This window comes from Eptatretus burgeri, chromosome 8 (genome assembly GCF_056783735.1).
Source record: "Eptatretus burgeri isolate ZD-2024b chromosome 8, Ebu_testis_v1, whole genome shotgun sequence".
In the NCBI taxonomy this organism is placed as follows: Eukaryota; Metazoa; Chordata; class Myxini; order Myxiniformes; family Myxinidae; genus Eptatretus; species Eptatretus burgeri.
Window position 1 is genome coordinate 13386570 of NC_140968.1, and position 69599 is coordinate 13456168.

A 69599-nucleotide genomic window follows, 5' to 3' on the forward strand; every position below is an offset into this window, starting at 1 on the left:
AAGTTGTGCTTATGAATTAATAAATAGCAGTTGTAATGATAAATAAAAGTACATACAGGACAGTACTAAACAGCGAAATGAAAATTGAAAAGTGCAATTTCATTGGGGGTTTGCCTGACAATAAGAAAGTTCCTCGAATCCGAGCTGCTGCTTATTTCAACAACGTTTTCAATAAAATCTTGAATTGCCTCCTCTTGAATCCTCCCTTGGAAGTGAGGAACACAACCAGGCTCCAGTTTCCTCCACACACTATTGAGGTTTGCACACCCAACTTCCTTCCAAGACTCGTTGATGTTCTTGATTGCATTAAATATGTTGTTGTGCCCCTTCCAGAACTCTTAAACGTTTCAAAATGTCCAATTTAATTTGAAGGGAAATTCCTCGTTTAACTTTCTTGGGCTGTGACATTTCAAATTTTTAGGCACAAATGAAATGGCAATAAAAATTGATATCAACTAGTTGAGCAAACTGAAAGCACACAGACTGAACATGTTCAGAACAAGTTCAGCAGGAAGAACAGGAAATGGTATCACGTGAGTTCTCAAGTGGTGTCTGTTTGTGAACATTTATATCACTTCCATTAATTTCTTTATCTCATTCTTCCTCACTGTTACGTTTACTGAAAAATTTGTTTGTGAAAATAAAAAAAAAACGATCCAAAGGCACATTTTCAGGGGTTTATGCAGTATCTACTGCATTGTACTGTATGTGCAAATATCCACAGTGCACCAACATAGGTTAAATGGAATACCTCGAGCAGAGCTGCTGGAGTGGAATGTAAGTTTAGGTGAACCATAGTACTGGGTCGTGATTTGGATTTTGTGAAATACGGATTCACTCACATTACATTAACTCAATATAAAACCGAGCGATTCATTTTTAACCTTTAAAAGTGGAATACAATAAAAGTTTTTACAGAATGCCTGGTGTTGGCTTAATGGTTCGGGTGGTGGGCTTTGGATCCTAGGATCCTGAGTTCAAATCCCACTCAGCTGTTGAATTATTACTAAGTGGGGTTAACTCGGCCTGTCATCCTTGTCACACCAAAATCCTGTCACACCAAAATGAGTGCGAGCATGCGGGTATACTTTGTCGGAGTGGCGACCCATCCAGGATTGTGCCCAATAGCCAAGGAGACTGCTTAGGCAGTACCAACACTCTGCACAGAGCATGGTCTCAATCTCCTCCTCCTTTTACAGACCATTAAGGAAGCGTCATGGACTGGAGCATGTCCAGACCGGTTGTTGTGAAACACTGGGTTGGAACACATTGGGGTGTGTCTGAAGCCAGTGAGATGGATGAGGGAGGTGAGTCATAATGTATAAGGAGTGTAACATTGAAACAAGCGTTTTGAGAAACAGCGTGTGTGCCGAGGTATTGCTGTATTTTGATCGGTTCAGTTAGTTTTTGCCAAGTGCGTCGATCGGTTCAGTTTGTTATTTGGCCAAATTTTTTTTTTTTTTTCACAAGTATGTTGATCGTTCCATTTGTTTGTCTGTCCACTCACATCAATCGCCTACAGGTCACAATTTCAAACCGATTTTCAGGAAACCAACAAATGATGGGGAGTTGTTGGTCTGACAGAATCCTATTTGAAGAGGATTTACATAATATCAGGTCACTGAATTGAACCACCAATTATTTTTCTGGTCAAATTTGTTTCAGGGATTTTTCAATCCTCAAAAGTATCATGCTCTGCATGACGTCCTTGTTTGTTTGTCGGTCTGTTTCTGTGACCTGATTTGGATGAAATGTGGTGGACAGGTTGGGTGTGTGACAGGGATGAATTGATTAGATTTTGGTGTAGATCCAGAACCGGATCCAATGATTTTTTAAGCGATTCTTCACCAGTGAGATTGGCAAAACCAATATATATCACAATATCTGAAAAAGTTGTGGATGGATTCGGATGAAACTTGGTGGACAGGTTGCGTGTGTGACAAGGAAGAATTGACTTGCCTTTGGTGAAGATATGAATCCAGATCCGGAAAAGAGATTTTTTTTTGTAATCCTTAAAGTGATTCTTCACCACTGAGAGATGCGGCCAAAAACGATACAGAGCATGATATTTCATAAAATTATTCGCCCCAATATGTTCTACTGGATCAGGCACTGCGGACCAGAGGTATATGCTCTGCTGAGTGCACTTATACAATACACGAGTACACAAACACCACACAAAATGCACTGCACAAAACAAGTCCTGACGAGGATCTGCAATCTCTGATTAGTCTTTTTCTTATTACCTCCGCCACCGAAGGTGAAGGAGGTTATGTTTTCACCACTTTCTGTCAGTTTGTGTGCAGGATATCTCAAAAACTTGTGGACAGTTTTGGTGTGTGAAGAGGACAAAGTGATTAGATTTTGGTGAAGATCCGGATTCGACGACTATAATTTTTTAAGTGATTCTTCACCATTGAGAGAGAGGGCCACAAATGATATATATCACGATATCTCAAAAAGTTGTGGATGGATTCAGATGAAACTTGGTGGACATGTTGGGTGTGGTGTGACAAGGAAGAATTGATTCGATTTTGGTGAAGATCTGGATCCGGATCAGACTACTAGTATTATTGAAGTGATTCTTCACCATTGAGAGATGGGGCTATAAATGATATACTGTTACGAATCTGAAAACCATTCGCATTCACACATACAGTTGACCCAAAGTTTAGTCATTTCGTTAAGTATATGTGGATAGTTAGAATCTCTCCCCTATGTCTAATGGGAATTTCATGTGTGCGCTGCGAGTTTCTTTCTAGTTAGTCTTCTGCATTACATCCCCCTCCACTCCTTCAGCGACATCACGAACGTGTTCGAGGCCACGGACATAGGCGGGGGTGAGATCACCTCAGGGCCAACTCCGCCCCAGCAAGATGGAATGTTCCCCCCCATCCAATCGGGGGTGAGATCACCTCAGAGCCGACCCCACCCCAGCCAGATGGAATGTTCCCCTCGTCCAATCGGGGGTGAGATCACCTCAGGGCCAACTCCGCCCCAGTAAGATGGAATGTTCCCCTCGTCCAATCGGGGGTAAGATCACCTCAGGGCCGACCCCACCCCAGCCAGATGGAATGTTTGCCTCGTCCAATGAGGGGAGGGCACCGATCGCCCGACACCCTCTGACCAATCCGGAGGCGAATTACCTCAGAGCGGATCCCTCAACCTGCCCGGGGGAGGGATAAGAAAGGTGGCGAGCTGTCTCAGCGGGGTCTGCAGTCTTTTCGGGGTTCCTTGGTGGTCTGTGGTCGTGTTGGTGCTCGTGGTGGTGGTGGCCGTGGCGGAGGTGCTTCGTGGTGATCGTGTCGTTGATAGTCGTTCGTGGCAGCCAGGATTGTGTGCTTGTTGGATTCTGGGTCGTGGGTTCGAGTCCCACCGTGGTGGGTTGTGTTGGAGCGCTCGAGCTGGGATCCCCGTTCATGGACTCCGAGCTCCACAAGTGCGAGTCAGTGAAACCGCACGAGGCGGCCAGGTACCTGACCAAACTGTGGCCCTCAGCTCGCCTTCCATCCCAAGCTGAAGGACCGAATAAAGACCCACGAGGTCAATTTCTTTTTGGGTGTGTGTATCCGTCTGTGGCCAGTCTGAAAAGTAGAAATCGTTTAAGTGATTCCATTGTACATTTGCCTGCATTCATATTCGTGGTTAAGTCTGCTCTGTGTTTCCCTCCCTCTTACATTGTAAATAAATAACTGTTAAATGTTCCAGTCCGTTATTTTAATGTTTACTAGTTTTACCAGAAGGGGGTTGCTGGCGGACCTTGAGTGCCCTGCAGAAATATGGGGGGGGGAGGCCAGAGAGGAGATTGGCGAAGACAGAAAGACCACTGACCTGCCTGCGGTGAGAGAGAGCGAGTGAGAGACCCAAAGACTCGGCTTCATCACGGGGCATACAAGTGATCCGAAATGCCTTGGTTTCCACAGCATGAAGCTGAGAAAGGTGAAAGGCAGGAGCACCAGCCCAGAAGGAAGAGCAGGAAAAAGGTGCAAAAACAGATCCCCTTCACTAAAGACCAATTAGCTTACTTCCAATCATTAGCAAGGTCATGGAATCAATCATCGCGGTTGACATAAAATCCAACCTTTTACCCAAGCGCCTTATCTCAAATCATCAATTTTGATTCAGACAAGGTCACTCTAACTTGGACATGCTGCTTTTACTCTCCCAACAATGGGTGGAGGCCTTCAATATTAGACATGATATCAGGGCCGTCTCACGGCATATCTTGAGCTTTTGATATGGTCTGGCATCCCACATTGCTCTCCAAACTGTATGCTTATTGAATCCAAGGCCAACTCCGCTCTTGGATTCCTAACTTCCTCCACTCTCATCGCCGACATGTGGCTCTCAACAGAGCCTTTTCTTCTTTCACTGTCAAGGCTGGAGTACCCCCAGCACAGTGTTCTCAGCCCCATCTTAATCCTAATCTTCATCAATGATCTCACTGGCTCCCTGAAAAATCCTCCATATCTCTTTGCTGATGACTACTCAATGCAGTAACATCCCTCATCCTTTTGACAGACAGCAGCCTCTTCCCTCCCCTCAGACCTTGACAAAAATTGCAACTGGTCAAACATCTTTCTCTCTCCCCGTCTCTCCCCCTCTCTCCCCACAAGGACCGTACCACAAACCCATTTACTTTCTCAACAACCCTTTTGAAGAGGATCAATCACTCAAACTCTTCGGTCTCACTCTCAACTAAGTCCCATTTCAAAGTTGGCCTCCCAAACCAGAATGGACATCCTCCATCATGCATAGCCCTTCCGTGGCAAACCCGAGCTCCGATCCACCAACAAGGCTTTCGTCCACAGCTTAATGGAGAACTGGTCTCCCATCTTGGCTGGCTGCCATTGCTCACATCTTGCTCAGCTTGAAGTCATGGAAGCCAAGGTTTTCAAGATCATTGGAATCTTCGACGATGAAGCTGAGACCAAGAGCCTATCATTATGCCATTGTGAACAGGTCGATGGTCTCAATCTTCTTCAAACTCATTTCTGGTCTTGCACCCTCCGCCCTCTCCGTGTTTCCTCTCCTCCTGGTATGTGCAGGATTCACCCAGTTTACCAGCAACCCTCTCAGAGTGAAACTGCCAAAATCAAGAACCACTGCTAACTTACACTCATGTATTCCTATTTTTCCCACCTGTGGAACCACATTCCACACTCTCTTCCATCAGAATCTTCCCTCCAGGTCTTCAGGACATCTGTTCATCACAATCTCAAGTCATCACCCATCCAAAACCATGACCGTTTCTGCACCCATTAAATAATGCCGCACCACTTCCAAAATTTTGCTTGTGCATCCAACTTGTTCACCCCTCATCGTTACCTGGACCCCTTATCAGTCAGTCTCCATCTATTTTTCCCCTCTGTCCTGCTGTTGGCGTTTCCCCTTTCTACTGCTGTTCCCTTTGTTATGTTGTGTTCTGATCTGATTTGTTCGGTGTCCGAGCTCTTTCATGAGCTTCGACCATGTACATAAAAACAAGTCGAGGGTTGAAAGAATGTTCTCTTCATTTTCAGGTGCAAAAGACACAGTGAATGAGTGAAGATCGAAAGACAGTGGGTCAGGATGAGAAGACTCAAAAATGGTGTATTGTCTATTAACTCAGGAGGGAAGTACAGCATTTTTTTCCCTTTTTTGTATACCTTGTCGAGGCTCATATGAGAGCTAACACACAACGCACAGCAAGGGGGGGGGGGGGTGAGACAAGAGGGGCGGGAGTGGGAAGGACAAAACAGTGGAGAACAGAGAGGGATGGGATGGGGAACACGGGGTATAAAAGATGGACATTACAGGGACTTTCAGGAAGGAAAGCAGGGAATTTGAAGGTGGGCTTGGGGTGGATTTGTTGTGGGCCGGGTATCGGCGACGAGCACGACCACAAGATGGAGCAGTAGAGTCGGCTCCACCGAACACCCGGAATCTAGATCGTACCTTTCCGATAACTCCGAAGGTACGGGTCCCTTACAGGACCATGAATCGTCAATAATTCAGGCACGTGGGACAGGGTTATTTGCCGAACTTCAAAATACCTAGATACCCACGTGGCGAGCTACCAAGGAATTCACACCCTTGACGGAGACCGAACGCGATGAGCCGTTGCCGTGCTCGACCCACGCCTAACCCGAGCGGATGTTTACCGAGGTCCCGTCGGTCTAAATACACAACTACGGCAGCAACGGCCTTTTTAATCCACCAACACGCACCGTGGCGAACCAATGAAGGAAAGGACAAGGACAAGCTGAAACATTTAACAATAGGGATATAAATTTATAAGAGGCAGGGAGGGAACACACAAAGAGCAGAGTTCAACCGACTAAGCAATGCAAATAATGTACAGCAAAGAGCACTTAACAATTCCTACTTACAGACGGGGCCCAAGGACACACACACACACACACACACACACACACACACACACACACACACACACACACACACACACACACACACACACACACACACACACACACACACACACACACACACACACACACGCACAAACAAATACCCAAAAGAAGATGGACCTCAACGGTCTTTATTCGGCTCTCCAGCGGAGGAGGATAGTTCGGCTCGGAGTCAGGACGGCTGGCTACCTGGCCGCGAGTGTGCGGCTGGACGTCCACCCCTTCCCAGAGCTCCGGTCGCCAAAGGACGGACCAGGGCAGCCGAATCCAGAGGAGGCGAGACGAGGTGACCTCCCGTGTTGAGTTGGCTGATCGCTTGTCGTTCTGCGCCGGACGAGACGCCTCGGACACGCGGGGTGCAGCCGGATGCAGACCAGACGGAAGACGCGCTCGAGCACACAGGACCAACCTCCTCTCTCTCGACCCAACAACCACAATGCCACCTCGAGTGTCCGGGGCGGAGAATGAAGGGCGGATGCCAACCAGCGCGAGTGCGGACGAAGCAGCGAGCACCAGCAGACAAGGCCAGGCCATATGACAGACGAAAAACCAACTCAACTCCAACTCCTACGACCCCTTCTGTCGGATCACGCCGAACTATTATTCACCCCTTCTCCAGAGGGGAGGAGCCGCCTGCCATGGACATGCTCTCGCTCACTGGACGGTTTTGGCACGCAAAATGCACTCGTCGCCCCGGTGATTGGCCAAAAGGGGCGCCAAGTCCGCCGATTGGACCGGGGGGCGTGGCGGCTGCCACGGCGGACCGCCCCTCAAACAGGGAGAGTAACATTGTCCTGCGTGGGCTGCGCTCATTAGCCGACCGACGGCAACCTCGCTCACATCCCCCGGATTGGGCGAGAGATGCCAGGTCCTCTTGAACTCCGCCCACTTCTTGCGTTATGGCATCAGGATGGAGCGAAGGTGTTGTTGTAGTTGTTGGTGATGTAAAAATGTAAAAGAAAACCCTGACTCAAAATAACTCTGCAGTGCATGAACATTTAATTCCCATTAGACGAGGGATGGGTTATATCTATAAACACACACTTACCGATATAACTGTTCTATAAGGACCTGAATGCTGAGTGCAGTAAGCGTCCAAATTCATAACAGATTACCGGGGGAAGAAAAGATCAAGGATTTGGATGGGGGTGATAAGAGGTGGTGGTGAACAGCTGTTTTGAAGGCCTGGAGGGAAGAATGGGAATGAATAGAGTGAGGGAGTTTATTCCAAAGGCGGGGGGGGGGGGGGGAACTACCACTCATCAGTTTCCTTTTCCCCTTGGATAAGCTCATCCTATACTCGAGTTTAGTGATTGTGGAGAGCATCAGAAATGTGGGATGCCACCCAGACCAGGGCTTTTGAATTTTTCATCTTGGCAAGTGTTTCATAATTTTCTGTTTGGCAATTATCAGTTGAGGAATATCCTCTCGATGTTGCTTCTTCTTTACCAGGTTTTGGATATATTCCATCTTCTTGTTGTGTTTTTTTTTTCAGTTTTCATAAATCTCTTTCCAAAAGCAGATCATCTTTTTCTGAGGAGGGGAGATTGCAATATTTTGCTCGTTTTCCTTGTTTTTGATTGAATCTTACGAGTAAATTTTCAAACAGCTGCTCTTTTCTTCGATCATTTACATCAGGTTGAGTTTTTTTTTTTTAAGCTGTCGTTGGTTGTTTTCTACATTTTTGGGTTTTTAGGCTCTCCTGTATGGATCCTCATATGCTTATTCAAATCGCCATTTCGAGAGAAACCCTTAATACATATCGAGCATTTTAAAGGATGCTCTCCTGTGTGGATCCTCATATGCAATTTCAAATTGCCTTTTCGAGAGAAACCTTTATCACAGACAGAGCATTTGTAAGAACACTCTCCTGTGTGAATCTTCATATGTATTTTCAAATTGCCTTTTTGAGAGAAACCTTTATCACAGACATAGCATTTGTAAGGATGCTCTCCTGAATGGATCGTCATATGCATTTCCAAACTGCATTTATGAGAGAAACCTTTATCACAGACAGAACATTTGAAAGGACGCTCTCCTGTATGGATCCTCATGTGCCGATTCAAATTGCCTTTTCGAGAGAAACCTTCATCACAGACAGAGCATTTGTAAGGACACTCTCCTGTGTGGATCCTCATATGCTTATTCAAATCGCCTTTTCGAGAGAAACCTTTATCACAGACAGAGCATTTTAAAGGATGCTCTCCTGTGTGGATCCTCATATGCATTTCCAAACTGCATTTAAGAGAGAAACCTTTATCACAGACAGAGCATTTGTAAGGACGCTCTCCCGTATGGATCCTCACATGCTTATTCAAATTGCCCTTTTGAGAGAAACCTTTATCACAGACAGAGCATTTGAAAGGACGCTCTCCTGTGTGGATCTTCATATGCATTTTCAAATTGCATTTATGAGAGAAACCTTTATCACATACAGAGCATTTGTAAGGTCGTTCTCCTGTGTGGATCCTCGTATGTATTTTCAAACTGCATTTATGAGAGAAACCTTTATCACATACAGAGCATTTGTGAGGATGCTCTCCTGTATGGATCCACATATGCGAATTCAAATTGCATTTATGAGAGAAACCTTTATCACAGATTGAGCAATTATAAGGACGTTCTCCTGTATGGATCATCATATGCTTATTCACAACGCCTTTTCGAGAGAAACCTTTATCACAGACAGAGCATTTGTGTTGGCGTTCTCCTCTCTGGGTCCTCATGTGTACTTTGATGCGTCTTCGTGAAGTAAAATGTACTCTGCATATATTACACTTATAATGCATTTGCCTTTCGATAACATTTTTGAGTTTGTTTAAGTTAACGTCGATCTTTGTGCTGTTTTCACCAGACGTGTAGTTGTATTTTGAAGGTCGGGAGCCTTGTGCTTGGGATTGTTTCGTCAAAATAGACATCTTCTTCACAGTCAAGCTGTTCCTTGATCTGATTTGCCCAACTGGACCTCTTGATTGTTCTACAAAAACAAAGAACAAGAAGTTATTTTATGTTGTTTTTTTTTTTCAAACTCAAAATGCAACGATTTGGAAAATTTTATAAATCCCGAATTCAAAATATTGGATGTTCATTTTGGAGGTTTCTACTCACCTGTTGTATAACAGACAGTACTGCCATTTGTCAAATGAGCATTTGAATCTTCCTTCACAGAAGCATATCTTAAAGTTTCTGAAACAGATGAACTGTTGTGTCGTCTGTTTTCCACATTTACAGGATAGATATCACCTGAAAATAATGAAGAACGTGAAGCTAGACACACTGCCAAATATAAATTAGTTCAATCAGGTGTATGCAATAGACGTCACTTCCACTGTTAGAACGAGGCTCTGTAATGCTGCCGACATTATGGGAGATTAATCAAGGTGTTCACAACGAGGAATAGAAATATATATATATATATATATATATATATATATATATATATATATATAATAAAAAAAATATATAAATATGTTTATGTGTATATGTGTATATGTATGTATGTATGTATGTATGTATGTATGTATGTATGTATGTATGTATGTATGTATGTATGTATGTATTGAGTCACCGAAATAGGTAACCCTTATTGTCAGTAATTCTGTCTGTTAGTTTGGATGTTTGCTTGTTTGTCATCAGCATAATTAGTAGTAACGTGGGCGGATTTTGACCAAACTCGGGTGGTAGGTACATCTTATGACCTAGTGCTTTGGTAATTGTGATGGTTGCTCGGGACGCTTTGGTTCCCTAGCAACAACTGAAAAACCTTCAAAATTGGTACCGTTTACGCGAAATCAATTCCGAAAGTCATTATCCCACGTAGGGTTATGAAATTTGGCACGAATGATCTACAGGTGATGCTCTATCAAATATATTCCGGTTTTTATGATATATGGAATACTTTACCCGCAGCGCCCCCTACAATTAGGGTATGCGCGAAAATTGAAGGCCCCCTTGCGACCAGGTGAGTGCATCGATACGAATGAAACTTTGCAGGTTCATGGTACTCAATGAGTACTACAACTTTGCCTCAGGACATATTGACCGATTTCGCTTCGGTCAGGGGTCAAAGGTCAATTAGTACAAAAATCAATAATATGCGAGAGCTGGAGGTGCCTTCGTGCCAAATGCTACTCCTCTTAGGGTTATGGTCGGATGGTAATGAAAATTCACACTAATCGTCTGGAATACATTGTGCACAAACGATCGAGCCGGATTTTCGATTTAGATCTTTGTTCACCCACAGCACCCCCTCGAACTTTGGGGATTTCAGATTTCAAACCGCATTTTCGGTACTTTTCATTCAAATGGATACCGAGTAGTTATCAGTAGATGGAACTGGATGAGATTTGATATGCATAATCTTAAGGTGATTGCCTATCTGCTATATGACATCCATTTTGCTCTATATATATATATATATATATATATATATATATATATATATATATATATATATATATATATATATATATATATATATATATATATATATATATCTATCTTATAGTTTCCATGCTCGGCGACCCATCGCCGCCTACCGGCGGCTGGACGTCCCCTTCTCTTGGGCTGGTGTCGCCGTACTAGCCAGGCGCAAAGGGACGAGACGTAGGCTCTGGAGCCGGGACGAGGCCGGTCGCCAGAGAGGCCAAAGTGATGAGCCGGGAAGCGAAGAAGCGGGAGGAGAGGACAGAACTGTACCAGAACAACTCCAAGAGAGCCCACTCCGATAATCTCCTCAGGACCCTTATATCCGCCCCCTCCCGCTCAGTCTTACGCTTGTCTCCTCCCCGCTCGCTCTACCATTGGACAGGAAACATCGTTCGACTTCTTGTCCGCTCGCCATTAGACAGGCGCGCGGTGGGCGGGGCACTCCCATCCCTCTGGGCGGAGTCTCCAGCCGGGGAGTTTTGTGGCTCCACCTACCGCTTCATCTCAATTGGTCGAGGGCCGCCGCGTGGCCATTCCCCGAGCTCTGCCTTCTTCACACCGGATGACCTTCTGCGCATGCGCCCTCGCATTCCTCTCATTCGCCAAAACGGGCGGCAAACCCCGCGATTGGCCAGGTGGAGGAAGCGAATGCAGGCGAGGGTGATGCAGTGTGGTCAGCGGTAATATCGGTGGCGCTGGCAGTGGTGTAAAAATGAACGAAAAGAAAACCAGACTATTATAATAAATCACAGCACAGGAACATTTCATTTCTCGTTCGACTCGGAAAAGGGCTATCTATGAAACACGTACTTACCGAGATAACTAATCTATAGGAACCTGAATGTCTGTGTGCTCATGGCTTCCAGATTCGCAACAATATGTATACATACAGGTCGGGTACCCAGAGTCGAGTACTGTTGAGTTCCCAAAGCAGTGTGGATGCTATGCTTTTGAATGATCATGTATTAATGATCTGTGAGAAAAGGAAAAACCATGAAAGATGAGACTGAATGAAAATAGAAAACAAGCCGGGAGACGACGACGGTTCGCGGGCATTATTGGGGAAGCCCGGCTGTAAAAACCTATCTCTTCTGTCAAAGTTGACCAAATCAAATCGGATTTTTTTATATGTTGTACTTATGGACATTACGCACAGCTTCTAGGAAATGAAATTGCAAGAAAAAAATAAATAAATAAAAAGTTAAAGTGGGTGTGGCTCCACCCAAAAGGGGCGTGGGACGCCCCTCATACAAAAAGACACAACTCGACCATGATATCCAGCTTGTGTCGAAGTTTCATCAAGATCGCATCAAACGTCACGGAGCTATGCTCTGGAGAGAGTTACAAACAGACAAACAGACTAGCCGGGAGGCAACGATGGTTCGTGGGCATTATTGAACAATGCCACGATAGGTACAATTGATTTCGTGGAAGCTTTTGAGGAAGCCTTGCCGTAAAAACCTATCTCTTCCATCAAAATTGACCAAATCAAATTGGATTTTTTATATGTTGCACTTATTGACATTACGCACAGCTTCTAGGAAATGAAGTTGCAAGAAAAAAATAAAAATAAACAAGTCTGAAGACGACAATGGTTCACGAGCAGTATTTGACTGTATATTGTTTCAGAAGTCAAGGATGAGACAATGTGATAATTTTTGACCAAGTTATAAAAATGATCAACATGATGTGGTACGAGTGACAGGTTATTAGCTGCAAAATGTTGAAAACCCGGTTTCGTTCAACAACTTTCAAAATTTGACCTTTGCATAACCTTTAAAGGTCACAAAACAATGTTGTGGACATTAAAATAAGGAAACAGGATACGTGCTATAGCTTATTGGAGTTAGTTCGTCGAAGAAGGTCGAAAACCCGGTTCGATTCCCACAACTTTGAAAATTTGACCTTTGTGAACTTTAAAGGTCAAAGGTCAAGGATTATGACCTTTGGTGCAAAACTTCCTCTGGAACATTCCAAGAACAATATAACGTCATATAGGCCATATGGCATTTCGCACTCCTCGGATTATCCATACTTTGATGAAATCAGCGTAAAAACAAAGTTGAAGGGGGCATCACAGGCAAGGTGTTAGAGATAGAGCCAAATGGTTTCAAGACTTTAGGTGGGGAATGACCTCAAGATTATGCAATAAAAAATATTGTCATATTTCTCAAAGTTTGGGCGGTCGTATGATTTTGATGTCAAAATTCGCAATTTTCTCAGTTCCTGACCTTGTGACCTTGACCTTGGGACGAAAATGGGGGGGGGGGGAAAAACGGGCTCCGTGGGGCTATGCAGGTGCCATTGGGCTAACCAAATACCGAAAGCCCTGCCAGATTCGACAAACCCCTCTAAGAAGATGGATTTTTTTGTCAAAATTCGCAATTTTCTAAGTTCGTGACCTTGTGACCTTGACCTTGACAAGAAAGTGAAAAATCGAGCTCCGTGGGGCTATGCAGGTGCCATTGGGCTTACCAAATACCGAAACCCGTCAGATTCGACAAACCCCCTATACTAGGAGAAGATGCAAAGTGAAATCGGCTACCCCTAAAAGCACATATTTTTGGGCGTGGCTCCGCCCATAATGGGCGCATCACTAGGGTTGGGCACACATTGACTTTTTCTCTGTTGTCCCGTTGAAAGGAGTGTTTTTTTATGGTCATTTTTCACGCTGATCACGAATCCGTTGAAATTTTTGACCGAGGATGATGTGCAAGGTTGGTAAAATGCAAAAAAAAATCAAAATGGCCACCAAATTTACCCACTTTTCAGGTAAAATTTGATAATTATGACTTACTAGTGCATGTAATATGTCATTTCTTATGTTTTCAGGGTCGCTGATATCGATAATGATACTTTTAAACTCGTACACGTCAACCAGTCTGCTCCACGATGCATATTGCGATAAAATCAGCACAAAAATGTGAGCGTGACCATAATTTCAAAGAATCAAATTAAGATATCACAAATTTCCATAAACTCCTACTTTAATCATCACATCAACATCTCCTCAACATTCAAAGCACTTTTTTCAGCAATATATCGACATAGACAGAAACATTGTCCTCTGATTTGACAGCATTTATGATAGATGTTTTCAGTTCGTCTACACTGAACTTCTCAAACGTGAAAGTTTTTGTTCCATCAGTACATTTCACTCTACACTTCTGGCGTATATCGGGCGCCACTGTCGATGTAAGGTAGCCTATTTCCTTGAGTAGTTGTGATTCATTAAGTCTCTCAAGAGAGTCAAGGGAAATAGGAGGCACTGGACCTCCATGCTTCTTACACTAGAAGTCTCGGCAGACATCACTGTTGATTATTTGTAACGTCTAATGACACGAAAAACGTACAACATCAAAAACAAAGGATATAGTTGATTAATCAATTCAAAATTCGTTCTGAAATTGAAAAGTGGGTATTTTCCATCGAAAATACCCTTGTTTAGCGATAAATCCATACAGCCATCATGTGTCACTGTTTTGACCTCATATTCGATATCAGCGACCCTGAAAACATAAGAAATGACATATCACATGCCCTAGTAAGCCATAATTATCAATTTTTACCTGAAAATGGGTAAATTTGGCAGCCACTTTGAATTTTTGGATTTTACCAACCTAAGACATCATCCTATGTCAAAAAGTTCAACGGATTCGTGATCAGCGTGAAATTTGGCCATAAAAAACACTCCTTTCAAAAAAAGTATGGTTGTATGCCCAACCTTAGCATCATGCCCATTCTCAGGAAAACACAACTCGATCATGATATAAACCTCCCACCAAAATTTTATCAGGATTGGATCAAAACCCATGGAGCTATGCTTTGGAGAGAGTCACAAACACAGACAGACAGATACCAATAACGAATATAGTGGTCACTTATTTTTTCGTGAACCAATAAAATGTTCAAGTGGGCGTGGCTCCGCCCACAAGGGGCATGGGATGCCCCTCATACAAAAAGACACAACTCGACCATGATATCTAACTTGTGTCCAAGCTTCATCAAGATCGCATCAAACATCACGGAGCTATGCTCTGGAGAGAGTCACAGACAGACAGACAGACAGACAGAGACACAACGAAAAAAGTGGTCACTGCTGGTTCCCGCGCACCAATGAAGGATTACAATTGCTGTATGCATGTTTTCAGTGGCACAGTACTTCATGAATAGTAGACAGTATGTGAAAAGAAATAAAGAGCTGGGAAGGTATTGACAACCACCCAGTATCAGCCTTGCCAAGTCACCAATGACCTGCCTTTAGATAGAGTACGAGCCGGGAGCTGACGATGGTTCGCGGGCATTATTGAAGAATGCCACGATAGGTACAATTGAGCTTGTGGAAGCTTTTGAGGAAGCCCTACCGTAAAAACCTATCTCTTCCATCAAAATTGACCAAATGAAATCGGATTTTTTTATATGTTGTACTTATGGACATTACGCACAGCTTCTAGGAAATGAAATTGCGAGAAAAAAAAAAATATTTCAAGTGGGCTTGGCTCTGCCAACAAGGGGCGTGGGACGCCCCTCATACAAAAAGACACAACTAGACCATGATAACTAACTAGCTTGTGTCCATGATATCATCAAACGTCACAAAGCTATGTTCTGGAGAGAGTCACAAGCAGACAGACAACGAAAATAGTGGTCACTGCTGGTGCCCACAAACCAATACAATCAATCAACTCAAGGTGTTTCTCTTTTTAAACACTCAATTTTTATCTTCTCTAGTTCTTGACCGCTGATGGTGTGCTTTTCTGGTGCGGATGGCGTGCCTTCATTTCTGTTTTTCACTTTTCTTCTTCTACTTTTCAAATTTCTCCATTCTGTCTGTCAATACCTATGTGTTTATTCGACTTACACAGTCTGTCTACCTCTAATGAGGCAATCAGTGTGAACCTTGACTCAGGCATTACACTTAATTTTGCCTCGATTTCTGTGATATGTTTTAAGGTTAAATCAATTCCGTCTGATTGTATATGCTTATTCTGATGTGTTGGAGGAACAAAAAAAAAAAAACAGCATTAAGTAATATAATCTTCGTTTTGCGTCCAGACAAAGACAGCTAGATTAGAAAACAAACACATTCCACTTCATGCGTAATTGGCACAGGGTAGGGGTGCCGTGATCGATGGACATAAAATGCATTCCAAATGAAAGTTGTCACAACTCCTTGTGTATATGGACTCTACTAGAAACACCCCTTCACCCCCACCTCTGCAACGTTTGGATAAACACCCCCACCACTCTCCCCCCCTCCCCCCGGAACGCCCAAGTGTTACGCCCATTGAGGAAAACACTTCTGTTAAGATCTTTTGAACATGTATTGAAATGCTTATCTTCCCTTGTTTCTCTGGCATCAGCACCCCACGTGTTCTTCTTAATCATGATTAATTAGGGTACCCAGTCAAATGGACAGGGTAACCTATTGTTTTTCTTCTGTTTATTAGGGTACCCAGTCTAATGGACTGGGTAACCTATTGTTTTTCTTCTGTTTATTAGGGTACCCAGTCTAATGGACTGGGTAACCAATTGTTTTTCTTCTGTTTATTAGGGTACCCAGTCTAAAGGCGCTGTCACACCTTGACGATTTAGCCAGCAATGGCAACGTATAAAAATGTATGTAAAACGTTGGCGTACGCTGAAATTTTGATGTTTTTTTTCAAAGTTTCGGTCGTATTCATAACGTGTTGGTCGTATGCATAACATATTAGTAACGGGTACAGAACGTTTCGTTGTCTGATAGATAACTTTTACCAACGAATGCTTAGCCTGTTGTTGGCGTTCACAACCTATGCCCAACGATAGTTTAACTTAGGCATAGCGCGCTGCACGTATCACCGACGAACTCGTGGTGTAGCCTGTTAAAAACCTGCCGCACGCCGATTTAAATCATAACCGCCTGAATATTGAAAGTGTCAACCAGGCAGTCACACCTTGACGTTTAGCCAGCGTATGCCGACCTATGAAAAATTTGCCGAACCAAGCTGGCACACGTCCAACACGTTATGGGTAAGTTGTGTATACGTTAAGAGCACGCTGAAAAATGATGAAGTATGCTGTCATATTTCGTGGTACGTCTCGTACGTCGTAAAATTTCAAGCATGCTGAAAATTTCACGACGTACTCGCCATATGGCTCACACGTTCCACTACGCTGGGAATAAGTTGTAGGCACGATATGCGATAGTTGACACAAGTTCCTTGTAAGTTACTTATAAGTCGAAACACGTCGAGGTAATGTTTAGCATACCCGAAACTTATTTTCTCCGTCAAGGCACATTTTCTTTTATTCTCCTTGACTCCGTGAAGGCACGTGAGGAAATATCTGAAGTTGTTGTTGTTGTTTTTTTTTGTTATTTTTTTTTAGTCTATCACGAATTTTAAAATATATTCGGACATTTGCTTTTAAGTTTCGACGTCGACGTGACAATATCCTCAAACAGAAAATATTCACGGAGGAGGAACTAAGAATAAGACATGAGCAAACTGAAGAGGCAATGGGACGTGACGTAACGGCACGTGCCGAAATATCGGAAGTTATTGTTGTTGTTTAAAAAAAAAAAAAAAAAAAAAAAAAAAAAAAAAAAAAACGCTGCCAATACGCCATTATACGGTAACTGTAAATTAAAAACACGTTCAGTAAGTTCAGTGGTCGTCCGGAAGACGTCAATCAAATACGTGTACATACGTCAATATGCGTTGGAGGTACGTTACACATAGGTTCAAAGCACGTTACTCATAGGTTAGAAATAAGTTTTGGGTACGCTAAACATTACCTCGACGTGTTTCGACTTATGAGTAACTTACAAGTAACGTGCCTCGACGTGTGTCAACGATCGCATAACGTTCCTCGACGTGTGTGCAATGATTGTGTAACGTGCCTACAACACGTTACTCATAGGTTATAAATAAGTTTCGGGTACGCTAATCATTACCTCAACATGTTTCGACTTATGAGTAACTTACAAGTAACGTGTATCGACATGTGTCAACGATCGCATAACGTGCCTACAACTTATGGCCAGCGTAGCGGAACGTGTGAGTCATACGCTGGCATACGTCGTAAAATTTCAAGCATGCTAAAATTTGAGGACAACCGCAAAGTACAACGATGAAAGCCAGCATACTACGACGTATGGCAGTGTTTTTCAGCGTACTCTTAACGTATACAAAACTTACCCATAACGTATTTGACGTGTACCAGCGTTTTAGACAAATTTTTCATAAGTCGGAATACGCTGGCGAAATTGTCAAGGTGTGACAGCGCCTTAATGGATTGGGTAACCCATTGTTCTTCTTCTTGTTTATTCGGGTACCCAGTCTAATGGACTGGGTAACCCATTGTGTTTCTTCTGTTTATTAGGGTACCCAGTCTAATGGACTGGGTAACCCATTGTGTTTCTTCTGTTTATTAGGGTACCCAGTCTAATGGACTGGGTAACCTATTGTTTTTCTTCTGTTTATCAGGGTACCCAGTCTAATGGACTGGGTAACCCATTGTTTTTCTTCTGTTTATCAGGGTACCCAGTCTAATGGACTGGGTAACCCATTGTTTTTCTTCTGTTTATTAGGGTACCCAGTCTAATGGACTGGGTAACCTATTGTTTTTCTTCTGTTTATTAGGGTACCCAGTCGAATGGACTGGGTATCCTTTTGTTTTTCTTCTGTTTATTAGGGTAGCCAGTCAAATGGACTGGGTAACCTATTTTTCTTCTGTTTATTAGGGTACCCAGTCTAATGGACTGGGTAACCTATTTTCTTCTGTTTATTAGAGGACCCAGTTAAATGGACTGGGTAACCTATTGTTTTTCTCCTGTTTATTAGGGTACCCAGCCGAATGGACTGGGTAACCTATTGTTTTTCTTCTGTTTATTAGGGTACCCAGTCTAATGGACTGGGTATCCTTTTGTTTTTCTTCTGTTTATTAGGGTACCCAGTCAAATGGACTGGGTAACCTATTGTTTTTCGTCTGTTTATTAGGGTACCCAGTCTAATGGACTGGGTATCCTTTTGTTTTTCTTCTGTTTATTAGGGTACCCAGTCTAATGGACTGGGTATCCTTTTGTTTTTCTTCTGTTTATTAGGGTACCCAGTCTAATGGACTGGGTATCCTTTTGTTTTTCTTCTGTTTATTAAGGTACTCAGTCAAATGGATTGGGTAACCTATTGTTTTTCTTCTGTTTATTAGGGTGCCCAGTCTAATGGACTGGGTATCCTTTTGTTTTTCTTTTGTTTATTTCTTATTTCTTTTTTTTTTTCTTCTGCCGGCAATTTGCAGGTTCTTTCGCTTTAAAAATCATTTTCTCAGGAACGGTAAGTCCGATCGACACAAAATTTTCACCATAGTATGTATCTTTTTTGTAATTATGATGTCATAGGTCATGTGGTACGGGTGCCATCTTAAAAAAAAAAACCGATAAACTTTGGACCTCTGTATCTCTGAAACCGTGCAATGGAATTTATTATTGCTTCATACGTTTTAGGCCTAAGTCACATTTGCTCTACGGCGAGGATACGGCGGCCGAACGCCCTCTGAATTGACAGAAACGTGTGGCAGCCGCAGAGTTTCCGAGGTGGCCTCAGGATGGCCCTACGCTGTATGGCTATATTTTACAGGCCGTAAGGGCGCCGTGGAATTATAACGCGGAGTTATAACTTTTTTCATTTCTACGTTCGCCATAGCAATTCGACAAGCCGAAACAAAAGACATGGCAAAAAAAAAATAATAATAATTAACCCATTTGTTACCGTCCGTCTGGCCACACGTTCGCCTTAGCGGTCGCCTTGCGGTCACCTTGCGTCTGCCTTGAAAATTCTATGGCCGCCGCAGGAACGCCCTAAGGTCAGCGTGCGACATCAAATCAAAGACCGTACAGCAACCCCACGTTTTCGGTCTACACAATTTATAAATACGCCGTGCAGCTCCCCGAAAAATAAAAACATATGTGACTGCTACATTGTGTGACCATGGAAATACTGCGGCCGCCGTATAATTGCTTATGGCCATAGATTTTGGAGACCCCACGGCCGCCGTGGCAAATGTGACTTAGGCCTAAATACGCCGTGCGGCTCCCCGACAAATAAAAACATATGTGACTGCTACATTGTGTGACCATGGAAATACTGCGGCCGCCGTATAATTGCTGGTAGCCGTAGATTTTGGAGAGCCCACGGCCGCCGTGGCAAATGTGACCTAGGCCTTAATAAGCTCCCCATGGGGAACACGGGTGATTTTTTGTGACGTCATCGGTGAAGCGGTATGCCGGTGAAAATTCGTCAAGTAGAACGCTACATGGGAAAAATCTGGAAATTTTAGCGTCATCAACACAACAAATCACCGTAGAAAAATATTATTGTGACGTCATCGGTGTCTTGATTTGGCAGCCATCTTGTTTTAGGGGGAATTTTTTTTTTTTTAATCTTCTTCTCCAGAACGGCTGGACATATTGAGGCACAACTTTGCACACACATTCCCCATGACATCCTTTCACAAGTTTGTTGATTTCTAATTGATAGGTCACATGGTTTGGCGGCCATGTTGAATTGACCTTAAAACCTTCAAACATCTTCTGCAGAACGGCTGGTCAGATCAAGGGGAAACTTCACAAGTCTATTCTGCATGTGTAGGGGATATGTTTGTTAATGAATAATTGATATGACACATGGTTTGGCAGCCATGTTGGATTTAAGAAAAAATATTAAATAATGTTTTCTCTGAAACTGCTTAATGACAATCTATCGAAGCGAAAATGTGCAACTATTATCTTCCATCATGTCTGCATACATGGTAAAAATGACGTCACAAGTCACATGGTTTGACAGTCATCGTAAATAGAAAAACACACCTCATCCAATTAACACGAAACTTAACACACGTGTCCCACTACACGATTGGAAGCAGAATGTAAAGTTATGATGTCATAGGTCACATGGTTTGTCAGCCATCTTGGATAGAAAATTAATAAATTTTTACAATCTTCTTCTCCAGAACAGCTGGACAGATTGAGGCAAAAATTCACACACACTTTCCCCAAGACATCCTTTCACAAGTTTGTTAATTTCTAATTGATAGGTCACATGGTTTGGCGGCCATCTTGAATTTACCCTGAAACCTTCAAACATCTTCTCCAGAACAACTGGTCAGATCAAGGGGAAACTTTACATACGTATTGCACATGAGTCAAGAATCTAAGTTTGTTAATTTCTAATTTAAAGGTCACACGGTTTGGCAGCCATGTTGGATTCAAGAATTATATAAAATAATGTTTTCTCTGGAACCACATAACCGATCGAAGCGAAACTTGGCAACTATAATCTACCCCAATGCCTGCAGATATCGTAAAAATTATGATGTCACAAGTCACATGGTTTGGAGTCCATCTTGGATAGAAAAAAAAACGCACCTTGTCCGATAAACACGAAACTTAAGCATAATCCACTTCCCCATTAGATGGAGAATTTAAATTTATGTTGTAATTGGGCACATGGTACGGCAGCCATATTGGATTGAAAATTAATAACTTTAAAAGTCTTTTTCTCCGAAACGGCTGAACAGATAGAGGCAAAACTCCACATGTATTACCGCCTCTCCATGACGAACAAAAGTTAAGCATGGGAATCCTGGGAAGGTATTTGCAGAGGTTGTCTGTACATAACAATCAAACCTAATTCACGTTGTTTTAGTGTCAAACCCTCCGTGTCAGTACCATCCCAAAAATCGACTACAAGCACATGTCCCCTCTTTATGCACCCCCATCACCCCATCCTCTCCAAGCTCCCCCCTCACCCCATCCTCTCCAAGCTCCCCCCCACCCCCCTCACCCCATCCTCTCCAAGCTCCCCCCCCCAAAACTCCACCCATCCCACCCCCTCCTATCGGCACCTTCTCAGCCGACCCTTCCTCTCCCATCCCTCACACTCCAAGCCTCCCACCCTCCCAACACCTTCTCCACTGTCCCTCAAACATCTGAGGCGTCCACTCCATCCTGACAGATCTCTCAATCTAGGCTCAAAAACTTACAGCCCAGATATGATCTATTTAACAGAATCCTTTCTCCCATAAGATGTCCGTGCCGATATGAGTGGTAAACAAACTATTTCCTGCATGTGGATAACTTAAATATGCTGCTAAACATGGAACACTTTGGAATTTAATGCGATTGAGGAGAAAAAAAAACATTGACTTTGTGTCGAGATTCTAAACGTCTTTAACAACACAAAATTGTTCCAAAAAGATTCCATAGGTTACAAGAAAAAAAACACATTAATGGTTCAACATCAAGGTATTTCTTGACATGCGAGGGTGTGTAAAATAGTGACATACCAGACTTGGGTGTTAATCCATCATCCTGATTGTGGAGGTTGCAGACATCACTCAAACCGATTCCTCGGAAACCAGGAATATTTTTCGGCTGCACATTTTGGAATCCAATAAACTTTTGGCAGAAACTGGAAAGTTCACGAATAACATTCTCCAAGTTGACGAATAGACTTCCCAACAGAGAAGAACCTGCAAGCTGGACATTCAGCGGCTTCAAAAAAGATTTCACAAATTTACAGAAGTCAGCATACATTGCAAATTTAAATTTCTCTTTGGCGAGAGAGAGGAGCTCTGTTTGCAATGCATCGGAGTCTGTACAAGCTCGAAGAACCTTCCAATTCTCAATTCCAAGTATATTGATCACTGCTTGGGCTGTTTCTGCTCTCAGACCTTGCGTTTGGAGCCATTCCAAGAAGTTGTCCATTTCACCGATGACCTGCCAGGGACACAATACTTATGGCAACAAAGGAAAGGATATACATGATATTTTCTTTACTCTATATTTTAACCAATCAATGCAGGGTTTAGCAGCCAGCTTGTTCACCCCGTGAGGGCTGCCAGGATGGCCTTGAGGGAGGAGCGACACTTGCCCCCCCTTCCCCGAGTTGTCTAACTTGGGTTTGAATCACAATGCAGCTATAAACTGTCACTTTGGTGTTTTACAGATCGGGAAAGGGATCAATGTGTATGCCGTTCTTTGGATGAACGTTCAACTGGGCATCCCCTCTCACAGCATTAGTTGGTGGACACTAAAGATCCCAAGGAATCTTTCTCGAAGAGGAGGCGAACCATCACTGGCACGCTGGCCAAATTCCAAATTTCTTCACTAATATACAGGAGGCACTACATCAGTGGTACAGCCACACTCGCAGCAATGATGCAACCAGCAGCAAGCAAAATGAAAACCAAAAATGAAAAATTAAAGTGCCCCCTACCCCCCCCCCTCATGATTATTATTCAGGTACCAAGCCTACAAGGCTGGGTAACCTATTGTTTTTCTTCTGTTTGTTAACTTTTTTTGGGGAAAAAAATTGAAAAAAGGCACATGGCAAGAACTCCTCATGGGGAAAATGTGTGATTTTTCGTGACGTCATTGGTGAAGTGGTATCCCGGTGGAAAATTTGACGGGGAGAATGCTGCATCGGAAAAATTTGAAATTCATTGAGCGTCATCTACGCAACAATTCACTGTAGAATCTGTGCAACAATAATATTATTACGTCATTGGTCACATGATTCGGCAGCCATATTGTTTTTTTTAATCTCCTCTAGACCAGCTGGACAGATTAGTGCGAAACTTTACACATACAGTGGGGAGAACAAGTATTTGATACACTGCCGATTTTGCAGGTTTTCCCACTTACAAAGCACGGAGAGGTCTGTAATTTTTATCAGAGGTACACTTCAACTGTGAAAGACGGAATCTAAAAAAAAAAAAATCCTGAAAATCACATTGTATGATTTTAAAATAATTAATTTGCATTTTATTGAATGAAATAAGTATTTGATCACCTACCAACCAGTAAGAATTCCAGCTCTCACAGACCTGTAAGTTTTTTTTGTCTTTAAGAAGCCCTCCCATTCTCCACTCATTACCTGTATTAACTGCACCTGTTTGAACTTGTTATCTGCATAAAAGACAGCTGTCCACACTCAATCAATCAGACTCCAACCTCTCCACAATGGGCAAGACCAGAGAGCTGTCTAAGGACATCAGGGACAAAATTGGAGACTTGTACAAGGCTGGGATGGGCTACAGGGCAATAGGCAAGCAGCTTGGTGAGAAGGCAACAACTGTTGGCGCAATTATTAGAAAATGGAAGAAGTTCAAGATAACAGTCAATCTCCCTCGGTCTGGGGCTCCACACAAGATCTCACCTCGTGGAGCCTCAATGATCATGAGAAAGGTGAGGGATCAGCCCAGAACTACACGGCAGGACCTGGTCAATGACCTGAAGAGAGGTGGGACCACAGTATCAAAGAAAACCATAAGTAACACACAACGCCGTCATGGATTAAAATCCTGCAGCGCACGCAAGGTCCCTCTGCTCAAGCCAGCGCATGTCCAGGCCCGTCTGAAGTTTGCCAATGACCATCTGGATGATCCAGAGGAGAAATGGGAGAAGGTCATGTGGTCTGATGAGACCAAAATAGAGCTTTTTGGTTTAAACTCCACTCGCTGTGTTTGGAGGAAGAAGAAGGATGAGTGCAACCCCAAGAACACCATCCCAACCGTGAAGCATGGAGGTGGAAACATCATTCTTTGGGGATGCTTTTCTGCAAAGGAGACAGGATGACTGCACCGTATTGAGGGGAGGATGGATGGGGCCATTTATCGCGAGATCTTGGCCAACAACCTCCTTTGCTCAATAAGAGCATTGAAGATGGGGCGTGGCTGGGTCTTCCAGCATGACAACGACCCGAAACACACAGCCAGGGCAACTAAGGAGTGGCTCCGTAAGAAGCATCTCAAGGTCCTGGAGTGGCCTTGCCAGTCTCCAGACCTGAACTCAATAGAAAATCTTTGGAGGGATCTGAAAGTCGGTGTTGCCCAGCGACAGCCCCGAAACCTGAAGGATCTGGAGAAGATCTGTATGGAGGAGTGGGCCAAAATCCCTGCTGCAGTCTGTGCACACCTGGTTAAGAACTACAGGAGACGTCTGATCTCTGTAATTGCAAAGAAAGTTTTCTGTACCAAATATTAAGTTCTGTTTTTCTGATGTATCAAATACTTATGTCATGCAATAAAATGCAAATTAATTATTTAAAAATCATACAATATGATTTTCAGGATTTTTGTTTTAGATTCCGTCTTTCACAGTTGAAGTGTACCTATGATAAAAATCACAGACCTCTACGTGCTTTGTAAGTGGGAAAACCTGCAAAATCAGCAGTGTATCAAATACTTGTTCTCCCCACTGTACATTCCCCATGACATCCTTTTACAAGTTTATTCATTTCTAATTGATAGGTCAAATGGTTTGGGGGCCATATTGAATTTACCCTAAAACCTTCAAACATCTTCTCCAGAATGGCTGGTCAGATCAAGGGGAACTTCAAACATATTCTCCTTGGGTAGTAGATACAAGTTTGTTAATGAATAATTGAGAGGTCACATGGTTTGGCAGTCATATTAGACAGAAGAAAAATATTTAATTCTGTTTTCTGTGGAACCACTTAACCTATCAAAGCGAAACTTTGCAACTATCACTTCACGCCATGGTTACATACATGGTAAAAATGATGATGTCACAAGTCACATGGTTTGGTGGCCATCTTGGATAGAAAATAATAAACCTCAACCGATTAACACGAAACTTCGCACGTGTGTTCCCCTACCCCATTAGAGGGAGAATATAAAATTTATGATGTCATAGGTCACATGGTTCGTCAGCCATTTTGGATTGAAAGTTAATAGATTACAAAAAAAATCTTCTCCAGAACAGCTGGACAGACTGAGGAAAAACTTCACGGATACTTTTCCCAAGACATCAAGTTAAAAGTTTGTTAATTTATAATTGATAGGTCACATGGTTTGGCAGCCATATTGAATTTACCCTAAAAGCTTCAGACATCTTATTATGGTTATTACTAGGTTGAAGGAAAGCATAGATAATTTGCAGCAAGTAGCAGAATGTGAGAAATTTGGAGATAATAGTTGGTTACAGTTGTGGAGTGAGGTTGCTGAGGATATTGGAAGTGGTGACGGTGCAGCGGGGGCGGGTGGCGGCGTGATGGCACGGACAGTGGTGGAGGTGCAGCAATTGAAATTGGTAGAAATGAGGTATGGGAGACAGTTTTTGTGGGTGATGAGGGGTGTTGTGTGGTTGATACATACAAGGAAATCCAACAAGTGGAGGTCCTTCAGCCCAACATGCCTATGCGAACACCACTCATCTAACTACCCAAGATCCAAGGAAGAAAATGCAAAAAAAAAGTTTAAAAATAATTAATTGAATAAATTTAAAAAAAAAAACATTATATCTATTTTATTTTTTAAAGTTTTTGATTTTTTTTTTCTTCCCCTCAGGGGAGGGGGCTGGGCTTGGTTAAAAACATACATCAACCAGACAACCCCCCTTGACAAGACCCCCACCAACAGCATTCCAGAAGCATAATCTCCCATCAGTGCTCAAACTACCTAAAAGTCCTGTCAACATCCCCATACCCCTTTATCTCCATAACTTCCAGGTACCTATCTAATTCTGATTTAAACTTATCTATTTTTCTGCTGCCACTACCTTTCCAGGGAGGCCATTCCATGCATTAACTACTCTCTGAGTAAAAGTCCCCTGCCTTGCTGCAGTCTTAACTCTCCTCTGGGTAATTCCACGTAATAATGGACATGAAGCATAAAATTTGAAAATGTATTTTTCAAAAGGATTTCTGTTGGACGGTGTTTAGTTAGGTCTGAATTTTCATAATTTATGCGATATTTACTCCGTGGATGATGTCACGTGATTTGGCGGCCATCTTGAAAGAACTGCCTCAACGTCTTCCAACGGTAAGTCATTAACCTCCGCCATCTTCGAAGATGGATGGAGGTTACCGTTTTCACCCCTTTCTGTTTGTTTGTTTGTGAACAGTATTACGGAAAAACTCCTCGACGGATTTCGACGAAACTTGGTGGGGGGGGGGGTTAGGTATGGTCCAAGGATCATGCCATTAAATTTTGGACTTGGTCCCCTCCCCCCCAAAAAAAAATTGTGAAAGAAAAAAAAATTTTTTTTTTTGCATTTCTACATGTTTTAAGTGATTTCCAACCCCCCCCCCAATTTTTTTTACCCCGCCCCCCAAAAATAGAGAACATTTTTTTTTGCATTTCTACATGTTTTAAGTGATTTCCACCCCCAAAAAAAATTGTTACCCCCCAAAAAAAAGAAAAAATTTTTTTGTTTTTTGCATTTCTACGTCTTAAGTGATTTTCAACCCCCCCAAAAGTTGTTCGAGAATTTTTTTTTGCATTTCTACATATTTTAAATGATTTCCAACCCCCCAACCAAAAAAAATGTTTGAGAAAAAAAAATATTTTTTTTGCATTTCTACATGTTTTAAGTGATTTCCACCCCCCCCCAAAAAAAAATAAGTTAGAGAAAAAATATTTTTGCAACAAAATTTCGATTTTTTTTTTGCATATTTACATGTTTTAAGTGATTTCCAACCCCCTCCCCCTCCCCCCCCAAAAAAAAATGTTGGAGAAAAGAACTATAACTCTCATCACTGTTGACATCATATTTAATGAATAAGATATAAGGTTCACTTGAGTGACCCAGCAGTATTGGTGACGGAGGTTTTGCACTCTCCCGAGTGCTCCCCCTCTAGTTCTGTCTGTTATCATTTTGTCGAAAATGTTACGTCCGTTACAGTGAACTTTTAAAAATATTTTAACAAACAACAGACAGATCGTATCATTGGAATATAGAAAGTATGCTCCAAATGCTTAGTTTACTTACCGAGAATGAAAGGTATACTACAAATTAGTTATTTTTAAGGATTTAAGAATTGTGCTATGGCCAGTTTTAGTTGTGTCCATTTCGATGTTACGTCCGTTACGCCTCTTAAATGTTGATTTTTGCTTTAGTAGTAGACTGCACAGTGGGGTTTGTACCAATATCAGAAAGCCATAGAGACTAATTACGACATGTAATAAAGAAACTCTCTGTAATATGGCCAACCTTTTCAAAATTTCAACATTAGTGATGCAATTTTTGTCTCAATGTTAGTCTGTTACGCTGGAATTACCCCTCTTCTTTACTCTCAGGCTGTGGCACCTGGTCCGATCACTGTGTACTCTGTTGAATAATTAATCTGCACATATTTTATCTGAACCTTTCATTATCTTAAACATCTCAATCATATCTCCTGGTAACCGCCTTCTTTCTCGTGAATAAAGCCGTCTCCTTAAGTCGCTCCTCATAGCTGAGTCAAGCTTGGCCCGGAATCAATCTAGTAGCCCTGCGCTGAACCCTCTCTGTGGCATCTATGTCCTTCCTGGGTTGTGGTGACCAAAACTGCACACAATATTCTCGATGTGGCCCTCACTAAATTCCTGCACAATGTTACCACCACCTCTTTTGATTTATAACTGATCCCCCTCCGAATACAACCTAAAACCCCACCTCCAAGTTTTGTGTCCTCTGCAAATTTGGAAAGCTTACTCTTTACCTCATTATCCAAATTGTTGATGTAAATAATGAATTGCAATGGTCCTGTACCAGCTGCTCCTCCACCACTGCCTGCACCTGCTGCTCCTCCACCACTACCTGCACCCGCCGCTCCTCTACCACTGCCTGCACCCGCCGCTCCTCCACCACTGCCTGCACCCGCCGCTCCTCCACCACCACTGCTGTTTGCACCCGCCGCTCCTCCACCAATGCTTGCACCTGCCGCTCCTCCATCACTGCTTGCACCCGCCGCTCCTCCACCACTGCGTGCACCCGCCGCTCCTCCACCACTGCGTGCACCCGCCGCTCCTCCACCACTGCCTGCACCCGCCGCTCTTCCACCACTGCCTTCACCCGCCGCTCCTCCACCACAGCCTGCACCCGCTGCTCCTCCACCACAGCCTGCACCCGCTGCTCCTCCACCACAGCCTGCACCCGCTGCTCCTCCACCACTGCTTGCACCCGCCGCTCCTACACCACTGCCTGCACCCGCCGCTCCTCCACCACTGCCTGCACCCGCTGCTCCTCCACCACTGCTTGCACCCGCCGCTCCTACACCACTGCCTGCACCCGCCGCTCCTCTACCACTGCCTGCACCTGCCGCTCCTCTACCACTGCCTGCACCCGCCGCTCCTCTACCACTGCCTGCACCCGCCGCTCCTCTACCACTGCCTGCACCCACCGCTCCTCCACCACTGCCTGCACCCTCCGCTCCTCCACCACCGCCTGTTCCTATTGCACCGTCCCCACCGTTGCATGTATGTTTTTCACCAAGTTGTATGTTTTTAACCAAGCTCGTGCCCCCTCCTCTGAGGTGAAGAAAAAAAAAAAAAAAAAAAGAACGAAAAAAAAGTACAAAAACTACAAAAACGTAAAAACAAAAATTAATTCTTTTAAAACTTCTTTGCATTTTCTTCCTTGGATCTTGTGTGGATAATAATCTAGTACGGTGTTCGCGCAAACACGACGGGCCGAATGGCCTCCACCCGTGTTAGATTTCCTTGTAAAAACACCTCACACTAAATCAACAAACATTTAATAAACACTCCTTCATACTTACCTTCATCGCAGTCATCAAGGAATAGAAAATTATTTCATATTTCAACTAACGTTTCACAGATCTTTCTCAGTGTTAAAGAACAATTCCGAAAACACCTCTTCCAATCCACTTCCCCAGCGGCCACGAGGACCTGCGCTGAAGTTCCTGCACAAGGTTCACAGGAAGATCGACCCGGAAGTTCTTCATCGAACTTCCACTTCCATCTTCTTCTTCTTCTATTTGTTGTTCCTTGGCGTCGTCAGAGCCGCGAGGCTCTATAAACGCCACCTTCCCGAACTCAAGGTTTCAACCAAAAACGGAAAAAAAATATATATATATATTGATAAAATGGAAGTAAAGAATAGAAAGTAAGACAAAAAAAAACAAGCTCAAATGAGCTAAGATCCTCGTCCTCATAATGATGACGTCAAAAAACGAATATGACGTCATTGTGATGTATCAAGTTTGCGATAAATATTATCTGTGCTAATGCCTGGCTTGATTCCCGCAAACAAAATTCAAACAGCTTGCCTAGTTTCGGAGATAATGGTATCGGCGATTTCCATTAGCGGCGATATTATGACGTCAACTTTTTTTTCTTGGAAGAATTTCCAAAATCGAGGATGGTTACTGCCTGCGCGTGGGCTTTCTGCATATACATGGCAAGTTTCACGAAGATCCGATGAAAACTCTGGGTTGTGAAACCAAAAAAAAAGTCAAAAAATAGGAATGACGACATAAAAATTGATATGACGTCATAGTGATGCATCATATGTGCGGTAATTCATCTCTGCTAATGCCCTGTTCGATTCCCGCAAACAGAATTCAAAAAGCTTGCCTAGTTTGAGATAATTTTTTAGGCAATTTCCATTAGCAGAGATATTTTGACGTCATAACTTTTTTTCTTGGAGGAATATTGAAAATCAGAGATGGTAACTGTCTGCGCAGGGTATTTTTACATATATACGCCAAGTTTCAGGAAGTTTCGATGAAAACTGTAGGCTGTGAAACAAAAAAGTCCACAAGAAGATGAAGAACAACAATGTGAGCAACACTTAGAGATCCTCCACAAGGACCTAAAAAAGTCCACAAGAAGAAGACGAAGAATAACAACGTGAGTAAGACTTAGAGATCCTCCACGAGGACCTAAAAAAGTCCACAAGAAGAAGATGAAGAATAACAACGTGAGTAAGACTTAGAGATCCTCCACGAGGACCTAAAAAGTCCACAAGAAGAAGATGAAGAACAACAACGTGAGTAAGACTTAGAGATCCTCTACGAGGACCTAAAAAAGTCCACAAGAAGAAGATGAAGAATAACAACGTGAGTAAGACTTAGAGATCCTCCACGAGACCTAAAAAAGTCCACAAGAAGAAGATGAAGAATAACAACGTGAGTAAGACTTAGAGATCCTCCACGAGGACCTAAAAAGTCCACAAGAAGAAGATGAAGAACAACAACGTGAGTAAGACTTAGAGATCCTCTACGAGGACCTAAAAACGTCCACAAGAAGAAGATGAAGAATAACAACGTGAGTAAGACTTAGAGATCCTCCACGAGACCTAAAAAAGTCCACAAGAAGAAGATGAACAACAACAACGTGAGAACAACAACCACGTCGGTGGTTGCTCTCTCGGTTTTGGACTTGCTCTTAACCGCTTTTACTGAAGTCGAAGTTTTTCCCCCTTTTGGGGACCATGCGGACAGCTTCGGTGTACGACAGTTTCTCCCGCGTCTTCACCTGTTGGATGTGGGCAGCTCTAGGGAACTCAAGACATCCTCTGAAGGCTGCACTGTGGTCACCACCACAATTGGCACAAGACATTTCTTCATGAGTGCAGCTTCCATCGTCGTGCTCTCCATTACATCTGCTGCAGCGTTGTTTGCCTCTCCAGGCTGGAGCAGTGTGACCGAACTTTTGGCATTTGAGGCATCTTAAGGGAGGTGGGATGTATTCCCCATACAGTGAAGGCTTGATAGCCCAAGAAACCTTTCGGGGGAAGGACTGGGGTGTCAAAAGACAAGACCACCGAGGCGTTATTGACTTTGACCCCATCCCTGACCGTGGTGAGACGGCGCATCAACAACTCCTACCTCCTCGAAATGACTCGTGATGTCCTCAATTTCAATGGAGGGATCAATTCCGAAAATGACTCCTCGACTCTCCCTCAGACTCCTAGGAATATGACACAAAACATGAATCTCGTCAAAATACTGGGCTTTCATAACCTTCTCCCATTGGTCGACTGATTAACACCTAATGAAGAGGTCTCCAGATCTGAGCTTTTTGGCACTAAACAGATCCCCGAGTTCTTTGTTAATCAGTGTAGCCATTTTTATCGGCTTGTCAGGGTTGGGGTGTCAAGCCCTCAAAAACTGAAACCATAACCATAAGTTTGTGATGGTACTCTTCAGGGGTAGAGGGGCCCTTAACCACTTTGGGGGGTTCCGACTGCTCGGAACTCTCCCGCCGTGGTCTTCCCCTCTTCCTAGTTCGATTAACCCTCCAATCATGAAGCCTCGTCATCATCAACAAGGAAATCCAACACAGGTGGAGGCCATTCAGCCCATCATGCCTGCGCGAACACCACACCAAACCAAGATCCAAGAAAGAAAATGCAAAAAACAAAAGTTTTAAATTAATGAAAGAAAACTTCTTTTTTTGTAGTTTTGTTTTTGTATTTTTTTGTTGTAATTTTTTTTATTTTATTTTTGCTTATTTATTTTTTCTTTTCTTCCCCTCGGAGAGGGGGCATGGGCTTGGTTGAAAACACAAATCAACCACACAATCCCCCAAGCCCCCTTAACAAGACCCCCACCAACAGCACTCCGTACACAATTACCTATCAACACTCAAACCACCTCAAAGTTTCATCAACATCCCCATACCCCTCTATCTCCAGAACTTCCAGGTACCTATTTTATTCTAATTTAAACTTATCTACTTTTTTCTGCTGTCACTACCATTCCAGGGAGACCATTCCATGCATTAAATACTCTTTGAGTGAAAGTCCCTTACTATAGTCTTAACTCTCCTCTTCTTTACTCTCAGGCTATGGCCCCTGGTTCTGTCACCGTCTACTCTGTTGAATAATTCATCTGCACTTATTTTATCTTTACTTTTCATTATCTTAAACATCTCTGTCACTTCTCCTCGTAACCACCTCCTTTTTAGTGAATACAGCCCTGTCTCCTTCAGTCCCTCCTCATAGCTGAGTCTTGCTAGGCCCGGAATCAATCTCGTTGCCCTGTGCTGAACCCTGTCGATGGCAGCTCTGTCCTTCCTGAATTGTGGTGACCAAAGCTGCACACAATATTCGAGATGTGGCCCTCACTAAATTCCTGTACAATGTCAAAACCACCTCTTTTGATTTATAAATAATCCCCCTCCGAATACAACCTAAACCCCTATTTGCTTTAACTATAGCTGCCTGGCACTGTGCTACCTGTTTACCTCCCGTATCTATGACCACCTCCAGATCCTGTGTGACATGCACCAAAATTACCCCTTACATCCTATAATCTCTAATTTCATTGTTCTTTCCCATCCCCAACACCTTACACTTGTTCAGGTTAAATTCCATCTGCCAATCTTTTGCCCAATCTATAAAAGTATCAATACTTGTATCTGTTCACCACCCCCTCCGCTATCCACCTTACCTCCAAGCTTTGTGGCATCCACAAATTTGGAAAGCCTACTCTTTACCCCATTATCCAAATTGTTGATGTAAATATTGAATAGTAATGGTCCGAGTACCGATCCCTGAGGTGCCCCGCTAATTACATCCTCCCAGCAAGATATCCTCCCACTCACAGCTGCTCTTTGCTTCCGATCACTAAGCCAGTTTGCAATCCAATTAAGCTACCTGACCAGCCACTCCACACGCCCTCACTTTGACTAAGAACCTCACTTTGACCAAGATGTGGTACCTTATCAAATGACTTCTTAAAGTCTAGATATACTACGTCCACTGCCTTTCCATCGTCCACCCAATCAGACACTGCTTCATAGAACTCTAAAAGATTTGTTAAACAGGAACTACTTTTGGTAAACCCATGCTGACTACCTTTAATTAGTTTGTATTTATTTCAATGGTTCATCATCCGGTCCCTAATTAATGTCTACAACACCTTCCCCACAACTGAAGTCAAACTAACAGGTCCATAGTTTCCCAATTCTTCTCTGGATCCTTTCTTAAATACTGGTGTTACATTTGTTGCTCCGGTACGTGTCCTGACTTCAGGAAACTATTGAAAATATCCGTTAACATCTCGCTTACCTGTTCAGACACCCCCCGCCCCCAATACTCTCGGTTAAATGTTATCTGGACCCAGAGTCTTATCTACTCTTCCGTTAACATTGAAAATATCCGTTAACATCTCGCTTACCTGCTCAGACACCCCCCCCCCCAATACTCGGTTAAATGTTATCTGGACCCAGAGTCTTATCTACTCTTCGATTACCTCGCTGTTCCTTTACTTCCTCCACTCCAACCTGGATCTTCCTTAAAAGCCCTTCCTCACATCCTCGAGAGATACTCTCAGCTTCTGGCAATAAGGACCAGCCCCAGGTCCTCAACTCCTCCAGCCCCAGGTCCTCAACTCCCCCAGCCCCAGGTCCTCAACTCCCCCAGCCCCAGGTCCTCAACTCCCCCAGCTTCAGGTCCTCAACTCCCCCAGCCCCAGGTCCTCAACTCCCCCAGCCCCAGGTCCTCAACTCCCCCAGCCCCAGGTCCTCAACTCCCCCAGCCCCAGGTCCTCAACTCCCCCAGCCCCAGGTCCTCAACTCCCCCAGCCCCAGGTCCTCAACTCCCCCAGCCCCAGGTCCTCAACTCCCCCAGCCCCAGGTCCTCAACTCCCCCAGCTCCAGGTCCTCAACTCCCCCAGCCCCAGGTCCTCAACTCCCCCAGCCCCAGGACCTCAACTCCCCCAGCCCCAGGACCTCAACTCCCCCAGCCCCAGGACCTCAACTCCCCCAGCCCCAGGTCCTCAACTCCCCCAGCCCCAGGTCCTCAACTTCCCCATGTGGTTTGCCCAAGAAATATCATGGCTGATAGTGAGACCCAGGGGTTTGAATGAGTTAACTTCATCAAGAGAATTATTCAGAAAGTAGATGGGATGGTTTGCAGATGGTCAATTTGGAGAGAGATAGCAAGTGTGAGCTTTTTTGGGATTGAAAGATACATTCCAAGTGTTTGACCAGCTTGTGATTTTTTTTTCCAAGGTCTGAAAAAGGGAAAAGGTTGCAGCCTTTCTGTGTGAAGGATGAGGGAAGTCACGGCACAGGGTGGAGTCTTAAGAAAATAGATAAAGGCGATTTTCCAGAGTCAGAAAGATCATTGATAAAGATCAGGAAAACGACAAGGAACAGAATACTGCCTTTGGGTACACCAGCCTTGACAGGGAGAGGAGATGAAAGGATTTCAGTGAGTGCCACATGTTGGCTTCGAGAGTGGAGTAAGACAGTAAGCCAGGTGTAGAGTTGGTGTTGGATGTCATAAGCAGTGAGTTTGGAGAGCAAAGCAGGATGCCAGAGTGCATCAAAAGCACTCGTTGTATCCAGAGAGACGGACCTGATCTCATGTCTGACATTGAAGGCCTCCATCCATTGTTAGGTCCAAGGCAGAGAAGCAGCATGTCCAAGGCAGACTGCATTGTTTTGAATCTAAATTGTTGATCTGATATAAGGTTGTTGGAGAAAAGGTATGGTTTTACATCAACTGCGATGATGGATTCCATGACCTTGCTGATGATTGGAAGTAAGCTGGAGTTAAAGGGTTCAGCTTTTGCCCCTTTTATGCAATGCAGTGATGTCAACTTATTTCCAAGCAGATGACAGATGACCTCAGACAAATGATAGGGTGAAAAGGGAAGAAAGAGGATGTGCAATTGTCCAGGACCTGAGGCCACTTTATTTGTTTTTGAGTGCAAAAGTTTGGTTAGGTGTTTTAGGGGTAATAACGACTGGGGAATCCAAATATGATTCTCATGCAAGCGGCAACCCGGTGATCGAGGTGAAAATTGCCCATTTCTATGCGACCATTGCCCCCACTTTTCAAACAAAATTATGGGGTAGGGTAAACATAAATAGGTATAACTCAATTAATTTTTATCACAGGATTACAAATTCCGTCGATAATTGATCGTATCTAAACCCTCCTTCAGACGATATAATCACTATCTAAGTTAGGTCACAAATTAGGTCAAAGGCCAAAAGGCCACAAAATTCCGACACTGCTGAAAATTGGTACAATACACGGAAAAAAATCAACATAAAATAGATTATTGATATTGTCACAATTGAAACAGCTTTATTCTTCAGAGGAAAGATGAAGAAACATTTTCAAATGCATTTAGACCCATGTTAATAACTTTTCACAACATTTAATTCTGAAGTCATAGTTGTAATGTTCTTAAAGGCTACAGAACTGACAATATACAAAAGTAGGTCGAGCAATAATAATAATAATAATCCAAACTTATCGTGGTATGCCTAATCATCATGAGACCATAAATTATCCCCCTCAATATGACTGAACTTGTACCTTGTTTTTATCTCTATCACGGAAGGTGGAAGGTGGTTTCATTTTAACCCCTATCTCTCTGGTTGTTACTTGGTGAAAATTTTTTCACGAAGTACAGCAATACCTCACACTCGGTTTTTCAGGAATGCATCCTGAGCAGATAGTATCACGAATCAGCTCGTTACGGAACAAGTTTTCCCGTAAGAATAATGTTATAAATAGGAGATGTGTTCCTGAAGGATGTCAAAATCCAGCATTTTTACCAAAATAAGGGTTCTTAAGATAAAGTTGTGCTTATGAATGAATAAATAGCAGTTGAAATGATTCATAAAAGTACGTACTGGACAGTACTAAACAGTGAAATTAAAATTGAAAAGTGCAATTTCATTGGGGGTTTGCCTGACAATAAGAAAGTTCCTCGAATTTTCAATAAAATCTTGAATTCCCTCCTCTTGAATCCTCCCTTGGGAGTGAGGAACACAACCAGGCTCGAGTTTCCTCCACACACTATTGAGGTTTGCACACCCAACTTCCTTCCAAGACTCGTTGATGTTCTTGATTGCATTAAATATGTTGTTGTGCCCCTTCCAGAACTCTTAAACGTTTCAAAATGTCCAAGTTAATTTGAAGGGAAATTCCTCGTTTAACTTTCTTGGGCTGTGACATTTCAAATTTTTAGGCACAAATGAAATGGCAATAAAAATTGATATCAACTAGTTGAGCAAACTGAAAGCACACAGACTGAACATGTTCAGAACAAGTTCAGCAGGAAGAACAGGAAATGGTATCATGTGAGTTCTCAAGTGGTGTCTGTTTGTGAATATTTATATCACTTCCATCAATTTCTTTATCTCATTCCTCCTCACTGTTATGTTCACTGAAATATTTATTTGTGAAAATAGAAAAAAAAACGATCCAAAGGCACCTTATTCAGGGGTTTATGCAGTACCTACTGGATTGTACTGTATGTGCAAATATCCACTGTGCACCAACATAGGTTAAATGGAATATCTAGAGCAGAGCTGCTGGAGTGGAATGTAAATTTAGGTGAACCGTTGTGTTGAGTCGCAATTTGGATTTTGTGAAATATGGATTCGCTCACATTACATTAATTTAACATAAAACCGAGCGATTTCTTTTTAACCTTTAAAAGTGAAATACAATTAAAGCTTTTACAGACCATGAAGGAAGCGTCATGGACTGGAGCATATCCGGACCGGTTGTTGTGAAACACTGGCTTGGAACACATTGGGGTATGTCAGAAGCCAGTGAGCGGAAATGTATAAGGAGCATAAAATTGAAACAAGTATGTTGAGAAACAGCGTGTGCCGTGGTATTGCTGTAGTGTGATCGGTTCGGTTAGTTTTTGCCAAGTGCGTTGATCGGTTCAGTTAGTTATTTGGCAAAAAAAAAAATTTTCCCCACAAGTATGTTGATCACTTCCGTTTGTTTTTTCTGTCCACTCACCTCAATTGCCTACAGGTTACAATTTTAAACTGATCTTCACAAAACTTTACCAAATGGTGGAGTCGTTGGTTAAACAGAATCTTATTTGAAGAGGATTTGCATATTCACTGAATTCAACCACCAATTATTTTTGAGGTTATAATCGGCCAAAATGTCAACATAGGCCAAATTTTGTTTATTACCTTCGCAAACTTTGTTGCCAAGGTTATGTTTTGATCGCTGTGTATTTATTTATTTATTTGTGAATATGTGTGTTTGTTTGTTTGTTATTCGCATAGCTCCAAAAGTATTGAACTGAATCGCAGCAAATTTGGTGGGATGATTGGTTATTATCCGAGGACCATTTGATTAGGTCGAGGTCGAGGTCATGAAAAGGTCAAAATCGTCATTTTGCCATAGTGCGGTCGATTTTTATCCAATTTGCATGCAACCAATGCCAAAATGTTGTGAATTCAATGCCAAATCTTGTGATATACGATATGACACAATGACGTCATTACCTTTGTTAGTGGTTTAGGTCAAAGGTCAAGGGGGTCAACGACGTTTATCATCATAACGCGGTCAATTCTTATACAATTTGCATGTAAGTAGATTTAAAATGTTTAGAATTCAATTCCCTATCCTGTGATGTGTAATATTTGACAGTGACTTTATTGGTGAATTTAAAGCATGGGGGGGGGGGTGTCACTGAACTTACAAAATGTGCATACCTTAGTGGCACGTACGCACACTAAACAAAAAATGTTCCTTTTTATAAATTAGGAGCCAGCTGACGTATTACTTTTGGATTGCGCAACCACAACCAGCTGATGTCAACCGTTCTAAAAAAAATGCACGATCACCTGATGTGTGCTTCAAATGTGTCATTCTTATGTGCCATGATGCTTTCGGCTGCTGGTGCAATTTGAAGATATTAAAAAATAAAAGATATGCACATTCTACAGTTGTAAGGATGCAGGTAATAAAAACAGATTAGCAGGCAAAAACATAGTTCTCTCCATGCAAACCAATGGGACTTTGGCACCAGGAGAGGCATATTTCACAACTTATACTTTATCTATTTATCGATAGTACTTCAACCCCCTATCGTGCAACTAGCTAATGTCATACGCTCTACATATAGTACACACAGCTGAATTAGTACTTTCAGATGTCATACTTTCTGAAAATGAATGTTTGTTTGTTCACAATAAATAACTTATTTAGAAAAACAGAAACTCGCGTGTGAAAAATGCCCCTAAAATGACAGAAAATAATTTCTTATAATGTGACCAGTCGTCATCAGATTGACTTGACACTGACACCCAAAAAGGTCAGGGAGTTCATACAGAAATTGTACAATGTACGTGAATCAGTGTCAAACAGCAGGAAATTTAATGTTTTTAAGCCATCATAACACATATGAGATGGCAGATGTGGTATGGGATTAAATACCCTCACTATCAACGGTTTCTGGGGGGGGGGGGGCAAAATGTAGTGTTGGCGAAGGTATGTGCTCTACTGAGTGCCCGTTCTAGTATATATATATATATATATATATATATATATATATATATATATATATATATATATATATATATATATATATATATATATATATATATATATATATATATATATATATATATATATATATATATATATATATATATCATTTAATCTTTTTTCTCTCAACAGAAAATAGTATTGGAGTTACGAAATGATTGGTTCTGTTTCGCCAAGTGTCATTCGATGAGTGATTTCTAGTTTGCTTGCATGTTACTTGTGAAAATCAAAGATTTTTCAAGTCCATTGGTTGGTTGCATGCTTTATTACTCTGGCGAAAAAAAAAACTTTTTTGACAAGTATGTTGATCGGCTCCGTTTGTATGTTTGTGTGCGTGTTTGTCTGTCCGCTCGCCTCGAGCCCAAACTGCTCAATCGATCGTTCTGAAATTTTCAGAGATTAAGGTCACCGACCCTGTGACGTCCCGCATTGAAGTTTCGTAAAATTTGGTTGACGGAAAAGGTCTACATCGGCAAATAGGCTAATTTGAGTCAAATTCTCTAAAATCCTCAAATTTCATCTGATTGACGCTAAACTTGAACAGAATTTGCATATTTGGTCAGTGAATTCAACCACCGATTACTTTTGAGGTTATCATAGGTCAAAAGGTCAACATAGGCCATAAGATCAACTCAAAATAGGCTAAATTTTTCAATTGTTTCGAAAATTGTCAATATTCATCCGATTGACTTGAAATTTGAAGACCATTTGCATATTAGGTCACTAAATTCAACCACCTATTATTTTTGTGGTTACCATAGGCAAAAAGGTCAACATTGACCAAAAGGTCAACATAGGCCAAATTTCTAAAATTCCTCAATTTCAATCCAATTAACTTGAAATTTCAAGAGCATTTGGATATCATGTCACTGAATTCAACCATCTATTAATTTTGAGGAAAACATAGGCCATAAGGCCAACATAGGCCAAATTTCTAAAATCCTCAAATTTAATCCAATTAACTTGAAATTTCAAGAGCATTTGGATATCATGTCACTGAATTCAACCACCTATTAATTTTGAGGAAAACATAGGCCAAAAGGCCAATTTGGGGCAAAATTTTTGAAAATCCTCTATTTTTATCCGATTGACTTGAAATTTGAAAAGGATTAACATATCAAGTCACTGAATTCAAAGACCTATTATTTTTGAGGTCAACATAGATCAAAAGGTCAACGTAGCCCAAAAGCTCAACTTCGGCCGAATTTCAAAAATCTCTCAATTTTAATCAGATTATCTAGAAATTAGAAGACCATTTGCATCAGCTCACTGAATACAACACCCAATTATTTTTGAAGTCAGCACAACCCAAAAGGTCAACATAGACCAAATGCTCAACAACTTAGGATCACTTTCTAAAATCCTCAATTTGCATATGATTGACTTGAAATTTGAACAGGATTTGCATAGCAGGTCAATGAATTCAACGAACAATTAATTTTAAGGTCGAAAGGTCAACACAACCCTAATTTCTAAAATTGATAGACAGGGCCAAAAACTATTATTTATATATATATATATATATATATATATATATATATATATATATATATATATATATATATATCTCAAAAAGTTGTGGACGAGTTATGACAAAACAAGGTGGATGAGTTGGTTAGGTGACAAGAACAAGCGGATTCGATTTTGGTTCGGATCCAGCCCATCAGTGCGATATAAAACGTGAACTGTTCCACCTCGCAGAGGTATGCCTCCGACCGATTGACGTTCTACTTTGTGCAGTTGTGCCAAGTGTCACTATGAGTGATTTGTCATTATGTCTGTTTGTTACTTGAGAAAATCAATGATTTTTCAAGTATATTAGTTGGTCGAGTGCGTTATTCTGTCTGTTTGTCTGTCTGTATGTATGTCAATCGCCAACAGGTCACAATTTTAAAAGGATCTTCATGAAACTTCACAACCTGCTGGAGTTCAACATAAGCAAGAAGCCAATTGTTTGAGGTCATAAGGTCAAACTCAGCCAAAGGTCAACAACTTTGTCAATTTTCTAAAATCCTAAATTTTCATCTGATTGACTTGAAATTTGAAAAGAATTTGCATATCAGGTCACTGAATCCAACCACCAATTATTTTTATGGTCAAATTTGTTTTTGGGGATTTTGCAAGTATCGTGCTCTGTATGACGTCGTTCTTGTTTGTTTGTCTGTCTGTTTGTTTGTGTGCAGGATTTCACAAAAAGCTGTAAACTGATTTGGATTAAACGTGGTGGACAGGTTGGGTGTGTGGCAAGGACGAATTGATTTTACTTTGGTGAAGCTCTGAATCCAGATCCGGATGCGAGAGAAGGAGGTGGGTTTGGGTAGCTTAACAGTGGTAGAAAAGATCGTGGTTTTGGATGGGGAAAGAGAATGGCGGTGAACAGCTATTTTGAAGATAGGGGGGGAAAGAGGGGATTGAAGAGAGTGTGGGAGTTTGTTCCAAAGGTGGGAAAATAGAGGAATGAAAGAGTGAAGGTGAGCAGTCATTCTAGATTTTGGTGGGGGGTGGGGGTGGGGGACATATTTCAGACAGAGGAAGGGGGGAGGATGAGGCCAGAGAGGAGATGTTCAAAGACAGAAAGACCACCGATCTGTGGTGAGAGAGTGAGAGACCCAAAGACACAGCCTCATCGCGGGAGATACCAATGATCCTAAATGCCTTGGTTTCCACAGCATGAAGCTGAGAATGGGTTAGTGCTCCTGCCTTACACCTGAGGAGAGAACAGTACTCCATCAGGCTATGGATGAAAGCTTTGCATGTGGTCAGGAGCTTAGGTGTGCAAAGGAAGGATTTTGCACAAGGTAGGATGCCCAGACAGCCACCGGCTTTGGAGGACAGCTTGGAAATGTTGCTCTCCCAGGAAAGATCATGGCAGATAGTGAGACCCAGAAGCTTGTATGAAAGGACTTCTTCAAGAGGATTGTGGAGGACCAAGATGGAGGGGTTCTCCAGAAAGTCTGTTCGGAGCGACATGGTGAGAGTGAGATTTGTCAGCATTGAAAGACATGTCCCAAATGTTGGACCAGCTTCGGACTTTATCCCCATTGGAGACAAGAGTGTGAAGAGGCTGCTGCTTGCTGATCTGAGAGATGACGTGGTATGGCAGAGGGTGGAGTCATCAGCGTAGACATGAAGAGGATTTTCCAGAGAGTTGGATAGATCACTGATGAAAACCAGAAAAAGCATAGGGCCCAGAACGCTACCTTGAGAAACTCCAGCCTGGACAGGTAGAGGGGATGAGAGAACTCCATTAAGGTCCACACGTTGGCTGTGACAGGAGAGGAAGTCGGTGAGCCACGAGTAGAGAGGGCCTTGGATACCATAGGAAGAGAGTTTGGCGAGCAGGGCAGGGTGCCAGACCATGTCAAAAGCTCGTGATATGTCCAGGGAGATGGCTCTGATCTCATGTCTGGCATTAAGGATCTTCATCCATTGTTTGGAAAGCAGAAACAGCATGTCAAGGTTAAGGCCCAGTCACACCTTGACGTTTTAGCCAGCGTATGCCGACCTCTGAAAAATTTGTCTAAAACGCTGGCGCACGTCGAATACGGTATGGTTAAGTTTGGTATGCGTGAATACAACGCTAAAGTACGCTATCATACGTCGTATTAAGTGGAGTACGTCTTGTAATTATAAACGTGTTAAACATTTTACGACGTACTTGGCGTATGACATACGCTCCGCATGCGATGGGAATAAGTTGTACGCACGATATGCGATCGTTGACGCACATCGACACACGTTACTTGAAAGTGACTCATAAGTCGAAACACGTCGAGGTAATGGTTAGCGTCAGTGTTCCAGACTCCCGGGTTTTTTTTCTTCGGTATGACGGTGTTCAGTGTACAGTGCGGTTATGATTTAAATCGTTGAGCGGCAGCCTATTAATTATATTATATTATAACCGCACTAGAAATCGAAGTGTCAAAATCACCGTCATGCCGAAGGAAGGAAGAAAAAAAAAAAAATAAAAAAAAAAAAACCAGGGAGTCTGGAACACTGACGCTTGAAATGAGGACGAGAGAAGAACCTTCAGAGTTTAGGCTTTATTCCATTTGATTGAAGCCGCTTCTACGGGCACACCAGGAAATACAGACGCAGCATGGAGTACAAGCAGTAAGGTACACACGCGCAACTAATCACCGCAAAATAAATCAGTATTATATATCAATCAGTGTTCTCACCATTCAATGAGCACCAAGTGAGCCGGCGACATAAAACGACAATGCCCCAGGGACAATCCCCGCGGCCGAGCCGAACCTCAGCTTTATCTCTTCTGTGCTCGAGCTGGGCAACACGTGATCACACGTCACGACCTTCCATTCACCACATTCTCCCCGTCTTTAAAATGTAACTAGAGGCCCAGCTAACGCACCATGATTACTTCAGCGCTACAGGAGTATACATTTCAAGCAATGCGAGCTATCTAAACTACAGAAGCATACATGCCAAGCAGTGAGGATTATTTTGAGTTGTAGGAGCATGGTAATGAGCATCGATATATTATGTAATGAGCATATAGGAGCATGAGCATCGAGGATGCCGATAATCCCCTTTACAGATTGAGTCGGCGAGGGGGTATTATTCGCCGGCCTCTCCGGGAGTAGATGGCGGTTTCACTTGAGGGAGGCTTCCGATCCTCTTGGTGAGCCTCGACTCGTGCCGGAGATGACTCCCCGATCGCCCCCGGGTGGAACGCGGTAGCCCCGTCGTCACCCTTCTCGGGTGGAGTCCCTGGGGGGGGGGAACACCTGGGGAGGGGATGTCAGAGGGAGGTGTGCCAGATGGTGGTGTACTTGCGGGAGGAGTTCCTGAGGGAGCCAAATGGCGAACCGACACAGTGGTCTCCCTGCCATCCGGGAGCCTGACATGAGCATACTCTGGATTAGTATCGATGAGTTCGACCTCTTCCACCATGGGTTCATACTTGCTTTGTCGTACCGGGCGTTTCATGAACACTGTTCCGGGATGGGTTAGCCAATTGGGCACCGATTGGCCGTCAACATAACGTCGCTGGTGAGTAAACATTCGTTCGTGAGGAGTTGCATTGGTGGACGTGCAGAGCAAAGAGCGTATGGAATTCAGAGCGTCGGGAAGGGTAACCTCCCACCGCTCGGGGCCCAGCCCTCTTGATTTCAACGCCAGAGTTACGGCTTTCCAAATAACCCCGTTATACCGTTCCACCTGCCCATTACCCTGTGGGTTGTAACCCGTCGTTCGACTAGTTGCGATGTCGTGCTCTAATAGGAATTGTTTTAGACCGGCCGACATGAAACACGGCCCTCTGTCTGAATGTATGTACGAAGGTTTCCCAAACATAGCGAAGAGGTCAGACAGACATTTCACGACAGTGCCCGAGGTCATATCCGAGCACGGAAACGCGAAAGGGAACCTTGAATACTCATCAACAACAGTGAATATGTATCTGTTGTCTGTCTCGGTCGGCAGGGGCCCTTTGAAGTCAATGTTTAGTCTCTCGAAGGGAGAAGTGGCCTTGATCAGTCTGCCAGAAGCCGGACCATAGAATCTGGGTTTTAGTTCAGCACAAACAGGGCATGAAGCATTCATTTGTTTAATATCTTCAATAGAATAGGGCAGGTTCTGTCTGCGTACGAAATGTGCCATTCTGGTTACCCCCGGGTGGCACAGAGACACATGGAGGTCTTGCAAAGCCCGACTGATTGCTGCCGAGCAGTAGACCCGCGAGAAGGTGTCTGCAGCAGGGTTTTCCCTCCCGGGCCGGTAAACAATGTCGTAACTATAGCAGGCTAGGTCTATCCGCCATCTCATAATTTTTTCATTCTTAATTTTCCCGTTATTTTTCCCATCAAACATGAATGCCACGGATCGTTGGTCCGTAACGAGCGTGAAGTGGTTTCCCAGTAAATAATGTCTCCATTTACGCAGCGCTTCGACGATGGCGTACGCTTCCTTCTCTATCGCTGAGTGTCTCTGCTCGCTTCCAGAGAGAGTTCTCGAGAAGAACGCGACGGGTCGCCCAGACTGATTAAGCGTAGCAGCTATCACGTGATCAGAAGCATCTGTCTCCACCACAAAGGGCACCGAGCTATCGATCGATAAAACCACGGAATTACTGATATCGTCTTTGAGGTTGTGGAAAGCTGTTAAAACAGCGGCATCTGGTGGAAAGTTTTTGCAATGCACTAGGGGATGTATTTTCTCGGAGTATTGCGAAATCCATCTCGCATAGTAAGCGAACATGCCGATCACCCGGCGCATTGTCTGCAGGTCCTGAGGTGGGGGTAGCTCACGAAGTGGGCGCAATCGCTCAGGATCAGGCTTAATTGTGCCGTCGGCTATTGTGTAGCCGAGTAGGTCAATTGACCTTGCCGAGAATACGCATTTCTCGTAGTTGAGAGTCAGATTATATTTTCTAGCAATGCTCAAGAATCTGTCCAGATTCAAGTCATGTTCCCCCTGATCCCTACCGCACACTGTGACATTGTCCACGTAAACAAAAGTGTCTTTGAGGTTTTCATCTGAGATGATGTCGTCCATAACCCGTTGGAAGCAAGCTACTCCATTCGTGACACCGAAAGGTATTCTCCTGAATTGGAAGAGGCGCCTACCTGCCTGGAATGCGGTGTAAGGTTTGTCTTCCTCTCGGATGGGAATTTGGTGATAGGCGCTTCGCAAGTCGATGGTGCTGAATATATTATAATTGGCCACGCGTTCGACCATCTCGTCTATGCGCGGCAGGGGGTAGGCGTCGAGTTGGGTGAAGCGATTGACCGTTTGGGAATAATCGACAACCATTCGTTTCTTATGGTTCTGACTGCTGGTCACCAACACCTGTGCGCGCCATGGCGAATCGCTCGGTTCTATAATTCCTTCTTCCAGTAATCGCTTGGTTTCTGAAGTGATGAAATTCATGTCAGCAGTGGTATATCGCCGCGATTTGATCGCTATCGGTTTGCAGACCGGCGACAGGTTAGCGAACAGCTGGGGGGACGTTACCTCGGCGGTAGTCAAGGCATTTAAAATTAGACGAGGTTTGCTTCCTCCAAAGGGTATTTCGACGCTCGTGTGCTGCTTGAGGACATTATGACCCAGAATTACGTCTGCGCACAAATCATGAAGCACCAGTACCCTTACATCCCGATGCGTGTACCCTTTTACGTCCAATTCAACATTGCAGTACCCTCGTACGCGGGACTGTAGTGATGTGGAGGCCATGCATACCGTATTGTCTGTCGGGTGGATTTTTCATTTCCTGCCCTTCACTAGCGAGCTGTTGACGAAACTTTCAGAGCTACCGGTATCAATCAGTGCCTCAGCCATATGCCCGTTAATTCGTACGTTGATGATAGCCTTGGATAGATTCCCCGGGGAGGCTGCAGTTAATTTATTTTGCGAGTAGAGAGCCGCAGAAGTGGGTTTATTTCTCCTTAGAGTAGATTTACATACCCTGGCATAATGCCCTTTCTTGTCACAATTCATGCATGTGGCATCTCTGGCGGGGCATTTTTGGCGGGGTGTCTTTTGTACCCACAAAAGAAGCATTTACCAACTGGAGCAGTTGCTGAGGAGTTTGACGTGGCCTGTGTATCCGGCTCCTCGGGTGTTTCTCCATCCCCTATGTCTGGCTGTGTCTGTGCCAGTGGGGTTCCTTGAGTTTCCACCGTAGCGGCGTTCATTAGCAGCATCGGTGTCCTAAATGACTCAGATTGCTGCTGTGCCGTATCCATCACTCGAGCCTGATCGACTATCTTGTCAAGAGTGGGTTGCGCTTTCTCTAGTAAGCGTTGCCGTATGTGGGCTGATCTAAGTCCTTGGATGAATGCCTCCCGGGTCGCTTCCTTTCGGTGTTCCTCGGCGCTTACGGCCCGGAAGCTGCAGTCTTTTCCCAGCTGATTCAGAGCTTGCAGGAACTGATCGATTGTCTCCCCGGCTGCTTGCTTGCGTGTGTTGAGAAGATGTCGTATGTATACCTCGTTCTTGCGCTTCACATAGAGCGCCTGCAGCACGTCGATCGCTGCTTCGTGAGTGTCGCACTCCGAGAAGAGCCTGTATACGCTGGGCGAGACATGATTCACGAGGGCGGCCAATTTGTCAGCTCCCTCTTCGATGATGGTCAGATAGTGTGAGAAGGAACGGAACCAATGCGACCATTTCATTTCTGAGTCAGTCGCGTTTGGGTCTGCGTCGAACCTCTCTGGTTTGTAGATCTTGTCCATCGTTGGTTGAGAGAGCCGAGAAAACCAAATGGAATAAATTGAAATGAGGACGAGAGAAGAACCTTCAGAGTTTAGGCTTTATTCCATTTGATTGAAGCCGCTTCTACGGGCACACCAGGAAATACAGACGCAGCATGGAGTACATAAGCAGTAAGGTACACACGCACAACTAATCACCGCAAAATAAATCAGTATTATATATCAATCAGTATTCTCACCATTCAATGAGCACCAAGTGAGCCGCCGACATAAAACGACAATGCCCCAGGGACAAACCCCGCGGCCGAGCCGAACCTCAGCTTTATCTCTTCTGTGCTCGAGCTGGGCAACATGTGATCACACGTCACGACCTTCAATTCACCACAACGCTAACCATTACCTTGATGTGTTTCGACTTATGAGTACCTTACTAGTAACGTGTGTTGATGTGTGTCACCGATCGCGTAACGTGAGTACAACACGTAACTCATAGGTTAGAAATAATTTTCGGGTACGCTAAACATTACCTCGACGTGTTTTGACTGATGAGTAACTTACAAGTAACGTGTGTCCACGTGTGTCAACGATCGCGTGACGTGCCTACAACTTATGGCCAGTGTTATGCGGAACGTGTGAGTCATACGCTGGCATAAGTCTTAAAATTTCAAGCATGGAAAATTTGAGGACAACCGAAAAGTACAACGTTTAAAGCCAGCGTACTACGACGTATGGCAGTGTTTTTCAGCGTGCTCTCAATGTTATCAAAACTTACCCATAACGTATTCGACGTGTACCAGCGTTTTAGACAAATTTTCCAAAAATCGGCATAAGCTGGCAAAAACGTCAAGGTGTGACTGGGCCTTAAGAGTGACCTGGTCTGAAACCAAATTGATGATCGGAAATCAAGCCATTGGAGAAGAGGAAGGATTTAATGTCTGAAGCGATGATGGATTCCATAACCTTGCTGATGATTGGGAGAAGGCTGATTGGTCTGTATTTGCAGGGATCTGTTTTTGCACCTTTTTATGCAGGGCGGTGATGTTTGCTGATTTCCAAGCAGATGGCAGATGGCCTTGAGCAAATGAGAGGGGAATAGAACAGAGAGAGGGTGAGCAAGAGCAGCAGAGCAGGTTTTTCAGACACATGGGCTGATGTTGTCTGGACCACTGGCAGAATCTGAGTCGAGGTTTGACAGAAAAAATCTCCACTTTGTCAGGAGAAAAGGACACAGAGTCCAGGAACAGCTGGGTGTGATTAGATAAGGTATGTACAGAAAGTGATGGGTTTTGGACACAAGATTTAGAAGCAAACATAGAGTTTAGCATTCAAGCCTGGAGTTCCAAACACTCCAATCTGAGCCATCCAGTCAGGGTTCGAATTTCAGACCAGCAATAAACTCGGGAACTTTTTGGGACTTTTGGGTCCTAAGGGACTTTTTTGAACTTTTGGGCCTTTTGCAACTTTTGGGTCCTCGGGTCCCTCGAGGAATTTTTTGGACTTTCGGGTCTTCAACGACGTTTGGAGATTTTGGGCCCTCAGGAACTTTTTGGCTCTTAGGGAATTTTTGGGTCATTTTTGGGTCCTCGACGTCTTCAGGTTCTTGAGGGTCTTAAAAGGTCTTCAAAGTTCGAAGGGGTCTCAGCAGTCAAAAGGTACATTCCAATCGTGCGTAATTAATGAAGAGACGTACATAGTTAATCGAGAAAAAAGTATGACACACACACACACACACCTCAGCCATTTATAAAAGATGAACATGGCTGGAAGAATGACCTGGAGTTTCAAACACTCGTACCAAAGCCATCCAGTCAGGGTTCGCATTTCGGACCAGCATTCAACTGTCAGTGGTGTTTTGCAGACAGGGAGAGGCTTCCGTATGTGCTGTCCTTTGGATGAAAGTTAAACTGGGCATCCCATCTACCAACAATAGTTGGTGACCGTTAAAACTCTCACGGTGTCCTTCGTGAAGAGTAGGTGACCATTCGCTGACCCCTAAATAAATTAAAAATTATTGGCCTCACCCACAGGGAGCACAGTGGCACAGTCGTGCTTCCAGCAAAAATACAACCAGTAGTCAAAGGCTGCCTACAAAATAAATAAATTAATAATGAGTGAAAAAACACAGTTGCTGCTCTTCATTGGTTCTTGCATTCTTCCCTGCAAAACTTGACGTTGCAGGATTGGTTACTGTGTGTGCAGTTCCAGACTTGGATGGGGTTGCGGTTGCAGGCTTTGGGGATGATATCCTGCAGTCTGCAGACTTGTGCTTTAGCAGTTGTCTGCAGGTTTTTGCTTGTTTGGATTTTTCAAGCAAGGTCTTCGCATCTGCAGCTGCCTGTTGCTAGAGAGCCAAATCAGAGTTCTGCTGCAGCCTTCAGGTCCTCGGAGAAATTTTGTTTTTGATGACCATGTGACCAAAATTGATCATCATGTGCCATCACATATTTCCAACACCATTTCTGCATTTTGGACTTTTCTTTATTCTGAAACCATTCATAAATTCAACTTTCATCATGAAGAGAGACTTGTTATTATAAACAATTTTAAAATAAGCACATTCTCGCAATATATTACACGAGCAAGTACCCGCAGAACTTCCACGTCATGTAAGATGTGTGACTTCACAATACTATGCAAAGAACAGTCAAATGTATATAATACTATCTGAAATTGATATTTTGCAGCGATGTGCTCCCGAAAGATGCTGCTTAAATCATTCCCCACAACACCCCAAGTCCTCAACTCTGCCATCCTCAAGTCTTCAACTCTCCCAGCCCAAAGTCCTCAACTCTCCCAGCCCCAAGTCCTCAACTCTCCCAGCCCAAAGTCCTCAACTCCCCCAGCCCCAAGTCCTCAACTTACCCAGCTCCATGTCCTCAACCTCCCCAGCCCCGAGTCCTCAACTTACCCAGCCCCAAGTCCTCAACGTACCCATGTGGTTTGCCCAAGAAAGATGGCTGATAGTGAGACCCAGGAGTTTGAGTGAGTGAACTTCATCAATAACTTTCGAACTTCCGGTTCTGGGTTTGCAGCAACGGCAGGTCTCTCTCAGGGGTCTCTGCGGACATTCTCAAAGTTAAGTATCCGGTCGTTCTCTGTCCCATTTTAACTGTTAACCTACATGTTTCTGTGTGTTCCTAGTTCAGTTTTGTTCCAAAAATCGTGCTATTTTGTGAGTTTTTGTCGACCTTGTCTTACCGGGTTCCTTAAGGCCTACCCATCCTCCCCTCTTGGTGTACGATCGTTATTATTTGTATTCTCTCCCTATCACCTTCAATTCCTATTTTCCCCACTTTCCCAACGTCCCCATCACTCCCAACTAAACACTGTTTCTTTTCTGAAACTCAAAAGAAAAAAACTACCTTTTTCCCTGCCTTTCCACGAGTCCCCATCCTTCTTCTTCTTCTTCTTCTTCTTCTTCTTCTTCTTCTTCTTCTTCTTCTTCTTCTTCTTCTTCTTCTTCTTCTTCTTCTTCTTCTTCTTCTTCTTCTTCTTCTTCCTCTTCTTTCTTCTTCTTCCTCCTGCCAGCACACCATCTTTATTCTATTTGAGCTGACTCGCCATTACCTTCACCATTTCTTCCTCCAACCTTCCATTCCCGAATCTTACCTATTCTTCAAAAATCCATCCAAAAAGTAATAATCTTCCATGTATCCTTTCTATCCAAACACCTCCTGTAACCACGTTTCTCTCTACTCTTCCTGATACTTTTAATCGACCCAGCAACTTCACTCTGCGTTTACCGTTCCAAATTCACCACACACCTCCACGATTTTACGTCAACCTTCCCTTTTCCGAATGTTACGCAATCGTTATTTAAAATAAATTAATAAATAAATTCACTTTTGACAACACACCTCCCATAGCCACGTGCTTCCCCCGTAACCATGTCATCTGTTCCCACCCTCTGCGTTTACCGTTCCAAATTCACCATACACCTCCACGATTTTACTTCAACCTTCCCTTTTCTGAATGTTACGCAATCGTTATTTAAAATAAATAAATAAATTCACTTTTGACAACATTCCTCCCATAGCCACGTGCTTCCCCCGTAACCACGTCATCTGTTCCCACCCTCTGCGTTTACCGATCCAAATTCACCATTGACCTTACGATTTTTTTCTGCAACCTTTCCATGACCTAATCAATTGAAAACTCTCTCAAAAAATTAATAATAATAATAATAATAATAATAATAATAATAATAAAAATAATAGGAATAAAAATTTTCTCTTATAATGCTTCATCCTCCTCTTTCACACATGTGGTACTCATTACTGTATCATAATGCAACACTCTTTTTCTATTTCAACAGACTGCTCCAAATTCGATACCTTGCCAAAAAAATCCAACTGTTACAGCGTTTCTTCTCTCCATTCTCTAAATTCACCTTTATTGCATCAATAAATGTCTGTAATTGCATCTCTGATGGAAAAATTAAAAAAACCCAGTTTGCTTTAAATGTTCGCTTTCCATTAACCATTCTTTTTTTTTCAACTACAGTGCCAATTCACCCCTCTCATCACCCCTCGATCCCAAAGCAACCATCACACTCTTCTCCCTCCAAGCCTCCCTTTCACCTTTCTCAAAAACCACCTCTCACCTTTCTTCCTCAACTCTCCCCACTCACCCTTATCCCACCATTCACCCCCTCACTCACCCTTCTCAAAGTTGCCCCCCCCACTCACATCCACAAAGCTGCCTCCTTCCCCTGCCCTCTCACCTCCATATCATCACTCTACTTCCTCAAATCCTCAACTGCCTTCTGCCCCCTCTCTTGCTCCCCCTTCTCCCCCAGCACCACAGGGCCTTTTCTCCTCCTCATTCGGCCCTCGCCCCTAGCTATTCTGCAATCCACCACACTCTTTCAACAACTCTCCTTACCTCCCCCCCTCGTCCCTTGTCCTACCCTCCCCCTCCCCAGACGTCTCTGACTCCCAAGTATCTCTCCCTGGTTACTTCCTCCTCCGGTATGACAGACCTGAGCCTTGTCCTGGTGGCGGAGTTGCTCTCTTCATCAAAGACTCTATTCCTCACTCTCCATGCACTGCCCTCACTCCCCCAGGAATACCTCTGACTACGGTTTCCCCTCCACTCCCACCTAATGTTTATATGTGTACTGCACCATCCACCGAAGAGTGATGACTCCATTTACACCTCACTATCCAAAAACATGGACCAACTTCGATCTCCTCATCCAAACTCTCTCTTCCTCAAATGTGGTGACTTCAATTGTCATCATTCCAGTTGGCTCGGTGTGGGTACCTCTCTCACCTGTCAAGGCACCTCAGCAAAAGCTTTCTGTGACTCATTGGGACTGACTCAATCAGTCAATTTCACGACCCGGATCTCAACCAATGGTACTCCATCTCTTCTAGATCTGATTTTGACAAATTTCCCTGAAAATATCTGCTGTTCTTCCTCCGCTCCAATCAGTTCTTCTTACCACGTCCTTGTCAAAGTGGACATCGCTCTGGCTGTTATTAGAGAACCACCTCAGCGCCGTCGAGTCTGGCATTTCACTCAAGCCGACAGGCAGAGTCTCCAAGCAGCCATAAAACTTCTAGACTGGTCTCCCATTGCTACTTTCTCCAACATGAACTAATCCTGGGAATTCTTTCAAAGAAACTTGCTCTCCATCATGCACAGATTTATCCCCTCTTGTCTGCAGTTGTCCTACCCTTCCTCCCACCCATGATTCACTGAAGCTTGTGGCGAGGTAGTTGTCCTGAAACAACTTGCCTTTGCCTCATGGAAAGCAAACCCAACTAAGGGTAATCTCAGTTCCCTCCATAAAGCTCGGAACAACAAGCTCGCTTCCGGTTCCGGTTTTGAGCGGCAAGAGGTCTCCTTCGGGGCTCCCTGCTGACGTCCTCAAAGTTAAGTTCCGGTTGTTATTTGTCCCGTTTTAACTGTTTAATTTTCTCACCTACATGTTAATGTGTGTTCCTAGTTCGGTTTTGTTTCAAAAATCGTGCTATTTTGTGAGTATTTATGTCGACGTTCTTACCTGGTGTTTGAGGCCTAGTCCTAGGCTTGGGGCCTACCGGTTCCACTCGGTGTTCGATCGTTTTTTTTTGTTTGTTTGTTTGTTTGTTTTTTCTCCCCATTACCTTCAATTTCTATCCTCCCCATTACCTTCAATTTTCATCCTCCCCACTTTCCAAACATCCCCCATTCTCCCAACTAATCTTTCTCATCTCAAAAAAAAAATATATATATATATATATATATATATATATATATATATATATACCCAACAACAACAACAACAACAACACGCTCACCTTCTCCCGATTCTGCTACTTCTTCTTCCTCTTAACTTCCTCCTCGTCTTCCTCGATTTCTTCTTTTTTTTTTTACACTTCCATGACCTAATCTGTTGAACTCTCTCATACATTAATATTAACAACAAAAACGATCTTATAATGCTTCATCTTCCTCTCTCACACTTGTGGTACTCTTTACTGTTTCACAATGCACTACTCTTCTGCTATTTTAACAGACTGCTCCCTTTTCTACCTCTCCTTCATTCCTTGCCTAAAAAATCCAACTATTACAGCGCTTCTTCTCTCCATGCTCTGAATTCGCCTTCATTGCATCCATCAAGAATTGTGTTAAATCGCATCTCTGACCTAAAACTTTTAAAAACCACAGTTTGCCATGGATGCTCGCTTTCCATCAACCATTCTTTTTTTCCAACTTCAGTGCCAACTCACCCCCCTCACCCCTCACTCTCACTCTCAAAGCAACCATCCCACTCTTCTCCCTCCAAGCCTCCCTCTCTCCTCTTACAAAAATTCCCCCTCACCTTTCTCCCACCTTTCATCCCCCTCACTCTTCCTTCTCTAAGTTGCCCCCCTCTCATCCACCAACCTGCCTCCCTCCACTGCCCTCTCACCTCCATCTCTTCACTCCACCTCCTCAAATCCTCAACTGCCATCTTCCTTGTCTCTTGTCCCCCTCTCCCCCAGCACCACAGAGACTTTTCTCCTCCTCATTCGGCCCCCTCCCCTCGCTATTCTGCAATACCCCACACTCCTTCAGCAACCCTCCTTACCTCCCCCTTGTCCCTCGTCCTACCCTCCCCCGCCCCCTCCACCTCCTGCACCCAAAGCCTCCTCCCCTACCTCTTCATTAAAAGTGTGGACCTCAAATATCCGGGGCCTTCGCTCAAACCTTTCAGATCTTTCCATGCAGGTTGCCACTGACAAACCAGACATTATCTGCCTAACAGAAACTTTCCTCTCCCAAGACGTGTCTGACTCCCAAGTATCTCTCCCTGGTTACTCCCTCTTACGGTATGACAGACCTGAGCCTCGTCCTGGTGGAGGTGTTGCTCTCTTCATCAAAGACTCTATTCCTCACTCTCCCTGCACTGCTCTCACTCCCCCACACCCCCAGGAATACCTCTGGCTTCGGCTTCCCCTCCACTCCCACCTCATGTTTATATGTGTACTGTACCGTCCACCGAACAGTGATGACTCTATCTACACCTCACTCTCCGAAAACATGGACCATCTTCTATCTTCTCATCCAAACTCTCTCTTCCTCTTATGTGGTGACTTCAATTGTCATCACGCCAGTTGGCTAGGTGTGGGTACCTCTCTCACCTGCCATGGGACATCAGCAAAAGCTTTCTGTGACTCATTGGGACTGACTCAATCGGTCAACTTCCCGACCCGGATCTCAACCAATGGTACTCCATCTCTTCTGGATCTGATTTTGACAAATTTCCCTGACAATATCTGCTGCTCTTCCTTCGCTCCAATTGGTTCTTCTGACCACGTCCTTGTTAAAGTGGACATCTCTCTGGCTGTTATCAGAGAACCACCTCACCGCCGTCGAGTCTGGCATTTCACTCAAGCCGACTGGCAGGGTCTCCAAGCAGCCATCAAACTTACAGACTGGTCTCCTATCACTACTTTCTCAAACATCAACTCATCCTGGGAATTCTTTCAAAGAAACTTGCTCTCCCTCATGCACAGATTTATCCCCTCTCGTGTTCAGTTGTCTTACCCTTCCTCCCGCCCTTGGTTTACTGAAGCTTGTGGTGAGGCAGTTGTCCTGAAACAACTTGCCCTTGCCTCATGGAAAGCAAACCCAACTGAGGGCAATCTCAGTTCTTTCCACAAAGCTCGGAACAAGTGTGTATCTACCCTCAGGAGAGCCAGAAAACAACATCTTTCTCATCTCAAGTCTGAACTCTCAAACCTCTCTCCCTCCTCAAAATCCTGGTGGCGTTTAATCAAATCTGTGTCTGGTGTATGTTCCCCCTCCATCCCCTCCCTTACCTCAAATGGCCGCACTGCTGATTCCACACGTGATAAAGCTGAATGTCTAAACTCGGTGTTTGCAGCTAAATCTTGTGTCCCAAACCCATCACTATCTCTACCCACTTTACCCAGTCGCACCAAACTGTCCCTGGACTCTGTATCCTTTTCTCCTGACAAGGTGGAGAGCTTGCTTTCAAACCTCGAGTCAGATTCTGCAACCGGTCCAGACGGCATCAGCCCACGTGTCCTCAAAGCCTGCTCTTCTGCTCTTGCTCACCCTCTCTCTGTTCTATTCACCCTCTCATTTTCCCAAGGTCATCTGCCATCTGCTTGGAAATCTGCTAACATCACTGCCCTGCATAAAAAAGGTGCAAAAACAGATCCCTGTAACTATAGACCAATCAGCCTTCTCCCAATCATCAGCAAGGTTATGGAATCCATCATCGCTTCAGACATGAAATCCTTCCTCTTCTCCAATGGCTTGATTTCCAATCATCAATTTGGTTTCAGACCAGGTCACTCTACCCTGGATATGCTGCTACTGCTCTCCCATCAATGGATGGAGGTCCTCAATGCCAGACAGGAAATCCGAGCCATATCCCTGGACATATCACGTGCTTTTGACACAGTCTGGCACCCTGCCCTACTCACCAAACTCTCTTCCCATGGTATTCAAGGCCATCTCCACTCATGGCTCGCAGACTTCCTCTCCTGTCGCAGTCAACGTGTGGCCCTAAATGGAGTTCTTTCATCCCCTCTTCCTGTGCAGGCTGGAGTTCCTCAAGGTAGCGTTCTGGGCCCTGTTATTTTTCTGGTTTTCATCAATGATCTCTCGGACTCTCTGGAAAATCCTCTATTTCTCTTTGCCGATGACTCCACCCTCTGCCGTACCATCTGTCATCCCTCAGACCGGCAAGCAGCAGCTTCTTCGCTCACTGCAGATCTAGATAAAATCACAAACTGGTCCAACACGTGGAACATGTCTTTCAATCCAGACAAATCTCACACTCTCACTATGTCTCTTCGAAAGGACCGTTTACAAAACCCCCCCATCCACTTTCTCAACAATCCTCTGGAAGAAGTCTTTTCTTTCAAGCTTCTGGGTCTCACTATCTGCCATGACCTTTCCTGGGAAAGTCACATTTCCAACCTTGCCTCAAAAGCCAGTCGCCGACTGGGAATCCTCCGTCGTGCAAAGTCCTTCCTCGGCCCTCTTGAGCTCCTGACCACTTACAAAGCTTTTGTCCGTAGCCTGATGGAGTACTGCTCTCCCCTCTGGGCTGGTGCTCCTGCCTCCCACCTTTCTCGACTTCACGCTGTCGAAACCAGGGCATTTAAGATCATTGGCATCTCCCGCAATGAAGCTGAGTCATTGGGCCTCTCACTCAATCACCGCAGGTTAGTCGGTGGTCTTTCTGTCTTCTACCGACTCCTCTCCAGCCTTGCCCCCCCTGCTCTCTCTGCGATTTGTCCCAACCACATTTCCACAGGGCGCTCAAGGTCCGCCAACAACCCCCTTCTGGTAAAACTACCAAAATCACGAATCACTGCTCATCTTCACTCTTTCATTCCTCTTTTTTCCCGCCTTTGGAATAAACTTCCTCACTCTATTCTTTCCCATTCTTCCCTCCAGGCTTTCAAAACAGCTGTTCACCACCACCTCTTATCTTCCCCCATCCAAATCCTCGATCTTTTCTACCCCCGATAATCCACCCAAGCCCACTTCCTTCAATTCTTCTGCTTTCCTTCCTGAAAGTCCCTGTAATGTCCATCTTCTCCTCGCCATGTTCCCCGTCCCATCCCCATCCCTCTCCCTTCCACAGTTCACCTGTGTCTGTTCCCCAATGTTTTGTCCCTTCCACTCCCGCCCCTCTTGTCTCATGCCTCCTTGCTGTGAGTTGTGTGTTCGCTCTCATACGAGCCTCGACCAAGGTATACAAAAAAAAAAAAAAAAAAAGTGTGTATCTACCCTCAAAAAAGCCAGAAAACAACATCTTTCTAAGCTCAGGTCTGAACTCTCAAACCTCCCTCCTTCCTCCAAATCCTGGTGGCATCTAATCAAATCTGTTTCTGGTGTATGTTCCCCCTCAATCCCTCCCTTACTTCAAATGGCCACACTGCTGATACCGCATGTGAAAAGGCTGAATGCTTCAACTCAGTGTTTGCATCGAAATCTTGTGTCCAAAACCCATCGCTTTCTGTACCCACCTTACCAAGTCGCACCCAACTGCCCCTGGACTCTGTGTCCTTTTCTTCTGACAAAATGGAGAGCTTGCTGTCAAACCTCGACTCAGATTCTGCAACCGGTCCAGACGGCACCAGCCCACATGTCCTTAAACATGCTCCTGTGCTCTTGCTCACCCTCTGTCTGTTCTATTCCCCCTCTCATTTGCTCAAGGTCATCTGCCATCTGCTTGGAAATCAGCAAACATTACCGCTCTGCATAAAAAAGGTGCAAAAACAGATCCCTGCAACTGCAGAATAATCAGCTTTGTCCCAATCATCAGCAAGGTTATGGAATCCATCATCACTTCAGACATCAAATCCTTCCTCTTCTCCAATAGCTTGATTTCCGATCATCAATTTGGTTTCAGAACAGGTAACTCTCCACTGGTTATGCAGCTTCTGCTCTCCCAACAATGGATGGAGGTCCTCAATGCCGGACATGAAATCAGAGCCATATCCCGAGACATATCGTGTGCTTTTGACATGGTATGGCACCCTGCCCTGCTCACCAAACTCTCTTCCGATGGCATCCAAACCTTGCTTTTCCACACAAACGTATGATGGCTTTCGAAGGGAAACATGCTTGGACGGTTTTAGGAACTACGACAAGAATTGGCAACATTTCTAGATTCGCAGCAGAAAGCAGATCTCCATGACAAGTTCCAGTCTGAAGGATTTTTACTATCTCTAGCCTACCTGGTGGACATCTTTGAAGCGCTGAATACCATCAACCTAAAACTCCAAGGGAAAAACATCAACATAATCATGCACCATGACGTCATTCGAGCCTTCCTGGCCAAACTTGACCTCTGGAAATGTCAAATTCAGGATGGAAATACAGCCAGTTTTGCTAACTTGCATTCTGCTCTCATTCACAGTTACCTTGATTCTGAGTTAAAGAAACAAATAATTACTCACTGACTGAATTGAAAGCAGAATTCATCAGATACTTTCTGGATATAGATGAAAAGTGCGAAGCCTGGAAATTCATTAGGAACCCATTTCAATGTGAAGTAGCTGATATTTAAGAGGAAGTGCAAAAGGAGTTTCTTGAGTTAAAGTTCAACTCCTCGGCTGAAAAAGACTTCAAAAAATGGATCTAGAGACGTTCTGGGTCACGTATCTTCCTGTTTACCCTTTGACCTCACATCAAGCTCTCCAGATTCTGACAATGTTTAGATCAACGTATCTTTGTGAAGCTGCATTTTCCACGCTCGTTGCTGTCAAGACCAAGTACAGAAACAAGCTGAACGTTGAAGGGGGCTTGCATTGTGCTCTCTCTGGCATTCGACCATGCATTCAAGATCTGATAGCTAAGAAGCAATGTCAAGTATCTCATTAAATGTCATCTCATTAAATGTCAGCTCATTAAATAAGCTGTGTATATGAGTGTTGCTTATACAGAATTCTTTGTTCAATAAAAAGACTTAAAACACGCATTTTTCAGTTTTTCCTTTGAATTCAGGAGGGATTTTAAATCATTTGGTTGAAGATGTGAGGGGGGGGGGGCGTGGAGGAAAAGACCAACTACTAGAGGGGGCATCGTGGTAAAAAGGATAGGAACCACTGGATTAGACCCTGCTCATTATTACACTGCTCCAGGATTAGCTTGGAGTGCTATGTTAAAATGACAAAACAACCATTGTTAATTGGTGATGGAGATATGCTTTTGATGATAGAGAAGGCTAAAAGAGGAGGAATATCACGAGTCTGTTCAAAGAGATATGCAAAGGCAAACAACAAATATCTTCCTCACAATAATTAAAAAAAGAGGTAGTTATAAATTGATGTATTATGATGCTAACAATTTGTATGGATGGGCTACGTCTCAGGCTTTACCTTATGGAAAACTTAAATGGGTAAAAGAAAAGAATTATGAAAAGGTTCTACAAGATATTGTTATATCAAGTCAAAGTGAATTGGATATATCAAAGGGAGGATATTATTTTTAGGTCGATCTAAAATACCCAAAAGAACTATATAACAAACATAAAGACTTGCCATGTGCCCCTGATAAGAAGAAACCAAAGAAGGAATGGTTTGGTGATTATATTTATCAACAATCATTTCCTACTAATATAAAGGAAAGCCTCCATAGTGGGGTAGATAACAGCAATTTTTGAGAGGAATCGTGCAAATGATGATACAAGCATCAAATTTGGCACATTTGTTATCCAGGGGATTCTAATCAAATCTGCCTGATTGGCCATTTTAAAATCCAAGATGGCGGCCATTTTTCAAGATGGCCGCCAAGTTAGCCTCCCGAAGTTGACTTTTTGCTTAGAAGTATTTATAGTTGTCCGATTTGCATGATCTAGGTGTGGATTCCTATGTTTTCAAGCCTGCTGGAGTGGATTTTCCTGTTTTTAAAGCCCCCTGACACACACTTTTTTTCTGATTTTGCACCACTTTAATGATTGTCATATGAAGCTAAGGCCTTTCTGCAACCGGGCCCTGGCTAGTAAATGTTCAAAGTTATGCATACCATGCGAATGTTCCTCCCGCTGCTACTGTCCACATATGCAGCTGCAGAGTGCTGTGCAGGGGAGTCCTGACTGAAAGCACTTGCATCTCCAGTTGCAACCTTTCTTACAGGAACACTTGGTCAGTTCCTGACAGCTGGCTGCAATAGGGGGTAGTGTTGTCCAACATATCTGCCACGTCTCTCCTTTCTGTGTCCATCCCCATTCAGCGGGACTGCTTGTGTCTGGACTGGAGATGGTTGCCTGGCCCCAGATGATCCCAGCCTGATAGGCCGCACGCTTTGCATGTTCTCTGAGGGCTGCCTGTGTTGGTGGAATTGAGTTGTACGGCCTCTGTTTGCTGGCAAAGAGATCCAGTCTTGCTCCGTCCACACCAGTGGCTGTGCTCGATCTGTCATACATGAGGACAACAAATCTCTCCAGCCTCTGCAGGTCAAGATCACGAATCATTGTTGGATACTGGCTGAGATTGGTGAATGTTTCAGAAACATCATCAAAGACGTTCCAAGTCTGCCATGCAGTTTTCTTCCCTTTACCGCGGAAGGCAGACACGACGTCACATCCAGTGAACGCATGGAAGTATGGGATCCCTCTAGCTTTCTCAGGCCCTATTGCAGAAACTACCTCATGGACTGGAATCCATCACGCCTTGGCTCCTTGGCCAAAGGCAATCCACATGTTCTCAAGACCTAGTTCCTGTAAGGATGGCAGTACAGATATTGCTATGACTAGTACATCCGTGTCATTAGCCTTAATGATAATGGACTTGCTACCATCTGTCGTTGCATCCCTGGCATGTACAACTATTCCAGTGTCAGCTTCTTCATGACAACATGGAGACACAGCATCCAGTGACTTCCTTGTGTTGCTAATGTCATCTCCTTTTGTGACAATGACTGTGCTTGTCGTCTTTGCTTCACACATCTTTTCCGCATGGAAGTGAAACAGCTCAGTCTTGTTGCTGTCATCTCGAAGAAAGCTTCTCCAGTTACTTGGGGTCTTACTGGTTCCTGTCACTCTTCTTCTGATTCCTTGCCCCCTTTTCGACCTTGCCTCGGACTTCAGACTTGACTTCTTGTACACATCAAACACTACGTCCACCCTCTCGTACCTGGCACCATAGGATTCCACCTTTGGGATGATGTCTTCTTTAGCATAGTCATCAAATATCTTTGAAGTGCATGGAGGTAGGGCATTGAGTGAGTGAAACAGAGGAATATTCCTTGCCAAGTTCATATACCCATCATCTCCTCTTTTGGCAGGATTGGCCTGGGGGGACTTTAGATCTTCTTTCTTAACCTCCTGACATAGGCAACACTTGGTCCAGACAGTGTTCCATGATTTACCAGTAGAACTCGCGTCCATGGCCAGTATGACGTTCATGGTCGAGGGTTTATCCTTTTACCACCCTGTACATGTATAATGGACACTTTCCAGTATGGGATACAACTAGGTTTATGCATCTGCCCTACACCTAGTCCGATCGTTCATCCAGTGTCATAAGTCCCGTGCGATCTGTACACCATCCAGATAACTAAAACCCCGTTATCCTTGGCTCGGCTCTCCCGCGCTGGCATGTCCTGTGACTCCTGTCAATTCAGGTGCGGCTGCCTAACAGATCCGGGGTTTAGGCAACATTTGGGACACTAGTAAGTTGTTACAGTATGATGCCAACAATGATGCCAACATACAATTCCTACTTAGCTGACACTGAACCCCATGCTGAGTTTCACAACAGTGAGGTCACCAATGTGCCTTGGTAGTGCCCGACAATCACTCCTTCAAGAAATTCTTACTTGGCGATGAACTGGAAATGTTGATTAAAGGACTGGTAAGTGGCCTGGATTCAATCAGCACATCTGTTTCATCACCTTCGTGCACTTCGAAAATTTGGAGCTAGATGTACTCCATCACACGCAGAGACCTTCTGTGTGCTACCCTCATCTAGTTTAGCCCGCGAGCCAATGCGGTTTACCAGGGTGTGGCCGATGCCGTGCACTAGCAACTTCTTGGAGCCATAGATGAGAGTTGGGCCAGTGATGAGGACCAGTGCCAGTAGTCCATCCAAGGGATGTGGCTGACTGCTGAAACAAAGATACTACCTCTAACACTACACCCTACACCCCATGCATAAGTAGCTACTACTACATACATGTTAAGTCATGCAAACGTATGAAAATCATAAACAAATGTGCAAAATCAGAAAAAAGTGTGTGTCAGGGGGCTTTAAAAACAGGAAAATCCACTCCAGCAGGCTTGAAAACATAGGAATCCACACTTAGATCATGCAAATCGGACTACAAATACTTCTAAGCAAAAAGTCAACTTCAGGAGGCTAACTTGAAAAATGGCCGCCATCTTGGATTTTCAAATGGCCAATCGGGCAGATTTGATCAGAAAGCCCTGCAGAACAGAAATGTCAAATTTGATGCTTGTATCATAATTTGCACGATTTTTCTACTATCTACTTACTTCATTATACAGTATATGATAAAGAAAATTATGTTCCACATCAAAGGAATTTGAGACAATATTTGGATGCTGGTTTGAGAGTGAAGAAGATTCATCGAGTTTTTAAGTTTAGACAAAGTCATTGGTTGAAAAGAAATGTTGACTTTAATACAAAAAAGAAGAACAGAGGCAAAGATAGATTTTGAGAAGTACTTTTACAAACTGATGAACAATGCTGTGTTTGGAAAGAAAATGGAGAATGTTAGAAACAGACAAAATAATAGATTCACTACATCTTGGAGGCAAGCATCAAGATTAATTAATAGACCAAGTTTTCAAAAAGTGGAGGTGTTTTCAGAGAACTTTTGTGCCATTCATATGATTAAAGAGAGTATTAAAATGGATAAACCTATTTATATAGGAACATCAATTCTTGACTTGTCAAAATTATTAATGCATGACTACTACTTCAACAACTTAAAGAAGAAATATGGTGGTGGAGTTAATCGACTTAATATGGATACAGACAGCTTTATTTTGAAAATCAAAATGGAAGATATTTATAAGGATATGTCTCAAGATGTTAATACTTATGATGCAAGCAATTATAGTTCAGATAAACTATTCTCCACAAATAATAAAAAGGTTATTGGAAAGTATAAAGATGGATTGGGTGGAAAGCTTATGAGTGAATATGTGGGATTGAGAGCAAAGGCTTATGTGTCGATGATGGATGATTGATGGAGGTGTTGAAAAGAGTGATAGAAAGTTGAAGGGCATAAAGAAGAATGTGATGAAGGAAACAATAAACTTTATGCATTATTATGACTTTAATTTTAAAGAAAGAAGAGCATAGAAAAATGAATACAATAAGAAGTTATAAACATTAGATAAATAGAGGAGGAAAATCAGAAAGCATTGGGGGCTTTTGATAATCAGAAGTATATTTGAGACAATTTAATTGACAGCCTCCCTTACTGATATATATATATATATATCTCAAGACCTGGTTATATGGTATAGTGTATATATATATATATATATATATATATATATATATATATATATATATATATATATATATATATATATATCTCAAGACCTGGTTATATGGTATAGTGTATATATATATATATATATATATATATATATATATATATATATATATATATATATATATTAAGATATATTGAGATAAACATAAGTGATAAGATTATTAAAAAACAAAAGGGGGGGTGGGGGTTTTTGTACAGGCTACAGCCACCTCTTTTACTTGTATTTAAATAACAAGACCAAGCAATAACCAAACTAAAAAGTGGAGAAAATCGCAGCATTGGTATAAAAAAAGGAAAACATCACGAATGTGAAAAATATTTGATAAGTTTTAATGAAGAAATAACAAAATCAAAAGAGGATAAAACAAACAAGCGGCTAAATTTAAATACAAATAAGTAAGAGGATGTAAAGAAAATAAACATCCTTGAGTGGCCAGAAAACTTTGATGGTTGTCAAAAAATTAACGGAAAAATTATTTACAACAATCTCAAAATGAAATGCTCAGACAAGAGCATTAAGAGAGGTTTGTTATTTCATCGCTACTCAACAAAGATAGTTAAACCAAGAACCAAGTTCAGGTATACTTGATGGTGATGAGTGCCACAAGAAAATTAATTTATTCCCTAAACTAGAACAAAGTCAGATATTCATTGGTTCACTTAGCAAGTACACAGACATGACAGAAGTAAATAGACACCATGATTTTTAAAGAAACCATTTATTGAACATTTGAATTATATTTCAACCATTTTAATATAGTCAGGTTCCTTGTGTCCATAATTTGATGTTTGTTGGAATTTTTTGGAGAGTAGCTAACCCAAACATTTTTGGAAAGCTTAAACAATACCAAAACAGAAAATCCATGTTTCACATTTTTTCAATGCATATAATGTGGTCAAATAGGTCGTTTTGGGGTAAAAACCCGTTTTTTTAAATTCAGCTCTGAAAATTCAAAATTAATCGCAAGCAAGCAACTGATGATGCATAATTGTTAACTAGAGGACAGTTCTTAATATAGAATACATACATCTGTATTTTGAGCAATGGTTGCCATGGAAACGGCTATCATTTTGTCAAATTACCGTTTATTTAATGTATTGCTTTCAAATCTTGAAACGAGTAACGCATGAATATAGTGATCAGTGAAATGTACTTAATGTCAAATATGAGTTTGTAGCCAATTGGTGTCACTGTCTCTAATGTCACTCATCATTGCCATCGTCATCATCACTATCGTGGTCATGCCGTTCAATGTTTGAGTCCTCGTCATTCTCACATGAAGCGCTGCACATGCAAAGATCGGTGCATGTTAAGTTCTTGGCCCTGCAGGAACATCTCTGTGATGAACATTCTGTCTTGCACTGGCACCTTATCATCTCGATAATTGCCTTTGGTGCAGGGAGAATTTCTGTTGTTGGCGGTTTGAGTTGACCACTCGTGTCCTTGTGGAAGCCATTCTTTAATGGATCAATAAATGTTTGCTGAGAAATTGCTGCTTGACCCCAAACGTATGCCTGGATATGTACCCGCATGATATGCTGCCTCAGAGCACCGACAGTTGGTGGTAACTTGTCATTCTCAGCCATGTTCTTACAGAAGAGATGCCACCGAAGTTCAGGGATGCTGGAAATATTGACACCACTTGGACAATAACCTGAACAGACAAATCTTGCTGAAGTTGTGTATAGGTCCTCTGACAGTTCAGCATCCTTACAGAGCATAGCAAAGGCATCTAACATGTCGTCATCGGCCTTCAAGTAGCACTGGAACCACTTTGCCTTACCATGTCGAGCGAACCGCCCAGTATTATCGGCACCTGTGAATGTGTGGAAGGCTGGCAATGCCTGGGCTCTCTCCTCACCTAGGGCCTTCCAGATTGGCTCGATTTTGACAATGCTAGATGCCATTGAGATAGAAGTGTGTCTTGGCAGGAGATGATAGTTTGCTATGGCAAGAACCACAACATCCGTATCAGGTGAGAATATCGTCAGCTCAATATCTCCCATGTGTTGCTGTGATGCAGCTATTGCTTGCTGGATCATCAACGTATCGGCCTCCTCATGGTTATTCGCCTCAAATTGGAGACCCCTGTTACTCGACGTCCGCCCAGATGCCGAAACGACTACCACCTTTGTTGAATCGCGGTTGTATTTTAGAATTTTCTCTGCCAAGTACTCCGTCAGATCAGCCTTGGTTTGATCATGGGACAGAAATCGACTCATCGTGATGTGTTTGATACTGGCATCATCCTTGACCTGATATTGGACTGGTGCCTTTCCTTGACGTCGTTTGTCTCTGGTTGTACTCTTGATGGAATCTTGCTTGTATGTATCAAAAACAAGAATTACATGGTCGAAGCCTCTGGTCAGACTCATCACCCTATCATTGAAACATTCACTGAGGTCCTTCACTGTCACAACCATTGCTGGTTTCTTGGTCATTTTCTGGACAACTAGCATTCCATCCATGACTGCGACCTTCGTGCTAGTACTGCCATCAATTACAGCATCAGCGGGTGCTGGTTCCATGTGAGTGGCATCAAGCTCATCTTCTGGTAAAGACAGTTCCTTGTTGGCAAACTTCTCCAAGTTGTGGATTAGCTTCGACTTGTCGGTGCATGACAGTAAGCTACCGTTTGGTGCAAACAGGGCCCTCGGTGTCACAGTGAATTCAAAGTTGCCAATTGCATCCTTCTGGTCGACGTCCCTGCTGGATCTGGAGAGTACCATCAGTCTGCCATACAAATCCTTGGTTTCTTTTAGATCTACTGTCTTGTCCCTGATCTTGATTGCTAGTGTTGTATTGCCAGACATATACATTCTGTTCTTCTCCTTCTTCACTGGTGCCCATAGGCTGACATCACCATTGATCCGTTTTGCAACAAAATCTTCATTGAGATTCTGTCCCGTTTCATCAATGTTCAGTATCTGTGGTACAAATTCTTCTGGCACATAAGTGTGGGTGACCACATTGAAGAGCTGGTTACCCTCAACTTCAAATGGATTTTCATGACTAAGTATGGCAGCCTTTATTCGGTCAATTGCATTGTGTTCACACTTGACGACACTTGGAGACAGGCCATGGTGCTCAGTGATCTCACTTTCCTTCAGACCAAACTGTCCCTTAAACTCGCAAGACAGGCGTGACAGTTCAGGTGCAGAATCGCCGTCTGGCATTTGCATTAGTTGATATGCCAATCAGACCAGAGTGAACCTTCAGCAACCTGTTCAGATGTTCAACAGCGTGGTCTGCTCCGATCGATACACATGGGATAGTATTCTTGGTGACCGAAATATTGCCTGCTTCGAGCTCCCTCCAGGTCTCTGGATGGCTGTCTGAAGTGCATACATGTCAGATACTGTATGTACCTTGGCCAGAGCCACTTGTACTCGATTCTGTCCATGGCAAAAAATATCTTGCAGAGTTCTTCACCGGCTTGAAGATGAAGATTTAAGTCGGCATTCCGAGATGCTGCAACAAAATGCAGAATTGCCTCTACTCTGTGGAGATAGTTCATCATGGCCTTGAACATGGCATTCTTTGAGCGGCTGGCCTCCCATTCCTGAAGTCTTTCAAACAAGTTCTCATTGATGATGACTTGGAGCAGACAGTTGCTGGCTTGCTGCACTGATTCAGCTTTCAGTGCTTTGTCATGTTCTCCACAAGCAGTTTGAACTGTATCCGTTGCAACAATGCAGACTTCCTTGGGATGCGGATTGTCCTTGAAGAATTCTTCCATTGCCATTTCAGAGAGTGCCACATACGAGTATATGTGAGCTTGAAGTTAGCGTTTGTAATGGGTGCATTTCAGAATCTGTCTTGTGGTTGCAGATCCATACACATCGGCTTCCATCCAAGCATCGTCTATGCCAGAGTTCTCTATGGATGCACCCAGACCTCTCAGTGCAGCCATGATGACATGTAGCTCTCCCAATCTGGGAACGATTATGACTTTTAAGTCAGGCCGAGCATCCAGTAGCTGAATTACCTTCTCATAGAGTGCCAAGTCACAGGAAATGACAGTCGGGTGATCTTTCCCAACAGCAAGCTCTTTCAATCTGCGACATTGTTCTAACACAGTCATTAGCGTTGACCACTCATGTGCTACCTCAGGCATCAGAGGCAGAGCTCCGATCTGCGTCACCGACAACGGGCGTGTTGGAAGGAAAGAGTTGTAGCCAGCTCAACAAGGGAGTTTTGTAAGATTCCTTTCTGTGTTTGTTCTGGAGAGAGCCAACGCTAAGACCCATCCCAGGTGTGTGAGCTGGTAGTGTTTGTCAACCCCCGTCTTATTGACTGTGAACTCAACCATACCTTCTCTAGAGGACGATGACCCTGTAACCGGTTTTGGCTTGTTACATTGTTAATCGGTTACTTGTTAACCGGTTTTGGCTTTTGGCTTTAACAGTAATCCATCATCAGTTGGTTATTTTGTATTCTTTCATATTTTTTAAAATTGGAATTCAAAAAAAGCGTTTTTCACCCCAAAACGACCTTTCCAAAAGTTGAAAAAATGTGAAATATTTTTTTATTTAAATAGATTTTAAACTTCTCAAAAGTCTATAGGTTTGCTACTCTCAAAAAAATTCCAACGAAATTACACAAGGAACCTGACTATCGTACACTGGTATTTTGTTGACTTGCCATTTGCAGATTTCAACGCTTTTACTCTTTCAGGTATAGAACTAACAAGTTCCAAAATTTTCTCTTGTGAGATTTCTGCCCAGGCTTCCCACAAGAGGTTGAGCAATTCTGCCCATGATGTTGGTTTCCTGGAATTTTTCCGTACAACTCGATCCAATATGGCCCAGAGGTGTTCAATGGGATTCATGTAAGGAGACTGACTTGGCCATGGAAGTTGCTCGATCCCATTTCCGTCCTGCCATTCTTTGGTCTTTTTTGCAGTGTGGCAAGGAGCTCCATCTTCCATGAACAGAGTGTTGTTTTTGACTATCTGACAAGTGGAGAAGACAGGGAGAAGTCCATCCTCAAGGATAGAAATGTGTATCATTCAGTTGATGTTGCCAACACACTCCACAAGCTCTGCCCGACCAGCGCTCAATATTGCTCCCCCACCATCACTGAAAAACCACCGTGTTTGACAGTTGGCTGCAATCAGTTCAAAGAAAACTCTTGACTGGGAAGTCTCCAAACCGATACACGTCCACAGTCAGAAAAATGAGCAAATTGGGACTCACCTGAAAAAAAATTACAGTTTGCCAAAACTCCAAGGGTCTAGTCTGTTGGCCATCTCGTCAGCCCACTTCTTTCTCCTTTGAATGTTGGCTGGTCTAAGAAGAGGTTTTCTTCAAGCTGCTCTCCCATTGTAGCCCAGTTAATGAAGGGACTGCATGGCAGTTCTTGAGCTAACCTGGACCTCCTCTGCAACATCTGCTGCCTTGCTTGCAACGGGGAGTTTTCTCAATGGATCGCTTGACAGCTTAAAGACATCTTTCTGAGGGCCCAGATCAAACAGAACGGGAAGCTGTGGATTCATTGCCTTCGCTAGTGAATTGCACAATCACCTGATTGACCATAGAAAGCAGAATGCCAAGGTTCTGAGCTATCTGATGCTGGCTGACTTCACCTTCTGAATGGTCAACAAATTGTCCTTTTTGAAAATCAGAAAGTTTCCCTGCTCCCTGGGTTTGAGGCATAGTTAATTGTCGTACAAGACCCAGGAACTCATTTCTGCAAAGAAATAGTCGAATATTAGTAGAAATCACTGAGTAAAACTGTGCTGTGCAGATGAAATGAATAAATTTAAGGTGTCTATTTACTTCTGTCATGTCTATGTACAATGAAAAATATGATCGGTGTGAATAATTGGTCGATTGAGGATTTAATATTTATGTTTTGGCTGAGTTGGAAGAGGGAGAAATATGAGAATTTTGGGGGATTTGGGTTGTTGGTCAAAACTTTTCCCTTTTTTCCCCCATTCACTTCTATGTAAATTTTGAGATGCCTCAGAACCAACATTCTCCTACTACTGGTGGGTACAGAAAGCAATGGGTTTGGGACAAGATTTAGAAGCA

The 69599-nt window shown here is 43.3% G+C and overlaps 1 protein-coding gene across 4 annotated transcripts; it reads right to left on the reverse strand.

Moving 5' to 3' along the window:
- Positions 1–7392: 7392 nt before the first annotated feature.
- LOC147021134 (uncharacterized) lies at positions 7393–43183 on the reverse strand. 4 transcript variants are annotated; one of them, XM_085890944.1, is made up of 5 exons: positions 29384–29612; positions 22164–22596; positions 9519–9653; positions 8695–9387; positions 8305–8543 (listed from the first exon to the last, which is right to left on the reverse strand). In XM_085890944.1, the coding sequence occupies exons 1-5, from the start codon at positions 29396–29398 to the stop codon at positions 8473–8475; spliced, it is 1347 nt and encodes a 448-aa protein (XP_085747070.1). In that variant the 5' UTR covers positions 29399–29612; the 3' UTR covers positions 8305–8472. The 4 variants fall into 4 exon arrangements, with proteins under 4 accessions (XP_085747068.1, XP_085747067.1, XP_085747069.1 ...); XM_085890942.1 differs by lacking the exon at positions 29384–29612 and adding an exon at positions 43080–43183 and having other exon boundaries at positions 7393–9387; XM_085890941.1 differs by having other exon boundaries at positions 7393–9387; positions 29384–29615.
- Between the last annotated feature and the right edge of the window lie 26416 nt (positions 43184–69599).

What these genes read in the sequence shown, in the direction of transcription:
- LOC147021134 (XM_085890941.1), bottom strand. An exon ending in TGGATTAACACCCAAGTCTG is followed by an intron (nt 9,654 to 22,163) that starts GTATGTCACTAT and finishes CATTATTTTCAG; the next exon opens with GTGATATCTATCCTGTAAAT. An exon ending in TACTGTCTGTTATACAACAG is followed by an intron (nt 9,388 to 9,518) that starts GTGAGTAGAAAC and finishes TTGTTTTTGTAG; the next exon opens with AACAATCAAGAGGTCCAGTT.